This window comes from Betta splendens, chromosome 17 (genome assembly GCF_900634795.4).
Source record: "Betta splendens chromosome 17, fBetSpl5.4, whole genome shotgun sequence".
Lineage (NCBI taxonomy): Eukaryota > Metazoa > Chordata > Actinopteri > Anabantiformes > Osphronemidae > Betta > Betta splendens.
The window spans coordinates 502,224-559,627 of record NC_040897.2 but is presented as its reverse complement, the minus strand read 5'-3'; the positions used below and the strand labels follow the sequence as shown (position 1 = coordinate 559,627).

At 45.9% G+C, this 57,404-nt stretch overlaps 2 protein-coding genes and 1 pseudogene across 4 annotated transcripts; all 3 read right to left on the bottom strand.

Moving 5' to 3' along the window:
* Positions 1–15,241: 15,241 nt before the first annotated feature.
* On the bottom strand, positions 15,242–16,948 carry LOC114844645 (Ig kappa-b4 chain C region-like; annotated as a pseudogene).
* A 14,185-nt stretch (positions 16,949–31,133) lies between these two features.
* Positions 31,134–40,619, bottom strand: klhl20 (kelch-like family member 20). Its single transcript, XM_029132550.3, has 14 exons — positions 40,471–40,619; positions 38,859–38,922; positions 37,351–37,608; positions 37,111–37,219; positions 36,162–36,368; positions 34,927–35,085; positions 34,749–34,843; positions 34,313–34,428; positions 33,993–34,176; positions 33,769–33,912; positions 33,502–33,635; positions 33,183–33,391; positions 32,958–33,064; positions 31,134–32,695 (listed from the first exon to the last, which is right to left on the bottom strand). Exons 2-14 carry the CDS (start codon positions 38,879–38,881, stop codon positions 32,611–32,613), a joined length of 1,830 nt encoding a protein of 609 aa, XP_028988383.1. The 5' UTR covers positions 38,882–38,922; positions 40,471–40,619; the 3' UTR covers positions 31,134–32,610.
* Positions 40,620–41,454: 835 nt separating this feature from the next.
* Positions 41,455–46,615, bottom strand: LOC114845131 (LIM/homeobox protein Lhx8-like). 3 transcript variants are annotated; one of them, XM_029132980.3, is made up of 8 exons: positions 46,474–46,615; positions 45,248–45,406; positions 44,846–44,967; positions 43,849–44,069; positions 43,015–43,121; positions 42,572–42,667; positions 42,072–42,246; positions 41,455–41,932 (listed from the first exon to the last, which is right to left on the bottom strand). In XM_029132980.3, exons 1-8 carry the CDS (start codon positions 46,612–46,614, stop codon positions 41,856–41,858), a joined length of 1,098 nt encoding a protein of 365 aa, XP_028988813.2. In that variant the 5' UTR covers position 46,615; the 3' UTR covers positions 41,455–41,855. The 3 variants fall into 3 exon arrangements, with proteins under 3 accessions (XP_028988813.2, XP_028988812.1, XP_028988811.1); XM_029132979.3 differs by lacking the exon at positions 46,474–46,615 and adding an exon at positions 45,551–45,834 and having other exon boundaries at positions 43,015–43,118; XM_029132978.3 differs by lacking the exon at positions 46,474–46,615 and adding an exon at positions 45,551–45,832.
* Positions 46,616–57,404: the final 10,789 nt, after the last annotated feature.

Below are 57,404 nucleotides of genomic sequence, written 5' to 3'. Positions count from 1 at the left end.
CCGCTCTAGCCACAGAACCTGTCAGCCAGCTCTGCTTTCACGTACGCCACAGAACCGCAGCCTGACTCCCGCCACAGAACCGCAGCCTGCTTCAGCTCACAAGAAACGCAGCCTGCCTTCAGTCACAGAACCGCAGCCTCTGCTCTAGCCACAGAACCGCACCTGGCTCTAGCCACAGAACCGACAGGCCTGCTCCAGCCACAAACCGCCAGCCATGCTCAGTCACAGAACGCAGCCTGCTTCAGTCACAGAACGCAGCCGCTCCAGCCACAGCAACCACAGCCTGCTTCAGTCACAGAACGCAGCCTGCTTAAGTCACAGAACCGCTGCCTGCTCCAGCTTTAGAACCGCAGCCCGCTCCAGCCACAGAACCGCAGCTCGCTCCAGCCACAGAACCGCAGCCCGCTCTAGCTACAGAACCACAGCCTGCTCCAGCCACAGAACCGCAGCCTGCTTTCAGTCACAAAACCGCAGCCTGCTTCAGTCACAGAACCACAGCCTGCTCTGGCCACAGAACCGCAGCCTGCTATCGCCACAGAACCACATCTTGCTTCTGTCACAGAACCGCAGCCTGCTTCAGTCACAGAACCGCAGCCTGCTCCAGCCACAGAACCGCAGCCTGCTCCAGCCACAGAGCCGCAGCCAACTTCAGCCACAGAACCGCAGACTGCTTCAGTCACAGAACGACAGCCTGCTTCAGTCACAGAACCACAGCCCGCTCCAGCCACAGAACCGCAGCCCGCTCCAGCCACAGAACCGCAGCCTGCTTCAGTCACAGAACCGCAGCCTGCCCCAGCCACAGAACCGCAGCCTGCTTCAGTCACAGAACCGCAGCCTGCTTCAGTCACAGAACCGCAGCCTGCTCCAGCCACAGAACCACAGCCTGCTCCAGCCACAACCACAGCCTGCTCTGGCCACAGAACCGCAGCCTGCTCCAGCCACAGAACCACAGCCTGCTTAAGTCACAGAACGCAGCCTGCTCCAGCCACAGAACCGCTGCCTGGTCTAGCCACAGAACCGCTGCCTGCTTCCAGCCACAGAACCGCTGCCTGCTCCAGCCACAGAACCGCAGACTGCTTCAGTCACAGAACCATAGCCTGCTTCAGTCACAGAACCACAGCCCGATCTAGCCACAGAACCGCAGCCCGCTCCAGCCACAGAACCGCAGCCCGCTTCAGTCACAGAACCGCAGCCCACTCCAGCGACAGAACCGAGCCCGCTCTAGCCACAAAACCGCAGTCTGCTTCAGGCACAGAACCGCAGCCTGCTCCAGCCACAGAACCGAAGCCCGCTCTAGCCACAGAACCGCAGCCTGGTCCAGCCACAGAACCGCAGCCTGCTTCAGTCACAGAACCGCTGCCTGCTCCAGCCACAGAACCGCAGCCTGCTCCAGCCACAGAGCCGCAGCCTGCTCCAGCCACAGAGCCGCAGCCTGCTCCAGCCACAGAACCGCAGCCAACTTCAGCCACAGAACCGCAGCCTGCTTCAGCCACAGAACCGCAGCCTGCTTCAGTCACAGAACCACAGCCCGATCTAGCCACAGAACCGCAGCCCGCTTCAGTCACAGAACCGCAGCCCGCTCCAGCGACAGAACCGAGCCCGCTCTAGCCACAGAACCGCAGCCTGCTCCCGCCACAGAACCACTGCCCACTCTAGCCACAGAACCGCAGCCCGCTTCAGTCACAGAACCGCAGCCCGCTTCAGTCACAGAACCGCAGCCTGCTTCAGTCACAGAACCGCAGCCCGCTCTAGCCACAGAACCGCAGCCCGCTCTAGCCACAGAACCGCAGCCCGGTCCAGCCACAGAACCGCAGCCTGCTTCAGTCACAGAACCGCTGCCTGCTCCAGTCACAGAACCGCAGCCTGCTACAGCCACAGAACCGCAGCCTGCTCCAGCCAAAGAACCGCAGCCCGCTCTAACCACAGAACCGCACCCTGCTTCAGTCACAGAACCGCAGCCTGCTTCAGTCACAGAACCGCTGCCTGCTCCAGCTACAGAACCTAAGCCCGCTTCAGTCACAGAACCGCTGCCTGCTCCAGTCACAGAACCGCAGCCTGCTCTAGCCACAGAACCGCAGCCTGCTCTAGCCACAGAACCGCAGCCTGTTCTAGCCACAGAACCGCAGCCTGCTCTAGCCACAGAACCGCAGCCCGCTCCAGCCACAGAACCGCAGCCTGCTTCAGTCACAGAACCGCAGCCCGGTCTAGCCACAGAACCGCAGCCCGGTCTAGCCACAGAACCGCAGCCCGCTCTAGCCACAGAACCGCAGCCCGGTCCAGCCACAGAACCGCAGCCTACTTCAGTCACAGAACCGCTGCCTGCTCCAGTCACAGAACCGCAGCCTGCTACAGCCACAGAACCGCAGCCTGCTCCAGCCAAAGAACCGCAGCCCGCTCTAACCACAGAACCGCACCCTGCTTCAGTCACAGAACCGCAGCCTGCTTCAGTCACAGAACCGCTGCCTGCTCCAGCTACAGAACCTAAGCCCGCTTCAGTCACAGAACCGCTGCCTGCTCCAGTCACAGAACCGCTGCCTGCTCCAGCCACAGAACCGCAGCCTGCTCTAGCCACAGAACCGCAGCCTGCTCTAGCCACAGAACCGCAGCCTGCTCTAGCCACAGAACCGCAGCCTGTTCTAGCCACAGAACCGCAGCCTGCTATCGCCACAGAACCGCAGCCTGCTATCGCCACAGAACCGCAGCCCTGCTCCAGCTACAGAACCGCAGCCCGATCCAGCCACAGAACCGCAGCCCGATCCAGCCACAGAACCGCAGCCCGCTTCAGTCACAGAACCGCAGCCTGCTTCAGTCACAGAACCGCTGCCTGCTCCAGCTACGCAACCACAGCCTGTTTCAGTCACAAAACCACAGCCTGCTTCAGTCACAGAACCGCAGCCTGCTCCAGCCAGAGAACCTCAGCCCGCTCTAGCCACAGAACCGCAGCCTGCTTCAGTCACAGAACCGCAGCCTGCTCCAGCCACAGAACCGCAGGCTGCTTCGGTCACAGAACCGCTGTCTGCTCCAGCTACAGAACCGCAGCCCACTTCAGTCACAGAACCGCTGCCCGCTCCAGCTACAGAACCGCAGCCCGCTCCAGCCACAGAACCGCAGCCTGCTCCAGCCACAAAACCGCAGCCTGCTTCAGTCACAGAACCGCAGCCAACTTCAGCCACAGAACCGCAGCCCGCTCCAGCCACAGAACCGCAGCCTGCTTCAGTCACAGAACCGCTGCCTGCTCCAGCCACAGAACCGCAGCCCGCTCTAGCCACAGAACCGCAGCCCGCTCTAGCTACAGAACCACAGCCTGCTTCAGTCACAAAACCACAGCCTGCTTCAGTCACAGAACCGCAGCCTGCTCCAGTCACAGAACCACAGCCTGCTCTGGCCAGAGAACCGCAGCCTGCTATCGCCACAGAACCACAACCTGCTTCAGTCACAGAACCGCAGCCCGCCTCAGTCACAGAACCGCAGCCCACTCTAGCCACAGAACAGCAGCCTGCCTCAGTCACAGAACCGCAGCCTGCTCCAGCCACAGAACTGCAGCCTGCTCCAGCCACAGAACCATAGACTGCTTCAGTCACAGAACCACAGCCTGCTTCAGTCACAGAACCACAGCCTGCTTCAGTCACAGAACCGCAGCCCGCCCCAGCCACAGAACCGCAGCCTGCTTCAGTCACAGAACCGCAGCCTGCTTCAGTCACAGAACCGCAGCCTGCTTAAGCCACAGAACCGCAGCCTGCTTAAGCCACAGAACCGCACCCTGCTTCAGTCACAGAACCACACCCTGCTCCAGCCACAGAACCGCACCCTGCTCCAGCCACAGAACCGCAGCCTGCTTCAGTCACAGAACCATAGCCTGCTTCAGTCACAGAACCACAGCCCGATCTAGCCACAGAACCGCAGCCCGCTCCAGCCACAGAACCGCAGCCCGCTTCAGTCACAGAACCGCAGCCCACTCCAGCGACAGAACCGAGCCCGCTCTAGCCACAGAACCGCAGCCTGCTCCCGCCACAGAACCGCAGCCTGCTCCCGCCACAGAACCGCAGCCTGCTTCAGTCACAGAACCGCAGCCTGCTTCAGTCACAGAACCGCAGCCTGCTTCAGTCACAGAACCGCAGCCTGCTCTAGCCACAGAACCGCAGCCTGCTCTAGCCACAGAACCGCAGCCTGCTCCAGCCACACAACCGCAGCCTGCTTCAGTCACAGAACCGCAGCCTGCTTCAGTCACAGAACCGCAGCCTGCTCCAGCCACACAACCACAGCCTGCTTCAGTCACAGAACTGCAGCCTGCTTAAGTCACAGAACCGCTGCCTGCTCCAGCTACAGAACCGCAGCCCGATCTAGCCACAGAACCGCAGCCCGCTCTAGCCACAGAACCGCAGCCCGCTCTAGCTACAGAACCACAGCCTGCTTCAGTCACAGAACCACAGCCTGCTTCAGTCACAGAACCGCAGCCTGCTCCAGCCACAGAACCACAGCCTGCTCTGGCCACAGAACCGCAGCCTGCTATAGCCACAGAACCACATCTTGCTTCTGTCACAGAACCGCAGCCTGCTTCAGTCACAGAACCGCAGCCTGCTCCAGCCACAGAACCGCAGCCTGCTCCAGCCACAGAGCCGCAGCCAACTTCAGCCACAGAACCGCAGACTGCTTCAGTCACAGAACGACAGCCTGCTTCAGTCACAGAACCACAGCCCGCTCCAGCCACAGAACCGCAGCCCGCTCCAGCCACAGAACCGCAGCCTGCTTCAGTCATAGAACCGCAGCCTGCCCCAGCCACAGAACCGCAGCCTGCTTCAGTCACAGAACCGCAGCCTGCTTCAGTCACAGAACCGCAGCCTGCTCCAGCCACAGAACCACAGCCTGCTCCAGCCACAGAACCACAGCCTGCTCTGGCCACAGAACCGCAGCCTGCTCCAGCCACAGAACCACAGCCTGCTTAAGTCACAGAACCGCAGCCTGCTTCAGCCACAGAACCGCTGCCTGGTCCAGCTACAGAACCGCAGCCTGTTCCAGCCACATAACCGCAGACTGCTCCAGCCACAGAACCGCAGACTGCTTCAGTCACAGAACCATAGCCTGCTTCAGTCACAGAACCACAGCCCGATCTAGCCACAGAACCGCAGCCCGCTCCAGCCACAGAACCGCAGCCCGCTTCAGTCACAGAACCGCAGCCCACTCCAGCGACAGAACCGAGCCCGCTCTAGCCACAGAACCGCAGCCTGCTTCAGGCACAGAACCGCAGCCTGCTCCAGCCACAGAACCGAAGCCCGCTCTAGCCACAGAACCGCAGCCTGGTCCAGCCACAGAACCGCAGCCTGCTTCAGTCACAGAACCGCTGCCTGCTCCAGCCACAGAACCGCAGCCTGCTCCAGCCACAGAGCCGCAGCCTGCTCCAGCCACAGAGCCGCAGCCTGCTCCAGCCACAGAACCGCAGCCAACTTCAGCCACAGAACCGCAGCCTGCTTCAGCCACAGAACCGCAGCCTGCTTCAGCCACAGAACCACAGCCCGATCTAGCCACAGAACCGCAGCCCGCTTCAGTCACAGAACCGCAGCCCGCTCCCGCGACAGAACCGAGCCCGCTCTAGCCACAGAACCGCAGCCTGCTCCCGCCACAGAACCACTGCCCACTCTAGCCACAGAACCGCAGCCCGCTTCAGTCACAGAACCGCAGCCTGCTTCAGTCACAGAACCGCAGCCCGCTCTAGCCACAGAACCGCAGCCCGCTCTAGCCACAGAACCGCAGCCCGGTCCAGCCACAGAACCGCAGCCTGCTTCAGTCACAGAACCGCTGCCTGCTCCAGTCACAGAACCGCAGCCTGCTACAGCCACAGAACCGCAGCCTGCTCCAGCCAAAGAACCGCAGCCCGCTCTAACCACAGAACCGCACCCTGCTTCAGTCACAGAACCGCAGCCTGCTTCAGTCACAGAACCGCTGCCTGCTCCAGCTACAGAACCTAAGCCCGCTTCAGTCACAGAACCGCTGCCTGCTCCAGTCACAGAACCGCTGCCTGCTCCAGCCACAGAACCGCAGCCTGCTCTAGCCACAGAACCGCAGCCTGCTCTAGCCACAGAACCGCAGCCTGTTCTAGCCACAGAACCGCAGCCTGCTCTAGCCACAGAACCGCAGCCTGCTATCGCCACAGAACCGCAGCCTGCTATCGCCACAGAACCGCAGCCTGCTCCAGCTACAGAACCGCAGCCCGATCCAGCCACAGAACCGCAGCCCGCTTCAGTCACAGAACCGCAGCCCGCTTCAGTCACAGAACCGCAGCCCGCTCTAGCCACAGAACCGCAGCCCGCTCTAGCCACAGAACCGCAGCCCGGTCCAGCCACAGAACCGCAGCCTGCTTCAGTCACAGAACCGCTGCCTGCTCCAGTCACAGAACCGCAGCCTGCTACAGCCACAGAACCGCAGCCTGCTCCAGCCAAAGAACCGCAGCCCGCTCTAACCACAGAGCCGCACCCTGCTTCAGTCACAGAACCGCAGCCTGCTTCAGTCACAGAACCGCTGCCTGCTCCAGCTACAGAACCTAAGCCCGCTTCAGTCACAGAACCGCTGCCTGCTCCAGTCACAGAACCGCTGCCTGCTCCAGCCACAGAACCGCAGCCTGCTCTAGCCACAGAACCGCAGCCTGCTCTAGCCACAGAACCGCAGCCTGTTCTAGCCACAGAACCGCAGCCTGCTCTAGCCACAGAACCGCAGCCTGCTATCGCCACAGAACCGCAGCCTGCTATCGCCACAGAACCGCAGCCTGCTCCAGCTACAGAACCGCAGCCCGATCCAGCCACAGAACCGCAGCCCGATCCAGCCACAGAACCGCAGCCCGCTTCAGTCACAGAACCGCAGCCTGCTTCAGTCACAGAACCGCAGCCCGCTCTAGCCACAGAACCGCAGCCCGCTCTAGCCACAGAACCGCAGCCCGGTCCAGCCACAGAACCGCTGCCTGCTCCAGTCACAGAACCGCTGCCTGCTCCAGTCACAGAACCGCAGCCTGCTACAGCCACAGAACCGCAGCCTGCTCCAGCCAAAGGACCGCAGCCCGCTCTAACCACAGAACCGCACCCTGCTTCAGTCACAGAACCGCAGCCTGCTTCAGTCACAGAACCGCTGCCTGCTCCAGCTACAGAACCTAAGCCCGCTTCAGTCACAGAACCGCTGCCTGCTCCAGTCACAGAACCGCTGCCTGCTCCAGCCACAGAACCGCAGCCTGCTCTAGCCACAGAACCGCAGCCTGCTCTAGCCACAGAACCGCAGCCTGCTCCAGCCACAGAACCGCAGCCTGCTCTAGCCACAGAACCGCAGCCTGCTATCGCCACAGAACCGCAGCCTGCTATCGCCACAGAACCGCAGCCTGCTCCAGCTACAGAACCGCAGCCCGATCCAGCCACAGAACCGCAGCCTGCTCTAGCCACAGAACCGCAGCCTGGTCCAGCCACAGAACCGCAGCCTGCTTAAGCCACAGAACCGCACCCTGCTTCAGTCACAGAACCGCACCCTGCTTCAGTCACAGAACCACACCCTGCTCCAGCCACAGAACCGCAGCCTGCTTCAGTCACAGAACCGCAGCCTGCTCTAGCCACAGAACCGCAGCCTGCTCCAGCCACAGAACCGCAGCCTGCTTCAGTCACAGAACCGCAGCCCGATCTAGCCACAGAACCGCAGCCTGCTCCAGCCACAGAACCGAAGCCTGCTCCAGCCACAGAACCGAGCCCGCTCTAGCCACAGAACCGCACCCTGCTCCAGCCACAGAACCGAAGCCCGCTCTAGCCACAGAACCGCAGCCTGGTCCAGCCACAGAACCGCAGCCTGCTCCAGCCACAGAGCCGCAGCCAACTTCAGCCACAGAACCGCAGACTGCTTCAGTCACAGAACGGCAGCCTGCTTCAGTCACAGAACCACAGCCCGCTCCAGCCACAGAACCGCAGCCTGCTTCAGTCACAGAACCGCAGCCTGCTCTAGCCACAGAACCGCAGCCTGCTCCAGCCACAGAACCGCAGCCTGCTTCAGTCACAGAACCGCAGCCCGATCTAGCCACAGAACCGCAGCCTGCTCCAGCCACAGATCCGCAGCCTGCTCCAGCCACAGAACCGAGCCCGCTCTAGCCACAGAACCGCACCCTGCTCCAGCCACAGAACCGAAGCCCGCTCTAGCCACAGAACCGCAGCCTGGTCCAGCCACAGAACCGCAGCCTGCTCCAGCCACAGAGCCGCAGCCAACTTCAGCCACAGAACCGCAGACTGCTTCAGTCACAGAACGGCAGCCTGCTTCAGTCACAGAACCACAGCCCGCTCCAGCCACAGAACCACAGCCCGCTCCAGCCACAGAACCGCAGCCTGCTATCGCCACAGAACCGCAGCCTGCTCCAGCCACAGAACCACAGCCTGCTTAAGTCACAGAACCACAGCCTGCTTCAGCCACAGAACCACAGCCTGCTCCAGCCACAGAACCGCAGCCTGCTCCAGCCACAGAACCACAGCCTGCTCCAGCCACACAACCACAGCGTGCTTCAGTCACAGAACCACAGCCTGCTCCAGCCACAAAACCACAGCCTGCTCCAGCCACAGAACCGCTGCCTGCTCCAGCTACAGAACCACAGCCTGCTTCAGTTACAGAACTGCAGCCTGCTTCAGTCACAGAACCGCAGCGTACATGCTGCTGTTCCAATCATCTAGTCTCAAGTGACTTCTGCTCCTCATTTCGCCAAGTCAGTCTGGCAGATGCTGCAGACTGTTATTTATAATCTCACAAAAGCAGGAATATAAATAACTACACAAACCTCAAACTTTTATTAACACCAAGAGTTGTAAAATGAATAGTAAATATACAGTAGTCAATACATTGAAAAGCTTAGTAATGATGATTTGTATTTAAATCCTCTGTTTGCAGCAACTACAGCATTGCAGACCTTTGGCATTCTAGCTGTTCATTGGTTGGGATAATAAGAATAAGAATAAGAAAACCTTTAATAGTCCCGCAGTGGGGAAATTACCTCTCACAACAGCAGTACAGATGAGCAAGAATACAGGTACAGAACAGTTTGTGTTGGCACAGTACAAAGCAGTACAGTACAGTTAGAGTGAGTATGAGGTCATTGCAGGGTTATTGCACAGTAATGGGTATAAGATTTGTACCGGTAACAATATACATGATTGTTCACAGATTTACACAAATATTGTGCAGAGCAGGTTGCTATATAAACCACTGATGCAGTGGGTGAGTGACTGTGGTGGGATGTGGTCAACAGTTCTGATTGTACAGTCTGACAGCAGCAGGTAGGAAGGATCTACGATATCTCTCCTTCACACAGCGAGGGTGGATCAGTCTGCTACCGAAGCTGCTCCAGAGCAGACAGTGAGTCCTCCAGTGGGTGAGAGACCTGGTCCATGATGGATGTCAGTTTAGCCAGGACCCTTCTCTCACCCACCTCCTGCACCGTGTCCAGAGTGCAGCCCAGGACAGAGCTGGACTTTCTGATGATCCTGTCCAGTCTCTTCCTGTCCCTCGCTGTGATGCTGCTGCCCCAGCAGACCACACCGCACAGGATGGCTGATGCCACCACAGAGTCATAGAAGGTCTTCAGGAGTGGCCCCTTCACTCCAAAAGACCGCAGTCTCCTCAGCAGGTAGAGTCTGCTCTGACCCTTCCTGTACAGTGCATCCGTGTTATGAGTCCAGTCCAGTTTATTGTTCAGATGCACTCCCAGGTACTTGTAAGAGTCCACTCTCTCAATGTCCCTTCCCTGGATGTGCATCGGTGATATGACAGCAGGCTGCTGTCTGCGGAAATCCACCACCATCTCCTTCGTTTTCCCTACATTGATCAGGAGGTGGTTCCGCTGGCACCAGTCCACAAAGTTCTGAGTGAGTCCTCTGTACTCTGCATCGTCATTATCGGTGATCAGTCCGACGATCGCAGAGTCATCAGAGAACTTCTGCAGAACACAGCTGTCCGTGTTGTGTCTGAAGTCTGACGTGTAGAGGGTGAAAAGGAAGGGGGCCAGTACAGTCCCCTGTGGGGCCCCCACACTGCAGGTCAGAGTGTCAGACACAGTCCCTGGCTCTCACAAACTGAGGCCTGTTTGTGAGATAGTCCATAATCCACTCCGTCAGATGAAGGTCCACACCAGCCTCCTCCAGTTTGTGTTTCAGAAGCATCGGCTGGATGGTGTTGAAGGCCCTGGAGAAGTCAAAGAACATGATCCTCACAGTGCTGCCGGGCTTCTCTAGGTGGGAAAGGGCTCGATGTAGGAGGAAGATGACAGCGTCGTCTACTCCTATGCCGTGTCGGTAGGCGAACTGCAGCGGGTCCAGGTAGGTCCCCACCGCAGAGTGGAGGTGACCCAGGACCAGTCTCTCCAGTGTCTTCATCAGGTGTGATGTCAGAGCCACTGGTCTGAAGCTGCTGGGGTCTTTGGCGTGCGGTGTCTTGGGCACTGGTACCACGCAGGAGGTCTTCCAGAGTAGTGGTACCACCCTCAGCTTGAGGCTCAGGTTGAAGACATGCTCCATAACTCCACACAGTTCGCCTGCACAGGACTTAAGGAGTCTGGAGCTGATGCCGTCTGGTCCAGCTGCTTTCCTGGCCTTGATCTTCCTGAGCTCACTTCTCACCTGGGTGCTGGAGAAGGATAGGGGTGGAGGGAGTGTCTTAGTGTGGTGTGAGGTGAGGGGTTGAGGAAGTGACTCAGTGTGGTGTGAAGTGAGGGGGTGTGGTTGGGATGAGTCACCAGTCGTCAGGGCTGAGGGTAGAGGGCTTTGTGTAAAGGTGTGAAGGGCTGTGGGGGCTGGTAATCCAGTGGTATGAGGTGACAAGAGGTTCGGAGGCAGCTGCTGGGAGGTGTGCGTGGGTGCTTGGTCAAACCTATTAAAGTGTGAGTTCAGCTCGTTGACCCAGCTCAGGCCCCCCTCAGCCTGTGGGTGTGGAGCTTTGAAGCCTGAGATGGTTTTCAGGCTCCTCCACACCTCACTCACATTGTTCTGCTGCAGCTGCTCCTCCATCTTCCTCCTGTAGCTGGACTTCCCCTCACGGATTTTCCTCCTCAGCTCCTTCTGCACCCTCCTCAGCTCCTCCCTGTCCCCTGATTTAAATGCTCTCTTCTTCTCCTTTAGCAGAGCTTTAATATCAGGGGTGACCCATGGCTTGCTGTTGGTGAAACACCGAACCGCCTGGTGGGAACAGTGTTTTCACAGCAGAAGTTTATGTAGTCCGTTACACAGTCTGTTATTGCGTTAATGTCCTCCCCATGTGGGTCGCAGAGCTCCGTCCACACAGTGCTGTTAAAACAGTCCCTGAGAGCCTCCTCGCTCTCAGCTGTCCACCTCTTCACTGTGCGGGGCACCACCGGCTGCCTGTGTACAACAGGTTTATACACAGGCAGGAGATGCAGGATGTTGTGGTCAGCTCTGCCCAGCGGTGGGAGGGAGGATGCAGCGTAGGCCTCTTTGGTGTTGGCATAGAATAAGTCCAGTGTTTTATTGTCTCTGGTGGGACAGGTCACATACTGGGTGTATGTAGGCAGAGCAGCTGAAGGAGGTACATGGTTAAAGTCCCCAGAGATCAGGAAGAGGGCCTGTGGGTGCTGTGTTTGCAGCCTGCTGGTGACTGAGAGCAGGGTCTCAGAAGCTGTGTCAGCGTTAGTGGAGGGTGGGACGTACACAGCAATCATTATAACGTGTGTGAACTCCCGTGGCAGGTAGAATGGCCTCATGCCCACCGCCAACAGCTCAATGTCTCTGTTACACAGCTTCATTTTGACAGTGCAATGTCGTGGCATACACCACCTGATGTTCACAAACACAGCCAGACCCCCTCCCTTCCTCTTACCGCTGTTCTCCGTTCTGTCCGCATGTAGCAGATGAAAATTGTCCAGTGCGACAGTCGAGTCCGAGATGAGTGACGTCAGCCAGGTCTCCGTGAACAGCAGGACGCTGCTCGTTCTGTACTCCGGCTGGTGCCGTGTGAGCGCCGCGAGCTCGTCGATCTTGTTGGGGAGAGATCTCACGTTCCCCATGATGACGGAGGGGACAGCGGGCCTGAAGCGTCTCGTTTTCTCCCGTCGTAGTTTTCCGGCGCGGCGCCCACGTCGGGACTTCACCAGCACCTCAGCGGTGATCTCGTGTCTGTCTCTGGGCAGAACTACGGCGCTGCGCAGCGCGATCAGCTGCTCCGCGGTGTAAACAATGCGCGCTCTGACCCCGACGCACATCGTAGCTTTAAAAACAGCGTTTGTACTGCGCCAAACTTAGAAAAACTATAAAAAAGCTGTGTACAGGTTGTGTACACTAATGTTACTAACAACACACTAGAAAGGTAAACTTAAATAAGTGAAGAAAGTAATAAATAGAAGTAAGAGGACAGGAGCTGTTGTGACCAGCAGCTCGACCGGCGCCGGAGAAAAAAAAAAAAAAAAAAAAAATCTGGTAATCTCTGGTCTTCTGATGCAATGAGCAGACACATTGTTACAACACTGGAGCTGGAAAAAGGCATCTATACACCTATGTCGATATTGCACCAAAAAACTTTTTGTAATTGCAATTTGCAGCTAGAATACTCATTTACCACTTTAGCAACGATCACTTTGCATTTCTACATAGTTTAAAGTGCTTTTCTGTTAGAAATAAGGACATTTCTGTCATCTTTTCCGGTTTTATTGTGTTGCATTTCCGTTTCTGTTCAGTCCACGCCTTCCGCTAACGTTATTTCCGGTTCATACCAAATCAGATGTCTGCAATTAGTAACAATGCCAGGCATTTTACACCCAGTACTCATCTCTGCCAGTTGCCAGATTGGCGTTGATTCACTTCCGCTTTCCAGCATTTCCTGATCGAGTCTAGTGAGCAGTGACCTTGTCTCTAGCCTGGTCCCATTTGTACTTCAGCCGAGCTTACCTGTTATTGACCACTGCCTGTTACGTGATGCCGACACTGTCTAGTCCTTTTGCTTTAAATGCCAAGTTTCTCCATTACCGACCTTGCCTGCCTGACTATCGTTTTTGCCTAATCCTCATCACGGAGTTTTTGCTGTACGTAAGTCACCAACCTGCGTTGTACCTGTATCAAGACCGTGCACAATAAAAACTTTGACAACAATTAAACAGCTTTTTAAAAAGCTTTGTCAAGCTGACAGCCAAACCTGACAATTTCAAAGTGACCCCCAAACTTTTAAACAGTAGTGTAATACATTCAGTCAAACTTTACACTGACTCTGACCTAAACTTCATCTTAACACTGCCTCTAAAACACAGACTTTACTAAACTAAGCTCTTTGAAGTTAAGGGGAGAAAGTTTGATATGTTCAGAGAATTGTGACCTTTGACCTCAGGCTCTTAATAGGTCACAGATATATATTCCTACTTTTTCTCCTAAAAACAAACATGATGAAACATATCTACATCAAACACAACCTGATCCCAAAAGTCCAGATAAATAAACATGCAAATATTCAAGCTCAGTGTTTCTCCAACATTCAGCTGTTGTGAGTCTTTCAGTCATATCACATGGTCTGATTCACCACATGGAGATGATCTGATGGATGGTTTTCATCTCACCTGGATTCTGGATAAACATCTGAAAAATCCTTGACAACTGGTCAAACTGCATCTACTCAGGAGGATCTATAAACTGATTCAAAACTCTAGAACAACTAATAAATTAACCTGTGGTGAAATAACAATTCTCTCAGCAGTGATGGACAAACTGAACCAAGCAGCACTGAGCTTCTTCATCTGTTCTCCATCTTCAACAAATGATCCTCTTCTGTGTGGATGTTGATCATCTTTCTCCAAACTGGCTTTGTGTCACTGACTCTTCTCCTCTGTTTCATCTGTTACAGGTTCATCAGGTCAAATCACTGTGACTCAGACTCCTGGACCTTTGTCTGTAGCTGCACAACAGACTGTTACTATTAAGTGTAAAACCAGTTCAAATGTTTATAGCTACCTACACTGGTCCCTATAGAAACCTGGAGAAGCTCCTAAACTCCTCATTTATACCGCTCAAACCCGTCAGTCTGGAGTGGAAGTGGATCTGGGTCTGATTACACTCTAACCATTAACAGAGATCAGGGTGAAGATGCAGGAGTTTATTACTGTCAACAGGGTTACAGTGGGTCCCACAGTGAAACAGCATCGTACAAAAACCTCCTCAGCTGAAGAGGAACTGACCTGAATCAACATCTGCACAAACACTTAAAACCCTTTAAAGTTGTACTAAAGTTACACTTCACTGGGTTTTCACAAATTTTATATATTATTATATTTTTCTATTTTCTTAATAATTGTAAAATATTATAATTTGTTGATGTAAATATAAAGTGATGAACTGGGAGAAGCCTCAGACGCTGTAATGTTCATAGAGTTTTAGACCATGATGTTTTTGTTGTAGTCTTCCCAACCCTAGATTTACTTCGATCCATAAGGGCTTCACTTTTTTAACTATAGAACAGTTTCTATAGTTATAAAAAATTTATTATGGAACTATTTTCCTGTAATTTTATTTTGATGAATGTCTGTTATAAAAACAGTTAATCTTGAAAATGAAAACCTGAAATTATTTATAATGTGATATGTGGTGAAGTGGACACAGAATCAGTCATCTGTCATTTGGAAACATTACGTGTTTAAACCAAACTAAATAAAATTATGCACTCTGATGAACGCAGAATAAAAGGGGCTCCTCACCATTAGGGTGGCCGCCACTCGACCCACTGCATAAAGAGACGCAGCAGAGAAAACTAATGTTAGTGTTTCATTACATTTAGGGATGTTGGTTACTATGGCAACAGTCAGACATCACTACTGAACCATGACAACAGACAGGTTTCAGTACTAAAGATATAAAGTGAAACACACCAGAGGATCAGTTTGTTCTTTTTTGTTAATGTTTCATATTAAAACTGATGGATGATGGTGGGGATCAGGATTGAAAACACCATATGGTGAAGAACTCATTGGTTGTGGAATATTCCTGTTCCCATACTCCCATCACCTTTATAATAACCAGTCAGTTTAAGCTTTGTTTGCTTCTATTTCTAGTACTAACACATTAATTAAAGAATTTGTGTCTAATAAAAATGCAAACACGACCCAGTGCACCCCAGGATTTAAATCCAGGCCCTTCTTGCTAACAGTGCTACCCACTGCACCACCGTGCCACATGCCATGTAGAATATACATTGCATCTTATTTCTATTAAGTACTTTATACTATATCATTCAATCGAGAAAGCAAGACAACACAAATTTTAGAAACAGATTTTTATTGCCTCAAAGCAAGACGGAATTTTATGATATTATATCAGTTTAATCATACAAACATGTCAAAGAGAGAGAGAGAGAGAAGCAGAGAACAAACTGAGCAACAGCAAAGTGAAAAACAAGGAGTCGGGTCAGGACTAGAAACAACGGTCTGGTCTCAGGGTCTCTGTGACCGGACTGAGGGAGCCCTGGGAGGCCTCACAGCTCACTGAGCCCACCACCCTCCACTGCTCTGCAGGGATCCTCAGGCTGCTGCTCCAGCTGTAGAGGCCGTCTGGACCCTGAACCGCCAGACTCCTGCTCTCCTCCCAGCTGCTGCTACCGCTGATGCTGCTGCTGCTGCTGCCGTCCAGCTTCCAGGACAGAGTCCAGTCTGAGGGGAAGCCCTTGTTGGCCAGACACGTGAGCGTGACCTTCTCCTGCTGCAGCTCCTCCCTGGAGGGAGGCAGCACCGTCAGGGTGGGACGAGCATCACCTACAGTAGGAGACAGCAGTCAGCTTAGAGGACACAGAGCACTCAGCTGTCAATCAAACAGCAGAGACCTGGACACCTTCACTGTGAGAGTTGCTTTAGTCCTTTAAGGAGTTTCTGTCACATGTTTGTTCTGCTCCATCACTCACTGACTCACACATTGTTTCACTTCCCTTTAAGAAACGGACTAGAAGTAGAAGAACAGAACTAGAAGTGAGAACTAGAAGTGAGAAAAAGTTAGACATTACGGGGTGTCATTAGGCAGATATGCCAGTAGAGGGCATAGGCACCATGGAGGAACATTAAAACTGTAGAGAGGCCAGTTCTGCAGAATAAATTGTGCAGACAAGCTGACACCAGCTAATGGGAGCGTCTCTGTTAACTGACAGCGACGGACCATCGACCCAGGAGGGTAACACAAACATCACACAGTGTGACCTGAAATATGTCAAATTGCACATATTATTCATAAGAATATTGGAAAACTTTAACTACAGATAAGTTTTAAATATTGAATGGAAAGATCAAAAAGTCAAAAACTTTAACTGATAATCAAAATATATGGACATTTAACTGCTCTGTTTTCCCAAATAATTCAGTTATATTCTAGCACAAGTTTCAAGTGATTTTAAACTAAGCTTTAACTTAATTCAACACAAACTCATTAACACTTCGGAACATTTTATAAAGTCCACATTTATCCGCATTCTGTATTCTGAATTCTGTATTCTGAATTTGAATACAGTAACTTATGATATAAAAACACACTTCATGAGCTGAATGCATCTTAAATACTGTAAATCTGATATCTAAATTCACAGTTTATACTTTAGTATTAACTCATGAACTTACTTCCAACATCCAGTCTGGTTCCTCCACCGAACGTCCACCACAGTCAAACAAACTGGTTGAGTGGTCGTACAAAAACCTCAGACTGTAGAGACACAGCTCTGATTCTGACACAAACAAACTACACAATCAGATTCAGACTGAAAAAAAATGATGAATATATTCATTAGATCAAACATTACAAATGTATGAACATATGTACAGTATTTCTATTACATTTCTTTCCATATTATACAGTATGTCAAATAAGAAGCAGTCCTGAAACCAAAGGTTGTGCTGTAGCTAAAATAAAATTTACAAAAGATGACTCATAACTCAGTCATAACGAATCATCTGATAAACATATTAATCACTAATAAACACCATCATGATCATATTGATCACTGATAAACATCATGATGATCTTATTGATCCTAATCACGATCATCATGATGATGATATTGATCCAGTCCCTGTTGGAGTCAGTGGGAGCATTTCCATAGAGCCACTTTGCATCAGCAGCTCCATGCTCCAGTGCTCTGGGAGAGTTTATAGTCCTGAGAGCTGAACACTGGAGGACTGACAGCTGTCCTTCATCACAACACAAGACACAGAAATCCTCCTCATCAGCAACATGACTCTGATCTCCGTCCTCATCTGGACTCTCCTCTGCTTCACTCAGGGTGAGGAGAATCATTTTTCTGTGAAGTGGACATCGTCTGAGTGAAGCTGGGTTTCATTGTTTTCTCCCTCCTCAGGTTCAGTTGGACAAAATGTTGTCTTGACCCAAACAGCAGCCAAATCAGTGCAGACTGGTCAAACTGTGTCTATTGACTGTAAAGCCAATAGACAAGTAGGTCATCACTCTGGTTCAAAGTACTATTTCTCCTGGTACCAACAGAAAAGTGGAGAAAAGCCTAAAATCCTGATCTACTTAACATCAGATAGATTTTCAGGAATCTCCTCTAAATTCAGTGGAAGTGGATCAGGGAACGGACTTGACTTCACTCTGACCATCAGTGGAGTCCAGGCTGAAGATGCAGCAGTTTATTACTGTATGGGTGCACATTACATCAACAGTCAGTGGGTGTTGACACAGTGAAAAACCCTCATACAAAAACCTCCTCAGTCAAAGTGAACAGAAACTGAACCAACTGCTGCAGCTGGATGTTTCTCACACACACACACACACACACACACACACACACACACACACACACACACACACACACACACACACACACACACACACACACACACACACACACACACACTTGTCTCTCTACACTTGAAGAAACACACATCAACATAATACATCCAGTCACCATTTGCACTGGCTCTAACTTAAACTTCACACTAACACTTTTTTTTCTAAAACACTGTTTTAGGCAGACAACGCAGTAGGAGTCATGTGATGATGCATTACAATCTCCTGGTACTGGTGGCGATGATGATTTAAGGTGTATCACGTGTGCTCTAGGTTTTTTGGTTAGCTGGCAGCAAGTGGGTGATGGGTGTCAGCCTACTATTACTGACCGCTACACCTTCACACAGAACAGGCACAAAATGAAGGAACTTTGCATAACGGAACCTGGTTTGATGACTGTTGTTGGTTACAGCCACCAACAACTAAACAGCTCTTTGAAGTTGTGACAAAGTTGAAAGTGTGTTGAAAGTGTTGTGACCTTTGACCCCAGGTTTTAATGGGCTACATTTATTCTTGGTTTTTCACCTTAAAAACATAATGAGAATATTTAGTACGAAATAAATATAAATAAATGCACAGCTACGATACCTTCTGGTGACCTTACAAGAAAACAAATAATACTGTAATTAAATATTAAAAATATTGACTTACTTCCAATTCCACTTTTGTTCCTCAACCGAACATGAACCACAATGAAACAAAATAGTGAAGCTGTAGTACAAAAGCCTGTACTGTAAAGAGAGAGACTGTAGAGATACCGCTCTATGAGTCTGACAAAAACACACTGTACAGAAACATATGGAGTCAAATTAGGGTCAGATTAGATTTGTGCGTGTGTAAACTGATCTGTGCGTGCGTAACCAGATTTGTACTTGTAGACTAAGTTGTCGCAGTCCTTTGACGTGGCACAGTAGTTCCTGAAAGCTCCACAAGCAGCAACACAAGCAGCTAGTCCACTGACTGATGACTTTAATTATATTTAATGATCAGACAGACATTACGGCTCATATTCATGTGTATGATGTGTGACGCTACTCTCGTGATTTGTGGAGGTGATGCAGATGCACGAACGTTAAACTGGTGATTATATCATACGTCAATGTAGCATGTTAGCCGACAGGCTATTAGCAATGCCATGCTATGTTATGATGCAGCTGGAGTTAAGGTGGGTCCAGTAACGCTACCGTTGTGACTCTGTGTGATCGTTTAACAGACCCTAATACTGACATTGACAATGCTTTTAAACAGTCTGATATGTAATGCAGTTGTTAGACAGGCTTGGATTTCAGTGCAGGATCTTGGTGCTTCCCGCTGATCAACAACGTCTATAAGGAGGAAGACGCCCAGTGTTACTGCAGAATCTCTCAAGATGTCACTGATACCAAAGACACGGGCAGAAAGCTTGGTCTGTGAAATCACAATCGTTTATTTAGTTCACAGCATTCACTTTCCACTGTCAGCTGAGACCTGCACCGCTCCAACTCTGCTTCGCTTCACGCTGTCATAAACCTGGACTGTTCCAGTGTTGTTTTGTGTTGTCATGTTCATTTCCTGTTTTATTTTCCCACACTTCTGGTTCTGTCTTGTCATGCTTAGTTCACCTTTGCTCTCCCGCCGAGCCGTGACAGTATAATCTGGCCAGACTCGGACCCAGCCATCTTTTAAGCTGACGTTTTTTCCTTTCTTTGACGGAGCGCAGCTGTCCTACTATGCCTTTCAGATGTCCTGGGTTACCGGAGGACCTCCGTTTCGCGAAGCTCACAAGGGGGTACACATAGTCACACGGCTCAAGTTCCTCAAGACCACGTTCCTGTCGTCGCTCCGCCGTCCACCTCAGCCTTTTGTCGAGATCCAGCCCCTGTAGTGGCTTTAACACCCCGACTCTGCCTTGATGCCTATGGGGAGGAAACCCACTGCCCGTCATCGCCGCCCTAGACCACATTGGCGGAGTTCCAGGTCTGACACCCAGGCCCTGGAGGGGTCTGCTTCCAGGTCCCCTCTCTTCCAGCAAAGGAGTCCTCCTGTCGTCCAGACGACACCCCCACCTCCATTGCAGGTATGTCTGATAGCCTCTTCTCATGGGTCCGTCGCCAATGCTCACCCCCTGTCGGACCCTGCATCAGCCCCTGGGACTGCCGCTCACAGCCCCGTCGGCCCCGAAGTGGAGGCCGCTTACAGCTCCGCCGGTTGTGAAAAGGCTGTCTTCTCCTCAGTTCCCGCCATTCACAAAGAGGCTGCTTCAGGCTCCGTCAGTCCCAATAAGGAGGCCGCTCCTGGAGTTTCCAGGGGTCCAGATATGACCTCTCGAATCTTGGATCCAGGGTACCCTACCTTTTTTGTGCAGGCACTACTTCCTGGGGTCCTTGTGGCCCGGTACCAACCACGTCTACCTCACCTCCTGGTGGTCTGGCACTGGCCACGTCTGCTTCAGTTCCTGGTGGTCTGCCACCGACCACGTCCACCTCAGTTCCTTTTTTTTTTTTTTACTATGTATGGTTTAGTTTATTGACTTATACAATTATGTTTTTCTTAACATGACCTCACTAAACATTTTAAGATGCATTTGGTCAGAATCACATTAATGATCTAATTACTGTTTTTGAATAATGGTCTGCTGAGATTAGTTGAGAGAATCTGTGACAAAGTTAAAACCTCTTAGATTTTTTTTCAGTCTCCATTTGTGGAAATTTACCACACATTCCTCACAGTGCAGTTATACGAGGCCGCATGGCTTTGACATACAGCTGTGCTGAAAATTATTAACTAATTGGTCCAGAGACTGTGTTGTGTTACAATGATGGCACATGGTCAGAAACACCAACATGTGAAGGTAGGAACAGCTCTGTGCACATTCAATCCCTATCAGATGATACTTGAATGTTGATTCATAAGTGTTCTTCTGTTCATCTTTAGCTGAGAGACACTGTGTTCTGGATCCTACTGAGCAGCCTTGGGACCACTTTCTTCCTGACATTGGAGTCCAAATTGTGCCAGAAGGAGAGACCAGATATTTTCACTGTTTGCACGACAGCCAGTACACCAGGGGTGTAAAATGTAAAAATGGAAGATCAACTGTAGCTCGTTCCTGTAAGTAACCTCACAATTAGATTTAGATGTTGGTCAAACTAAGCATTTAGTTTCAGCCTTTTTTTTTTTAAGGGGTGCAACCAGCTGCTGAAACCAAGCAGATCTGTTAAGTAAACAATCGGAGCAAAATAAATAAGAAGCAGGGATGTACCTTAGGCTAACACATTAATAACTAAACAACTGTTGTACTGTGGTTTACCTTGAAGATTAATACTAATAACAATAATAGTGTTAAGGTGTGTGCACATACTCATACAAACATATACATATCATATACATACATATGTGCATTGTTATACATATCCCATACTACTTAATAAAAGTCATGACATACAACACCACAAATTCCATCATCATCAGCAATACGTATCAGTAATACTTACAGTTGGATTTGAAAAGTGTCCCACTACAAGGTTAGTAAGGCTGTAGCTCAATATTATTCACCCAAAGGGTGAGGCAGACGTTGGTGCATGAACAATGCCACTTGTGGAAGCCAGGGTGATGTGAGGGGCTCGGCCACTACGCCCATCCAGCAAGCAGAGGAAGGAATCCTAGCAGCCAGGGAGCCCACACACCTTCAGTTCCAGGAGGGCAGGTGTTGCGACCCAAGCCGCCCACACAGAGCCCCCCAGGCAGAGCTGCAGCAGCCACAGAGACAGCACCCGAGGTCAGAGTGGGCCAACGTTGGTCAACGCTGTCCACCCCATGAGAACCAGGGGCAAACACTCCCCCGGTGGACGTCGGACGTTGTTGAAAGAGTGGAGCCCAAGGACCCACGGTCCGTAGGGAGCCCGCCAGGAGATGCCCCTGTGCCCAGAGTGGGACCCGCCCCCAGTCCACCACCCCCACACGAGCGGAGCGGGACCTACCCCATCGGCCCGACCTCATCCCCTGGTACCACACCGGCCTGAAGCACAAGGCCAGCAATTGGTGAGGTCAGCAGAAAAGAGACCACCCAGGCAGACGATCATCGTACCCCAGGCGGAAAACCGGACCCCCCACACTCCAACCGCACCACACGCATAAAAACTCACACAAACACAGACGCATACACCCACCCACATGTACAACACACATCATCACACACACACCATAAACTCTGTCACAACAAACTAGTCAATCATACGTGAACCAATGCACTCTCAGATACATTCTCGCTCCCACACCATTCGCTCGATCACATTCGTGGGGAGGGTAGGTCTCCGGCCTGCTGTCCATGTGGCCCCAGGCAGGGACCGCAGCTCCTCCCGAGCCCCGCCCAACCCCCTCAAGCCGGGGGAGGCAGAGGGCAGCAGAAAAGGTACCCCAGGACCCTGCAACCCAGCTTGGACGTGAATGTGTGGAACTAAAGTGCTGAAGGTGGGTGACACCTCCAGGAGCACGAACGCTGCCTGACGGTGTGTCCCCCGGACAGTGCCTCCCCTCACCAAAATGTCTTTTTGCAGTTAAAACTGGGTGGTGATCTCTCCACCAGGGCCAGTGGGCATGGCCACAACTGGCCTCAGCCCCAGGCCCCAGTGAAGGAGCCCACCCCCGGCCCTAAATGTATGCGTTTGTGGCTAAGTATGAGGAACTTTGGGAGATAGCCAATACTCCGAGGGGTCCAGCAGGCGGAGCCATCAATGGGAAGGCTCCGTCTACTGGCCCCCCCGGAAGGAGCCCCCAGATTCCTGGACGAGTGTGTATGGCTAATGCAATTAAAACTGCAGAGCATCCCACTTGGGAGGGACGGAACCACTTCCCGGTAGCCCTGGTCCCTCCATCAGCAGGACGCCCCTTGCAGACCTAAGTGGATGAATGTGGAGAAATGTAGTTGGGAAGCAGAGCACCACTGTCCGCAGAGCCAGGTTCCCGACTGGCTCTGCTACCCATCCCACCGCCCCCTACAACCCCCTGCCAGGAAGAGACAGCCGAGACCCAGGGACCGCAGTACTACTGCCCAGGCGCCACACGCAGCACAGCCAGAGCCATCCTCACCCTTCTTTCACACTTACCCATTCTTTCGCTCAAGTATGCCCATGCTCGCCCCGTGTAGTGCTACACTCAAACCCACACACATACTCTGCGGTTGTGCATTGAGGGCCAACCTTTGACCAGGGCCCAATGAAGGTTGTAGCCTGAGTAGTCCGCCAACCCCCCCTGCAACAGGCCCAAGCAGTCACCAGAGGGCGTCGGACCGCTAGAGCAGGCAGCGCCCCACCCGAGCAGGGGCAGCGCCCCAGGGGAGAGACACCCCTCCGGGCACAGGCAGGCACCCCCGAAGGGAGTCCCCCGGACGCAGGTCACCCAGGTCTCCACCCCCAGGTCCGCCCCCGCACACCGACAGGGAGGCCCGCCTCCGCTCCCCGGAGACAGGCACACGCCAACCCTCAAAATGGACCCTACTCCGGCACAGGACCGCCGGTCTCAGCAGCCACCACACCCAACCCGCAGGGGACCCATGCTGCCAGCCCAGAGTCCACCAGTCCCGTTGTCCCGGTTCCTTAGGTAGGCAGGCACCCCCAACCACCAGTCACCCCCCCACCCCTGTGCCAGACATGACGCAGTACCCGAGCCTCACGCATCCTTACCTGGAAATGGAATCAATCAGGAGTATAGTTTTCGTCATTGATTTGATGAAGCAGACAATGTGTCTAAGGTGGTATAATCTAACAAGCTGTTCAGGTATTGAGTAATGCTTAATTTTTTTTTAGTTTTCCAGTTCATGAGGATGATCTTCTTTGCGACACAGAGGGCAGAAAAAAGTGTGTGTGATGAGTTTGTCTCTAGATCAAGCCCACTTAGATCTCCTAGAAGACAAAGTGCAGGGGCCGCTGGGATTGGACAGCTTAACTGGGTTGACAGGTGTTCACATACTCTTTGCCAAAATTGCTGCACAGGTGAACATGACCAGAATGCATGTAGGAATCTATCTGCTGTGTTATCTGTACAGTGAGGGCAAATATTTTAGTTTGTAAGACCCATTTGGAACATCCTTTGTCCTGTATAGTGAGTTCTATGAAGAATTTTGTATTGTATTAGTTGTAAATTTGTATTTTTTGTCATTCTGAATAAATTAGAACATATATTATTCCAGACCGTGTAATTAGTGGTATTGAGATCGGCTTCCCATTTAGAGATTGGAAGGCTCACTGTCTGATCTACATTGGAAAGATAAGATATAGATTTTGGATACTGTTCTTTTCCCTGGTATATCAATAAATCGCTCTATTACTGGTGGTGGTTGCATGTGGATGGGAGTATTCTTACTTTTTGCAAGTATTGACTTTAGTTGTTGGTATTCTAATAAATTGGCCCTAGTGATTTCATAGTGGGACACTAATTCTTCAAAAGAGGTAAACTTGTCTCTTGTGAAAACATGTTTCAGATGTGTCATCCCTTTGATATGCCAAGTTGGAAAGTGTATTGCCTTTTTGTTTTGTATGATGTCTGGATTGTTCCAGAGAGGTGTGTTTTGGCAAAGAGTAAGCGAAGACCCATTAATTTTAAGAAATGCTTTTATGCTAATGCTCTGGTAACAACTATGATGTTTGATTTTGGTGCTGATAAAGGGCAGATCTGCAACTTTAATATTTCCACAAAATGTTTGTTCAATGTCTATCCAGGAGGAGTCTGCTGGCATGGGTTTTATCCATTTGTGGACATGGTTCAGTCTATTGGCAAGAAAATAGTGGTGGAAGTTAGGTAGTTCTAGGCCGCCGCAGCGTCTGGATTTTTGAAGAGTTTTTAAACTAATTCGTGGTGGCTTGGTTTTCCACAAAAACTGTGAGATGTAGGAGTCTAATGTCTTAAACCACGTCTGGGCTGACTGAGTTGGAATCATTGAGATATATATTGTATGTAATTAATTTTTGGCAGGATCATCATTTTTATGGTGGCAATTCCTCCCATAAGTGAAATGGGTAAGGACCGCCATCTTTTGAGGTTGGCCTCTATTTGTTTTAATAATGGATTGTAGTTTAGATCAATAAGCTCTGATAGCCTAGACGATAATTCAATGCCCAAGTATTTAATGTTCCCTGAATGGAGTGTGGTAGAGGAGATGTTAGTCACCTTAAGGTTAAGTGATTTGGTCCAGTTAATAGAGTATTCTGAAAGTCCTGAAAATTCATCTATGAGGCTGATAGTTGTAGGAAGAGACGTCTGTGGCTCCAGTAGAAACAGTAATACATCGTCAGCATATAAACTTATTTTATGATTTACTGATTTGGTCAATATTCCAGTAATTCCTTCATGCTGTCTTATTGCTGCGGCTAGAGGTTCAATAAATATTGCAAATAGTGATGGGGAAAGTGGGCAGCCCTGTCTTGTCCCTCTATGCAGGTTAAACATTGATGAGATCTGGTTGTTTGTTCTGACTGCGGCGTTTGCTGAGCTGTATAATATTTGGATCCAGTCTATGAATGATTTCCCAATGCCGAATTTGTGCAGAGTGGCTAAAAGAAACTTCACTTTATCGAAAGCTTTTTCTGCATCTAAGGAGACGATGGCTGACTCTAGTTTATGGGTGGTGACATAATCAATTAAGTTGATTAATCTGTTCATATTGTTTGTTGACTTTCTACCTTTAATGAAGCCTGTTTGATCAGAGTGAATTATATATGGAGTGATTTTTTCTAATCTTCTAGCAAGTGCTTTACACACTATTTTTAGATCTACATTTATTAGTGAAATTGGTCTATAACTCGATGGGAGTGTAGGGTCTTTTCCTGTTTTTTAGAGCAGGCTTATGAAGGCAGAATTCATATTTGTGGGTAATGAATGTTGTTGTTTAATTTCAGCTACCATTTTGTAAAAGCTGGGTGCCAGCATGGACCAGAACTCTTTATAAAATTCAATTGGGAATCCATCTGGTCCTGGAGCTTTTTTATTGGGCATCTCCTGCAGAGCTTCATGTAGTTCTGCCAAAGATAACAATGAGTCTAGAGTTGTGCATTGTTCTTCCTTTAGCTTTGGCAGTTCTAGTTTATTCAGAAACGCCTCTATGGCTGAGGTGGATGGATCTATTTGGGACGTATATAACTCTTGGTAAAAGTTTTTAAAGGTATCATTTATTTCATGGGGATCACGAGTAATGTTGCCTTCCTTATTAGTTATTGAATGGATGATTTGTTTCTTTTTATTATTTTTTAATTGGTTAGCTAGAAATTTACCACATTTGTTAGCATGGTCAAAGTTCTCCCAGCGTAATTGGTCTATCTGAAACTGAGTTTTGCAATCAATTATATTATTTAATTTCAGCTTTAGATTCTTTAGGTCTTCTAGGACATCATTGGTTGGAGAGGCTGCATATTTAATCTCTAGAGATTTTATTTTTTGCTCTAATTCTAATTCAAGTAACATGTCCTTTTTTTTCTTGTGTGATGAATATGAAATAATTCTACCGCGCATAACTGCCTTCCCAGTCTCCCAAAGAACACAGGGTGAGATTTCCGGTGTATCGTTGATTTCTATAAAGGTTTTCCATTCTCTCCTGACATAACTGATGAAGTCTTGATCATTGAGTAATGATGTATTAAACCTCCAATTCCTGGTTGATGGTGTGGCTGTCTTAATCAACGAAATGGACATTGGTGCATGATCGCTGATTGTGATAGAGTGAATATTGGTGTCAGAGACATCTTGTAAGACTGAGTTATTTACTAAAATATAATCTATACGGGAGTGAGAGTGGTGAACTGGTGAGAAAAAGGTATATTCCCTGGATGTAGGATGAAGAGAACGCCATGTGTCACAGAGACCGAAGTCATCCATGTACTGTTTTAAGGTCTGTACTGATTGCCAGTTCCTGTTGCTCACAGCTTTGCTTAGCCTGTCCAACTCTGGGTTAAATACTAAATTAAAGTCCCCTCCTACTATAAGTTTGGAACCAGAGTGAGCAGACATGTGAAGAAGCTGTGAAAGAAAGAGGGGTCGTCAACATTTGGGACATACACATTAGCTATGCAATATTCAATGTTTCCTATCAAGATATCAATGATTATATTTCTCCCTTCTGGATCTACAATGGTATCGTTATGAGTAAAGTTAATCTTTTTATTTATCAGGATGGCGACCCCTCTTTGTTTAGAATTGTAACCGGCTAAGTAAGCATGTGGGAACTCTGCTGATGCCAGAGTGTAATTTATAATTTTGGGAATATGAGTTTCCTGTAGTAAAACAATGTCTGCTTGTAGGGTTTCCAAATGATTAAATATTTTAAATCGTTTCTCCTTCTTATTGATTCCACGTACATTCCAGGTGACAATCTTCAGTGGTGTCATATCTTACCTGACTGCCACCTCCACCTCAGTTCCTGGTGGTCCAGGAACCACGTTTGCCTCAGCTCCTGGTGGCCCGGTCCCGGCCACGCCTGCCTCGGTGCCTGATGGTCCGACACCGACCACGTCTGCCACGCTTCACATCTGGGATTGTCTCTGGTTCTTCCCCGGCGCCTTGTCTCTCTTCGTCTCTGGTTCTGGCTCTGGCGCCTCGTCTGTCCTCCTCCTTGGACTCTATTTCCGCTCTTGGGCACTAAGAGTGCCATTCTGTCTGCCACGCTTCACATCTGGGATTGTCTCTGGTTCTTCCCCGGCGCCTTGTCTCTCTTCGTCTCTGGTTCTTCCCTGGGGCCTTGTCTCTCTTCGTCTCTGGTTCTTCCCCGGCGCCTTGTCTCTCTTCGTCTCTGGTTCTGGCTCTGGCGCCTCGTCTGTCCTCCTCCTTGGACTCTATTTCCGCTCTTGGGCACTAAGAGTGCCATTCTGTCTCAGCCGCTGGTGGGCAGGAACTCTCCTCACCTCCTTAAGGGAGTATTTGGACTCTTGGATTTGGTGTGTTCCCTGTTATAGATTCTCCTATGGCTGTTCTTGCTGGTGGTGTAGATTTCTCGGACTCATGCTGTGTTTGATTTTTGCCCGCCACCAGTCCTCCCTCCGCCCACCCTGCTTGGACTTTGTGCCGTGTTTGGGAGTCTGGAATCTGCCCTTGGGGTGGGGTGGGGGGGTTCCTGTCATAAACCTGGACTGTTCCTGTGTTGTTTTGTGCTGTCATGTTCATTTCCTGTTTTATTTTTCTACACTTCCAGTTCTGTCTTGCCATGCTTAGTTTACCTTTGCTTTCCAGTCATGTGATCTCCCAGCTGTGGTTAATTTCCCATTAGGTATAATGACACCAGCATATGGGGCCAGTATATATAGCCACCAGCATGTTCCTTTGTTCTCTGCCAGATTGTTCGTTCAAGCACCCTGTTTGTTCAAGCACCCTGTTTGTCAGCCTTCCAGCGATTCTAGTAAGTCCATGGTTTTTGACTCGTGCCTGTACCTTGATCGTGCCTTGGCCTTGTCCCTGCCTGTACCTCTGCTAGATTTTTGGATTACCGGTTTTGACGTCTGCCGGCTTGACCACGTTTTTGCCTGCTGTTTGGTTTACACCATTAAACCTTGTTTGCCTCAAGTCCTGTCTCTTGAGCTGTGCATTTGGGTCCTTCACTCCTGCTCGCGCCCGCCGAGCCGTGATACACGCACAATTTACTTAGGCGCTGACAGCGCCTGCCAACAGGTAACAGGTAAATTCGTAAAGGACAAGACGCGCATGTTCATTCACAAAAAACACGACACAAAACACAAGTTAAACGCTACGCTCCGTCCATAGATCACTCTGTCGCGGAGAGTTCACGCTCTAACAGATAGGTAACGTAAACCAAGGCATTGACAGGGACAGCTAACACGATGTCACACAGGTAAAACAACTCACCGGAAGTCGGTCACCAGTTAACATAGTCACTCTGTTGCTGAAAGTGCACGCTAACAGGTAAATAACGTAAACTGGTGTCCCATATAAAAGTCAATCACATTGTAATGACCTTTGACCTTAGACTTGAACTTGGTTACAGATATTCCTACTTTCTCTCTATAAAAGAAAACACAATCAAAAAAACTTAAATTAATATACAAATATCTACTGTACAACATAAAATATGAAACACATTTTGTTTAGTCAAACTAAGGATTTGGATGAAACTAATGTTGTGTATTACAGTGGTCACTAACAGGCGGACCGCGATCTGGATCCGGACCCAGAATCTGTCCCATACAGACCCTGAGCTACAGGTCAAACATCATTTTAAATAATCTAGAGCAGGGGTTCTTGACCTTTTTGACCTCAGCGCCCAGATTTTCCAGTACGTGGCCCGGGGCCCATTAAAACATAAAGACTTTTATTTCAGCTGATCCAAATCATAATTTTTTACCAAGTTTAACAAGCTAAAACCTTATGAATATGATACACCATTATCATCTCCAAAGCATTGATTTTGTATGTAAATCTGCACATACATTGTATTTTATTACTATTAATTTCAAACATACATATTTTTTAAAAACTAGAGAAATTCTGATGAATAAAATTCTGCAGTAATGAAATAAATACATGTAAAATAATTAAAAAAACATCAAATGAATTAAAAGGAAATTAGAATAAAGTGCAATTGAAAACATTGGATTAACACTGAACCTGCTATTAGATTTAACAGACTAGATCTTACTCTCCTTATTTGTGACAAATTAACAGTAACAGTAATCACAACAAAGCAACTCTCATTATATTAAGTGTCCCACTTCATGAGACACGTGGGCTGCCGCTCAGACACGATCTGATCCAGTCTGGGTGGAACGGGGGAAAGGCTCGCTCTCATTGTAGCCTCCACGCTTCAATGCTTCGTTGGATAGCGTTAGACCACAATCAACACACTGGGCTCTGGTCTCTGCCTCAATACCTCCGCTCACAAAGCCAAACTTTATAAAGTCAGGTTTGTATTTGCACACAAACTTAGCCTTTGAACCCAGAGGTCGGCATCTCCTTCACCTTTATTTGTTCCTTTTAAAACTTGTCCATCTTCAGTCAAGCGTTTGCGGCTGACTTCTTCTTCTGCTGCTACTTAATGGAGCGTGTTAACAACTGGCTCACATCTCATCACACCTCACAATCGCAGAGCTGACTTTTTTGCGGCCCTCCACCTGCTCCTTGGGGCCCAAGTCGGGCCACAGCCCCATGGTAAAGAATGACTGATTTAGAGGGCACCTAATTATAAAGTAAAGTTTGCGACTCAGTACTGGCATGTGACAGAAAGTTTGAGGTTGCAAGAGAATTAATAAAGACGGCGATAACAGTTACGTGTAGCCAGCAAATAGATACAGAGAGGAGAGAGGGAGAGGCAGCTTTCCCAGATCTATTGAAAGTAGCCCTGTACATCTTAACCATGTTTGGCTCCACACAACTGCGAAGCAGCTTTCTCCACTATCGTCATAAGGTATAAACACCTCCACATGTGTGAGAATGATTTCATTCAAGCCCAGGTTTAGAATTCTAGTAGGACAAGCTAGAGCTCCATTTTCTCATAGAGCAACAAAGTGGAAAGAAGAAGAGCCTCTAAAACTGTTCAATTGTTACAGTATATGTTTTTTTTAACCTGTTAAACTTGACTTTTGAGTCAAGATGTAAAGGAAGCTTTTTTGTTGTTCCTATATTTTATTTCTTCAAAGTTGTATATTTTCACTGTTTTATTTAACAAAACAGTTGTATTCTTGCTTTTTTTTAAAAAGCAGCCCCGCTTTTATACCATAGATTAGATAACATTGTACATATATGGTGAGTTAGATGTTACATAACAATAAATTTATCAAAAGGTTTCTGAATTGTACTGATTAATTTGATTTGACAGTGAAGTATTAATTACATGCAGGCTACCTAAAAATATATCGCAGTAAATAGTTAGACATTAGAATTTTCTGGGCCTTTGCTTCCAAAATATTTGCCTCTGTAAATTTTAGTTGAATACCCCTGGTGTATTATTTCCCTCACAGAGGTCGGTTACTATGGCAACAGTCAGGCATCACTGCTGAACCATGACAACAGACAGGTTTCAGTACTAAATATATAAAGTTGTTCCTCTCTGTTAATGTGTCTTATTAAAAGTCTCCTGCTCTGTTTCACCTGAGACCAAAGTCCACGCCAAACCAGACTGGACAACGATGCCGTCGTGATTTTTGTGTTGGCTGGGTGTCTCCATTAGGGACAGGCCTGAGTCATCAGCTGTGTCTGTCTGGGTGTGGCCATGTAAAATTAAATACTGATGTTGTGTATTTAAACATGGAGTCAAAAGGTTTTTAAATGTTTGCACTCAGTTTTTAGCATCAGGATATATAATATAAGAGACTTTGTGTACTCTGTGTATTGACTCTCTTGAACTTATTCCTTTTAATAATCTCAACTGACCCAATGATGATTAGAGAACAAGGACAAAAATCCCCAAAATTCTTTTTAATTAACTGTGACAAATGACATTGACGGATAATTACAGGTTGTGTAATGAAAGCCCAAGTGAAACCCCATGATAAACGACGTTGGGCTTCTCTAACCAGTCAAGGTTGGAGTCAAGCTTTTAGACACTTACTGCAGACATACATTCACAGATAAGTGTGGATAAACCCAAACTGCTGAAAGACTTCACGGGGCGACATGGAACACCTACAACATTACATCAGCTCAAAATAAACCAGACTTTATTTCACCCTTTACAGTATATAAAGGGCCTTCATCAGACTTTAACTGTTCCCCATTTTGTCAGATTACAACCACAAATGTTGCATTTTATTGGGTTGATACATTTCTTAAAATATGAAAAAATAACAATCTTTAAAAAAAATTGAAAATTATTTATCACTCTTCTTCCAATTTGTGCTTGCCATTCACCTAAAATGAAACAGATTTATGTTTGTGGTTGTAATGTTCAAGGGGAATAACACTTTTATGAAGTGCTGTTCCAATCCTTTTTTTTCTGAGCTCCAGGTGGTGCCTATGGTGTTTCAAAAATTACCGGTTGATATGGAGGCAGAGTGAAATCTATGAAGAAGCTCAAACATAAAAAAACGATCTTTTCTTTTATTGTGAAGATAAACGAGAGCTGCCTCTGCTGCATGTTGGTCTTTGATGCTTCCTTACATTGTGCTCTGTGTGTTTCCAGCTGGACAACTCTCACAGTTTTCAGACAAACACATTCGGGTGTGTATTTGATCAGAAGCCTTTCACAGAGACCTTAGTCTGGTTTTTGCTGAACCTTCAAACAGAGCAATGACAAAAAAAGGTATTTGCATGTGCAGCTCCTTCTAGAGAAAGCTAAAACTTCACTAAATGCTTCCTACAGTCACGACCCCGTTAATCACAGTTCACCTGCCAACGCTACGATTTTACAGTTACACCAAGTTATTGTGTTATTTTCAGTTTTATGGTACATTCATTGAAGGAGTGATGTTTCAGTTTGTGTGGTTTTTCATCCAGGTCACTCCTGATATTAGACTTCCTAACAAAAGATTCTGGTAAAACAAAGGGTAAATAAAAAATAAATAAATGAAAAGATCATCACCTCCAGTAGCAAAAATCAACATTTAGTTTCATTCCATTTAAATGTCCAAGACCAAGAGTTGTAGAGGAGGAGTTCACGCTCCCCACGCTTCTCTGGAAGATGAATGGTACTTCTCCTCTCAGTGCACTTCATGATGACTATGGTGAGGAGATGAAGACAACCACTGTGTCTAAGTTAATGACCTTGGAGTGGGCGTCGGGAATAAAGTAGAGTTCAACGCTTTGTTCCTCTGTCCATCTCTGCTTCAACTCCCCCACCGTTTTCTCTGATCCTCTCGCATGAATTAACAGTGTCCTTTCAGAGGCACGGGACTCATCCATCGCGACATGCTGGGAAGTGTGTCTGGGTGGAAGGGAGCGGTTACCATATGTGAGATTCACAGTGAGTCATTTTAATGACACCCACCCCGCCACCTAGCCGGCGGTAGTTCATTCCTCCATACAACCTGGACAGGAAACACATTGCAAAGTCAAGACGGGTTCAGAAACCCATAATATTATCATTCATGTCATTAACCTGTCTTATATATGGAATACAGGGCATACAAGACATGAAAGTACTTCTATTAAATCTGACAATCTGTCCCATGTCAAATATTGTAAATTTGTGTCAAGCATCAAAGTTTCCCAAAGAAAGGAGATAAGTTGTTAACAGTTAAAGATGAGACAAACTGAACAGGTCTGTTTGTCTTCAGATGTGTCCCCTACCTCCATGTGTTGGCATCAGGGTCATAAACCTCTATAGTTTTGAGATACGTCGTCCCGTCAAAGCCTCCTACAGCCATCAGCTGACCGTTGACAACGGCCAAGCCCACCTGCAGACACAGCAGTCTTCAGTCTCAAACAGAAGTTCTATCTCACAAATTAAATGAAATCGTTGTTAAATATAGGCTTAGCAGCAGCAGCAGCAGCAGCTGATGGCTGCCCACTCACCCCGCTGCGCCTGGACGTCATGGCTACTACAGGAGACCACTGGTTGGTCCTGGGGTTGTAGCGCTCGGCACTGCTCAGCTCGGTGGTGTCGTCTCTTCCTCCGACTGAGTAAATCATGTCCTGGTAGACGGCGCAGCCGAGGTGCTTCCTCCTGGTCCCCATTGGAGAGACGGTGTGCCAGCGGTTCTCCTGAGGGTTGTAGCGCTCCACTGCGCAAAGAAAGAACCACAAAGACAAGAATATTAACAACTGAAGAGCTTTAAATCCTATAACTGTGTTTATTTTAGCCGAGTCATTATTGTCACAGCTCAATATTTACCTGTATTTAATGGTGACGTCCCATCAGATCCTCCAACAGCATACAGGAAACCGCCCAGCACAGCCACAGCTACACCGAGTCGCCTGGTGCTCATGGAGGCCACACGGGTCCATTTGTTCTCCTTCGGATCATATCTGAAGGACATAGAGATTGTAACCATTGTTATGTAGGTATTTCTAATAATCTGAATGTGACATCTGCATGATGAACACTGCTACATCATAGGCAGTAAAATAAATGAATGAATGAATGCATGCTCCCTGCTACCTTTCCACAATGTTGAGACAGGAGACCCCATCTTGTCCTCCCACCGCATACAGGTAACCACCGAGGACGGCCACGCCCACACTGGTTCGACACGTGCTTGTAGGAGCCACGTCGCTGCTCCACTGGTTGGTCTTAGGGTCATATCTGAAGCAGGCAAACGCTTAAAAATGTCAGCAGTAGAACTGAAGGGAGACACTGAAGACAAAAACTCAACCATTGCACACCTTTCCACGGAGTTTAGATACGACGAACCATCGTGACCCCCCACAGCATAAAGCAGGTCGTCCAGAACGCTGACGCCTACGCCACATCGCCGCTTACTCATGGAGGCCACCATCCTCCACTCGTTGGTCTGGGGATCGTAACGCTCCACACTGGAAATGGCATCTCCGCTGCACCAGCCCCCAACTACAGGGCAAAGAAGCAGGATGGGAGGGGACAAATAATATTCACAGTCTTTCCCCCTGGCAGGTTGGCTACATATGGAGGTTACAGGTTACTCACACACTTCTGGGTTTTATTTGTAGTGTTTGATGGTACTGACCTGCAAAGAGCACCTCTCCACAGCGTATGGGTTTCCTTGGCCGCGTTCTAGGGCCCTGCATCAGGGGTCTCTCCTGTGGCAGCAGCAGGTAATTCTTGGCTTCATCAACCAGGTCCCTGGAACATCACAAACAAGCTCACATGTTGCCTCTACAGTGCACTGATGCCTTCACTCCACGCTTCAACCATAACAGTTTGGAGCAACACAGGGAAACTGGGAATTTGAATTTAAGCAACATATTCTCCACCAGGAGCATTATGCAGGCTGACATTGCTTTCACTCAGTCACTCAGTCACACACACACACACACACACACACACACACACACACACACACACACACACACACACACACACACACACACACACACACACACACACACACACACACACACACACACACACACACACACACACACACACACACACACACACACCTGCACTCCTCATCACTCTTGATGAGAGGATCTGAACCCACGGTGCCCACCAGGAACTTGGGGCTCAGCAGCGGCAGGCGGACGTGCTGCAAGACCTGTAACACGTGATCAATGAAGCCACTTCAGTCCCTTAGTTCACCTTTAGTAGAGCGGATTAACTGAGAAATCATGGACAGACCTGGGGAAGCTGCGGCCTGCGTTCCTGGATGCTGTACTTCACCCAGGCCATCACAGCGTTGAAAACCTGCTCCTCACTCCGCACGTTGAGCTCATCGCTAGAAATGATGTCAATCAGCTGGTTGGCAGGCAGCAGCATGAACTCTTCACTTTCCATCACCTGTCACACAACACGGATTAAACAACAACTTACCCTATTTCACACAGCACTTAAAACACCTCCGTGTCATTAGTAAATGTATTTTAAAGGTGTAATGATCAACACTGTCCACTAGATCGAGCTGTTTAACCCATTGAGACTGCGATTGTTCCTATTCCAGAGGTTACTGCAAGACCGACGTACAATATTTTAGCCATGAGGACTTGAGTTATTGAGGAACTAGTTTTCAGTAAAATACTTTGTGTAAAAATTATTCTGCTCATTGTCTACTGTGTTGCACTCACACTGGTAGAAATAGTTATTCAATTAGCATTCAATTACAAAAGCGCATTCTTCTGGCAGCATCAAATGAGGTGCAGCAGGGCTGATCAGTGTTCTTGGAAACTCAGTCAAGATCTGGACGGTTTCTTTTGTCAGACCAAAACAAAAGGTCACATTTTACTGCTGTATAACAACTTGTCACACAAGCTCCTTTGATACCGAAAAGGCTTTCTGTTCATTATCACACTACTCTTTATGAGGCACCAGGTGTAAATACTTAGAAAATTCAACACAGACAGATAAAACAAAGTTAGTCTATGCCAAGTCTAGTTTCTATCCTTGTTTAGACTTTACCCAATTAAAGATTTACCGGTAAGTTAAAGCTCATCGGACACTTCAGCCCAGACTAAACTTGGGCCCTTTAGGTGGTTTCCCATCTATGTCCACTATCCGATTACTGATGCTGCAGTAGTGTTGCATTTGCATTTTTTTTTTTTACAAAAGCCAAAGGCAGCTGTGCTTGACTCCACTAGGCTTTAATTTTAACTTAAACTAGTATTTTTCAGGGTGTTTCTGATATTTCATTTATCAGGGTAGACGCAAGAACCTATAATAACATCTAATGTTTCCAGTGACACGAAACTAAGTGCTTTCAGATCTAACCGTGCACGCTACTTCATTTTAAACTTTGTCCTATGGTACCTATTTCTTTGCATTGAAATTATGGATCCACCGAATTTAGTGTAAATCATTTAATGACTTGAGAGGTTTAAGGGACTGTGGAAAGTCATTTTCATTTACATCTGTGTTCTTACCTCTTGAAAATTGTGTTGGGTGAACTTGTCTGCAATGCGGAGCAGCTCTCGGCACGAGTGTGTGTCGGCAAAGGCTCTGATGCCCAGACAGTTGGAAGGATCCAGCTGCCTCTTGAGAAACTCGCAGCAGGCCTCCTGGATCTCAGCCAGCTGGAGAAGGCAGGCTGCAGGGAGCAGCGTCTGAACGTTCCCCTCCTCTACAGTCACCTGGAGACAGAAAGCGCAGAACATGACAAAGCCTTCATATAATGTTAACATGCATCTACAGGCAACGTATTGAGCAACTGCTGATTTGCACAGTCTCTCCCATCTCAGACACACGCCTGCAGGCATGGCCTCAGGAAAATGGGCAGGTGAAAACTCAGCGTCAGGCATGTTCGAGGAAAGAGAGAGAATAAGGCCTGTGAATCCTAAAACCTGACCTGATGCAGAGCCTTCAAATATTCATAAAAAATATCTATACCTTTAAAATTATTTCGTAGATTAGATCAGATTGGCCGATTAGGTGTAATTACTTGAGGTCTCTCTAAATTTATAAATTTAAATTCATATGGTGTATGACTCATGTTTTCCATGGATACATTTTGGATCAGGCTTTTGAACCTATAAAAAGTGTAATTCATCAGCATGTCTGCATTCAAACAATAAATAAATAAAGTAGCATAAGACAAAAGAATAAAAAAGATTTCAACCGTGCAGTAAACCTTGAATAATCTGAGTGATGATTTACTGAGCACAACAGTGATCATATAATCAAGATGCCTCGTTAAATCTTTCACGGACATAGCAGACTGATAGAGTTTGCACATCAGCAACTAAAGTCAAGCAGATCAACTAGTTCAGTGGGTTCTGCTGGAGAACAGGCAATTATGTCTCTCTTAGCCTCTAGTATCACTTCTGTACCAACGTGATAGTTTTAGTAAACATGCCAACATTTCACTGTTGTTACCTGTGAGGTGTAGGCAAAATCAATGAGCAGCTCCATGGCTCGCTCATCGATGTCGCGAATAACCACCTCAGTCTGCCGGCTTTCTGCCAGCTCCCCCGTGAACATCGCCCTGTAAATGATAGGCTAATTAATCATCACAGCCAGCGGTCACCACCTGAATACGGACCTTGGCGTTCACTGTCCAGTAGATTTATTTTGTTCTAACCGAAAACCTGAGAGGGGCATGTTGTGTCTGGGTACCTGAAATAGGGGCTGCACGCGGACAGGATCACACGATGAGCATAAATCTTCTTGGCACCCACCACCAGCACCACGTCACACAGCTCGCGGTGTTTCCTCAGCAGGTTGATCACCTCCAGGGTCTGCCGCGGGTGTTTGTCTGAGATGTAGGGCATGCGTGCAGGCTGGGGGACCCCTTCAGGGAGCTTGTTGGGGTCCCCCAGAGTACAGCGGCTGGTGATGTCCATTCCAGTAGTGTCTTGGCGTGCGCTGGTGGCCCTTAATAGTAACCAGGTGAATTATAATGCAATTATTCAATAAATAAACTTCATATTACAGTCTACTGCTCCTTTTTAAAGCCGCACATACATAAATAAGATACATCCAAAGACGGTTTAATGCTAATACTGCACAACTCATATCATAAGACAAATCATATACAGGGTACAGCTCATCTGTAAATAACAATAACCTTATGAAAAGCTAATTCTGCTGCTGCTGCTTGGTTTTTTCAAGGGTTTACTGTACTTTCAACTCTACATGTCTGGATCAACACCTGTTGCCAGCAAGAAGCAAATGTAGCATGGGGGTTGTGCAGAGTGCTGAATTTGGACATGCCCTATGACCGTCATACAACACCGGTGTCCTGTTAAAGGAGCAGGGCACCTATTTTGAGCTGCCACGCCAAGTCTGTAAAAAAGATACACTGACTACGTCCTGTGCATAGAATAAATGTTAAACCCACATCCTGTCGCGTATCGAATACCAAACTCTTTTTTATCTCTAATATAAATCAAAGGCAACATGAAAAACATGTAAATTTCAGACATACAAAGAGCAAAAGACACTAGTAATGACACCAGCTGTCTTGCTGCATACAGTAAACCAGGTGTGATCTGGTAGGGAGCACAAATCACAGTTCCCTCAGTTATGGCTAATCATGTTAGATATGAAGCGTCACAGCATCATTGCAACATTAAATACAATGATGCCACCTCTAAGCTTTGAGCCTTGATCGGTGAGTAAAGTCAATGTCTAATGCTGATCTGGGTTAGCAATTTGTTGCATACTCCCACCATCTGGTAGGTGACCTTTCAACCCAGTGTCTATCTTATATGGAACTGTAAGGTTTGCAGGTACTTTGAAGGTCTTCTTAGATCCTGAAATTTCCTGGTTGATTGAGAAGGTTTGACACTTGGAACAGTTCACTACTGTTTGAAGGCTTTTCCCAGCTACGGATAGTATGTAGTTGATGAAGATTTACTGATCATGAACTTTCTGTTCTTAATCATTCAGGTTACACATATACCAAAAGGTGCTGGTGGGGCAGCTGGACACCCTTTTATAGATATCTCATTGCTCATACAATTCATTATAATTATCAAATGGTCCAGCATTCTTAATGGCATCACAATCACAAACACACATAACAAACACACAACCATGTATAATGAATCTAAGTAGTCATGAAATTACACTACAGTAACACAGAATTTCTTCATTTCCCTATACATGAATACTTGACCTACCTGCGCATTGGCTTTACATCCATGTACCGAAGAACAAAGTTTGATCCCAAACTCAGAGGTTAACCTATAAAACAAATAAGACTCAGTTCAGACTCTGCACATCAGCTAAAACAGCTTTTCTTTGTTGTAGTTTGTGCCGCACCCTTGCCCTGCCACTTACTGAATCTGATGTATGTAATGCTTCTTTTAAAGGTTTGACAATTTACTATTTGCTCAAGCTAAGTCACCACCTTTTATTCCTCTGCAAGGTCTTGTCACTGATGCATATTTATTACCACTGTGTCATGAGTGCCTCCAACTCTGTGTTGTGGGAAACATTCTGCTTTTCATTTCAACCATTATGTGTGTGAGCATAGTAATATAATACGCCTCTATACAACATACCCATTAACCATAGCCTAAAAGAAAAATTAGAAAGGGTAGAAAGACAATTATACTGGGTTAATTGTATTTGGGTACATTAAAAGAATGACTAGATGACATCCTTTACAGTAGATGCACCGTTTGAGTGTTAATGGGTTACCTGGAACCTTTTCCTCTGTCGTTTTGTAATCCAAACCGCCAGCTATAATCAGCCCGCTATTTATTATTAAAAGGACTAAACATATGACACTTAATATGGTTTTTAGCTTGGGAAAATTAGCTGTTCAACAGATAGGTGGGAGCTGAAAGCTGGAGCCACATCACAGACTAACCTTGATACAGTTATTCCCCATCACATGGTAAACAATGGTAAAGATAAGCACAATCATCTTGAAATGGATATTATAAATACTCATTGACAAATCCCAGCTTTTGATTTAAATAAGGTTTTACAAAACCTCATCAAACACTAAGATTGTATGTATCTTTATCTGTGATGCTTTAGAAGACGAGGATGGCAGAACAAACCCCTACAGTAGGTCTCTTCAGCTGTACAGGACATCCTTCATAAGCACCGCATGAGCCACCAGACTCATTCAAAACTCGTGCACAGAATTAGAAAGTGGTTCGGACGTGCACACATCACTTACTCTATTACTTAGTCAAAACTAGTCATATCACAACATTAAATGTTTGAATGATTGCTTCCCTGTATCCTACATATGCATAGATTAGCTGACAAGCAGCCTAGATGTGCTAACTAAATAGTTTGTTAATAGCAATTTCAGCTAATAACGCTAACCAAAGTTACTTAAATGTAGTATAAACATGGGTTCATTGGCGTGTAGGTAAAGAGGATACACGTCTACTGTAACTCTGCCACTAGAACTGTCAACCTAGCTAAGAAGGCTAACTAGTTAGCCCTAAAGCCAGAGTATTACCCAGGACACCGGACACAAGAGTGGCGTTGACGCGTTACGCTATCGTTAGCTCTGTGCGAAATCTACAGGCAAATCCAATCACTAAACATAGGATTAACGTAAGTGGACACAAACGCATTCTGAATACATTTTCTTAAGGGGTTCAAAAGTTAGCAAGCTCAGACATTTATGGCCGCTGACGGTGTATCTGAGCATCTGGTCAAACACCAAACCACCAACTGCTCAGTATAAATAGTGCTGTTTAATGTGTCAACGGTAACAACGACTACTACCGGAAAAAACGTTGACAGAGTTCACATGCTGCTTACCTTATATTTCCATCCCAACAGCACAGTGAAATCCCACAGTTGCTAATGTTTACAATTTAATCCCGTTCGCTAAACACTGCTACTTTTCTTCTTTGGGAATGTGCGCATGCCAAGTACAAGGCGTCATGTCCGGTGTAACCGGAAGTTGTTTTCAAAATAAAGTGTAGGCTTGCGCAAATTCTGTTGACCAAAGTAAAGGCATTCATTTATGAAACTACAGGATTTATGACAAACAAATCTGTGCGTTCTACTATTACGCCAAACATGAAATCACACATCAGTGTCTGATGTTTAGGATTCCAGTTATATTAATTATTTCACTATAGAGCTGAGGAAGATGTTTGGTCTGTCAGGAGTCTCTTACTATGCAGTTAAAAAAAGTCCCTCTACTTTAAGAAGATGTTTTGGTCCATATAGACAAGTGTGTAGTTATTAGGATTTACAATGCCACATCCAAATAATCATAGTCAATATATGTTATGGCAAAACATTGTAGTCTTGTACGGACACCATAAATACCTTAAATTTGTAGTTTCTGTGTTATCCCTGTCTTCACTCCTTTTTTCAGCACATTGACTAAATACTAGTTTATGAAAACAGAAACATTTATTTTATAGCACGAAACAAAAGGAAAATGTAATTCTTTCACAGTATACGGTCCAGTAAAACTGGTTTAATTTGTGAAAGTCTTCTAAATAAGATAAGACTTCTTCTAACCCACCGCCATAAGATTTCTTTGTCTATGAATATTGAACTCATGGCGCACTCTGCTTAACTATTGTAGCAAAACTAATTCTCACACAACACAATTTCTGAACAGTGTTGTTGGCTGCATCAGCCACACACATACTTTGTTTGAGTATTTCCACAAGGAATACTGCATTTTCCAACTATAATTTCACATGTTTGATATTTAAAACACCAATTAAACAAACATCTAAACTTAGATGTGGAAGTAACTCCAAAAATAAAATCCAGGACAAACGTAGTTACTTTTTGTTTAATGTACAACACATACATTGTACATGTTTCCATTGATGATACAAAAATGAAAATAAACAGCCACCTTAAATTTCCAAGTAGTCAATATACATCTTATTCACTTTTATATATCAAAACCAAATATGTAGTTTAAAGTTAAGTAAACAAAGTGCCATATTTCATACATCCAAAATAAATACAAAAAACATTAAAAAACAAAAGCATCTTACAAATATATTTCACAATTTCAAATTATTCTCATACCTTGAAGTTTAATTACACCAATTCAGTGATTTGTGAAAGAGCATTTTCTCTCAGGTCACAGTGAACTAACTGTACTAACCATATAATTTATGATACGAATTAACATGTTTCTCTTCATTGTCCTGTCACTCATCCAGTCATCAGATGTTACTAACTGGCAGTTGGGTCATTGTATTGGAAATGATTGGTTGCAGCAAAAGTGGGCCTGGAGGTTGAACTAGGGAAAGTTTCCAAAAAGAGGAAAACAAACAAAATCACCTATGAGTCAAGTAGCTATTGTGTGAAGTACTGTTCACTATAAAATACTTGCAGTGGTTAGACAGGAAGACAACATGGTTTGGTGATGATTTTCTTACCATCCATATAAGTCAGTGTAGTGAGAAGCGGTGGATCTTGGGAAATGTAGGCTGTGTATTGCAGATCCTCCATCAAAGGTGGCGTCAGATGACCAGGACCAAGCGACGTCAAAGAGGAAGCAGGATTTGGGTTAATGTGTTTCTTTTGACGAGCTCGGCAGTTCTGAAACCAGACCTGAAAAAAAGAGACGCTTGCATGACATCTGATCCTCCACTGCACTTTGCTTCTCTTACATTACTGTATAATCAAAGACTTTATAGTGATGAAACAGCTTCATGAAAGCACTGATTGAAAATTACTTTACGTCTTTAAAAGCATTTGAAGTCTAGTAAGGTTAATGTTACAGTGTTTACTATATTACACAACTAAGTGAGGAATGACAAAAATCAGTTTTTACTTCTGGGCAGTTTTAAGAGAACTAACTAATTTTATTGTGACTATTAATTCTAAACCATCCAATTCCATTTAGCACTCAAAGTCTGTTAATTAGCTGCGTTACCTGAATTACCCTGCGGCTGAGACCAGTCCTCTCTGACAGTTTTTGCAGAGTCTGGGCATCTGGGTTGTTATCTTTAGCAAACTGAGTTTGCATTACCTACAAAGAAAAAAAAATAAAAAATGGTAGAAATGACAGACCTGGACATTTTTACAAATTAGTCAGGTTCAATATGGTTTGTCAAGGAGACTTTTGGCTCAAACCTCTTTCTGCTTTCACACACATTCGACACACCCGTCAGCCCCACTAGAGGGCACAAACACCTTTGAATATGTAGGCCAGATGGCACCAGCCACTAACAAAACATTACACCATGGGGAAAAAAAAATGTATTTACTCTTCTTCTATGACCTCTATTCTTTACAGCTTATACAAATGTATATGCAAAAAAAACTTCAACTAACTGATGGCAGTAGTAGGAAGCTCACACCTCCACCGTACAGTACCTGTAACTGATCAACTGTAAAGCTGGTCCTGGCCCTTTTAGCAGGTCTAGATGTTGTGCCGGGGTCATCTTTGTCTGCCACCTCTTCCTCCTCTGCTTTTGGTTCTTCTTAAAAACCAAGTAACAGAACATATTTATTTGGTCAGCACTTTCAAAAGAAAAAACACTGTTCTGTCAGAAATTAGCGAGAGATCATCTGCCAGTCTTGGATTTTGCAGGAACCAGTTGCTGGCCCAACCAACATGCTTGTGTTTTGTTTGCAGCCTGTTATCCACCTTGAGACTGGATCTGCTGGGGTTTTCCATTGCAGGGAGTTTATTTCTAGGTTGTCTTCATGGCTTAAACTTTACATTGCCAAGTTCCTACAGATGACTTCTGTTGTGAATTTTTGCTTCAAATAAAATGTATTTTTTCCAATTAGAGATTAAGTAAACTAACGTTAGTAGAGATAACAATGCAAAACAAGGCTAAACAAAGTGTTAAAAATCAACAGATCTTAAACCACAGATTAAATGCTGCTTTGTTGTCATAAATCCTTTAGTTTCATAAATGTGCCAGTGGTATTTTTTCTTGTGCCATACTGTAAATCAGTGCAGCCTAAAAAAAAAAAAAACAGGGCTTTACCCCTGAAAACCTACAAAAACATGATTATTCCAATTCCAGCTCTCTGCACCTCCAGGGTAATCTGTTTGAATGGATACTGCAGTTAAATGGTAGAAAGATAATTTCACTGACCCTTCATCAAACGCGGTATACATTTTTTTCCCTCAGCCAGTCAAGCAGACCTTTGTCACCTAGTCATTTTTCCAGGACCTCTGACATGTGGGGTACTCACCATTGTCTTTGACACGTTTGATATTGTCCATCAAGATGTCATAGTGCGGCCGACAGAAGACCCTGTTCTCCAGTATTCCACATTCCTCTCCAGTGGACAGCTGCCTCTTACAAGAGCTACATGAGAAACAGGCCAAGTGGAAGGTGCTGCCTCGAGCGCGACGCACCCAGTCAGTGGAGTGGATGTTACGCCCACAGCGAGCACAACGGGTCCCATAGCTCCTGGAAAAGGTTTAAAAGACGTGTGTCCATTTCAAATCACAGAAGGTTTCAATTCAATTTAGTTTTATTTATTTTATACCATCAATTCACAAAAGTTATCTCAAGGCACTTTACAGGGTTTAAGACCTTACACAACGAAAAACCCCACAATTCACACATACAAAAAACATAAAATATAAAAACATAAAATACAGTATTTTAATAGTTTAATTGGCAACACATGTTTGTTTTAAAGAGGGACATATTTATAAAATAAATTGATCAAATTGTCTCAAACTTAATTGAATATATGGCAGTATGGAAAACAAAAAAAAAAAAGCACACAAATTGCCAAAATGTGAATTGTGCAATTTGTCTTGTAATATATTTACAAAACATTGTGAACGCGCACTTATTTCTGCTACTCTACTAGACTGACAGGCGAGGATAAGAAGCCAAGCCTGGTGTTGGACGGACTAAGCCAGGATGGTTTTGTAGAATAGGCCAAGCCGGGACGTTTAACTTGTACTAGATTTCTTCATTCTACTTTTGTGCAATACCCCCCAGGCCTTGAAAAATATCCTCAAACAGAGTGAAGCCCATACTTTGGTCTGTTTTTTTTCCAGGAAGAACCTTTTTTATTCCCTTTTAGACTAATTCAGAAAAACAGCAAAGTATTCTCCATCCTTGCCTTGAGCGGCACATAACCTCTGATATTAAAGAAAAACTCTAGACAGTTACATTTCTTCAGTTCACTACCAATACATAACATCTGTCCTGACTTGGTTGTAACGTACCTGAAGTAGTCGAGTTTGCAGAAAACCTGTTTATCTTTGATGTAGCAGCTTACGTGTCGGCCCAGTGACGCTTTACACACACTGCACGACAGACAGCGCACGTGCCAGCACAAGTTGTTGACCTGATGACGAAAAAGCTACTTTGTAAATCAAAAGTACAGCTGGAACATCAATAAAGTGACTCACAGAACGTTTAAATAACAAAAGCTTTAGCTCATTTTATTAGGAAATTACAATATTACCTAGGTTCTGGTCGTTGGTTAAAATCTAAGGCCTATTTAAAGTTGAGAGTATTGTTAAGGTGAAACAATTGAACATGTTCTCTGAACAGTAGTCTGCACACAGAGGTTCCACAGACAAGCCACGCATTTGTGATTCACCGCTCAGAACCTGTGTTCTGACCTTCAGCAGGTACCGGTCCACTATCTCCAGGCCGCAGGACGTGCACAGGGGTTTCCCCTGCAGGGAGACCAGCGCGTGCACAGAGGACGAGGACGACGAGGAGAGAGAGGACGGGGAGTAGGAGTCGTCCTCGAAAAGGTCGTCAGGGCCCGAGGAGCTCTGCGGACATCACACAAACGCCTTTCAAGCAAATCTGAGCTCATTAGCGCGTCCACGCGCTCCTCGTGGAACGCCTTTACGTCACATACTGTACTTTACGGCGTTGTAAAGTGGCGGGTCACCGTGTAGTAAACAAACACCTACTGTGTCCACATATATATTTCCATGTTGTAGCTGCGTAAAAACAGCCTCCGTCTGTCGCTTTTCTTCACACATGTTACTGCCAATAAATCCAGAGTAATAGTGATGTGGAATCGTTTTGGGTAAATAATTCATGTGCGGCAGCAGTTCATCACAAACTATGGTCACTAATATTGTCCCTTGTGATAAATAGCATTTAGTTACTGTTAGCAAACTGGTCCAAGTCAACAGCAGGCAGGTTCCGCTCGTCGGCTCGCGCTTGCAGCTGAACGTCATTGACCGGCTAATGGATTTAAGAGGCGCGCACGTGGACGGAGCCGCCCATCAGCCGCGCGAGCTCACCTGGGTCTGATTGGCGAATTACTGCAGGTGTCCTCATTTCTGCCGATGTTCTGCTGCCTTCATAAAATACGGAGGAGGATGTTCGAGCCATTTTGTGAAGGGCGTTTGAAAATGGAATGAGCCATATTTAAACGTAATCACTTAATGTTACATGTAAACATTCAGAGATGAGACTTCATTCTATCACGCAATATTAATGCAGCTGCATGTATAAGGAAGTTAAACTATTTGAGAGTCACTTGGCCATAAGTCAATAAAATTCCAGAAACTTATAAGCATTTATTTTTTCGCTTGCTATTACTTACACGTGTTTCATAATTTACTGTATGTGTCAATATATTACTTTTTGTGTACTTTGTGAATAACAAGTAGCCTAAATTAAAGAAGCAGTTTTACACTGCTAAGTGTGCGACTTGCTAAGAGTTTTATTGTGTGAACCCAAGTCACTTTAAGTTAAACGTGCTAAAAGTTGTTAAGATTTCCCAACAAAGACATTCGCTTTAAGTTCCAATGCATTAAAAAAGCAGTGGGCTGTAAACATATTATCAAAAGTGCTTGTAAATCTGCAACATATTACTACTCACCAAGCTGCTGGGGTTAAACATGTTCCCGGAGCGTCCGTCGGCTCCTCTGCACGCACGCACGCACGCACGCGCGCCAGATGCTCGCAATCCACAGCTTCGCAGCTTCGCCGTTTTATTAGTCCACCGCAGCTTGTCGCCCATTCACCTCAACCTCTTGCCCTTTGTGTATTTTGTTCACTCCACACTTTTAAGAGCCAAGACATTTTCATTATAAACAGATATGTGCACCTCCCACCCTGTTGGCCTGGGTCCACCCACTGAACGGCCAGGGAAAAGAGTCAGATATGAATCATATTATACTGGATATATATGTAATCTATTACTATACAAGTCCTGGCTATAGAAAAACAGCATAATAAAACAGAAACAAACTCTCCATGACAATTGAATATGCATATAAATGTTATATCCCTCACCAAATATAATATGCAATTATTATTATTGTATATGTATATATACATAATTATACAGATCTTATTTTCCCTTTCAGATTGAATAAAGTCAACTTCCAAAGATGCAGAGTCACTTTTCACAGTCTGACATGCTCAATGTCCAGCTGCACCTTCAGAGCCACCTCAAACTACAGCAGGAGGCTTTTACTTCAAATGTTCGATCTTGCTCACAGTCAATTTTTAGGATTTATTGCAAGTTGGCCAAATACAAAATCTTTTGTTCACACGCAGGATCAAAACTACAGTCTAAATAATCTCGCCTCTCTGGAGAAGAGTTGGTTCCTGATTCAGTAGTGGACGTTTAAGTCCAGACGTGGCAAACCAGAGACGGGGTCAGAAGTCCCTTTGGGTGTTATCTATGCATATGTGTCTGTGACCTGATACCCCCAGCCTTCCATCCACACCGATTGAATGACTTCAGGCTGAAGCCCATTATGTTGCCTGAAGCAGCCTAATAGAATAAACATCACAAAAATGTTGTGCTCCATAAGTTGAACCCCAAAGAATTGTCTAATGATGTCGAGTGGTTAATGTCATTAACCTGCATATGCTGCCCAGAGGTGGTAACACTCTAATAACCTGCATCTATTGTATGATAATGCTAATGCACCAGTGTGTTTTATGTTATAATACAGTCGATGTTAGTTGATCTTTTTTTATAAAAAAAAATGCTTCATAAATAATGTTACGTTAACGTTAAAAAGTGCTGTCAAAGCCTCTTGTCACCCAGACTGAACCGCACAGGTTTAAAAAAATAGCATAGACTTTTAGTTACATTTTATTCTGTGTATTTGCAAATCAGTGTAGATTTGTCATAAGTGTACAGTAGGTGGACAATTAAAATGCTACAAAAAACGAACGGCCTGCTGAAAAATATACATATCTGCAGAAGTGTAGCCTCCTAATATAGTCATTATTAAGGCCTTGAATGGCACAGCTGCATAAGACTGGTGACATAATAATAATAATAATAATAAGCTTCTGAGACCGATGCTAACACTGACCAGACTGAACACACTACTAAACCTTTTAAATGCGGTGGACTTCGTGGTATTGACTTCGGTGGGTCACTGTCACATTCGTAGGAAAACAGCAGCAGAAGGTCAGTGTGGGTTTGTCCCCTCTGAACTGCAGCGGTGAGTTCAGGGCTGTGACGTCAGGGTTCGTGAGCGGAGCCTCTGTTTGTCTCTGGGTTTGGTTTCCCTTCTCGGCCAAAAACATCCCAGCGTCCGACAAACACACCGTTGTTTGCGGTTTAAATCAGCAGTTGCTTCTGGTTTGTCCGTGATACGTTGCAGCTTATCTCACTGTCTGGAAGTGTCATGATGGGTGTGTCACCGTTCACATCTCTGTGAATGCATGTGTGCGAGAATCTGAGATTGTTTAGACCAACGTCAAGCAAAGGGGGCTAAAAGTGACAAGACCACATTTTTTACCAAGTGCCAGGTTTTGTTCAGTGGTTCCTTATCCAGTTATCTATATAATTAATTTCTAATTTCCAAATATAATCTTTGCTTTTGAAATGTAGAATATATGTTTTTATCCTTATAAGTCTAATAAAACCGAATCTTCGGTGAGACCAGCAGAAGGTTGTAGAGATTTTGTGTCATGTCCAGGTCCAGACAGACAAGAAGGATCATTGCTAACCAACCAGACACTGTGGCAGCAGTAAATGGCAACAATGTGAAGAAGGAGGAGTGTGAGAACATGGACACGTCCCACAGACTGAAAGAAGAGCTGAAAAGGATGTGAAAAGTGAAGACCTGAGTGATCCCGGTGGTGGTGGGCTGTCAGGTCAGAAAAACACCACAACTGTTTATAGACTCTTTCTCAGTCCAGTAATTTGTACATTATTCTAAATAGTTATTTTACTTATGTTTCTCTTACACCTATGTTAGTAGTTTCTGTTTACTTCTCATTTATTAAATCTGGACTACTTACACATTTAGCTGACCATCCATCCATCCATCCATCCATCCATCCATTTTCCAAGCCGCTTATTCCCATACTGTATGCGGGGTCACGGGGTGCTGGAGCCTAACCCAGCTGACTATGGGTGAGAGGCAGGGTCCACCCTGGACGGGTCGCCAGTCCATCGCAGGGCAACACAGAGACAGACAACCAGTCACTCACACACTCACACCTACGGGCAATGGAGAGAAGCCAATCAACCTAATGCACGTCTTTGGACTGTGGGAGGAAGCCGGAGAACCCGGAGAGAACCCACGCAGACACGGGGAGAACGTGCAAACTCCACACAGAAAGGCACCAGGGCCGCCTCCGGGAATCGAACCCAGAACCTTCTTGCTGTGAAGATTGTCAACTTTACTTATTTATACCGGTCGTACTTCTATTGTCGTGGCTTGGCAAAAGCCTAACACAATAAGTTAGGCTGAGTTGAGCAGTCTAGATCCAGCCAGGGTTTTTCACTTATCCTAGATTGTCAACCTACACCAACAACACCTCTATATACTCTATGCTTCTTTACACCAGGGTGACAGCTGAGGTTTCTGTTATATTTGTAGTTATTGGTACTATATTTCAGACAGAGCCTTTGTTCCAGAGCTGCCTCACTCATCCAAAGGAAACAGCGTTTTCCCTCAGAGCTCAGCTTTAGCGTGATAACACTACAGAGACTACTGCACTCAGTGTAAACCTCATTTCAGTAGGTTCATAGCACTTCAAGTGGCCCTAACAGGCGCTTTGATCCACTCACATCCTGGATTGTAGCTTCTAATGTAAGTAACTGGACCTGCAGACAGGGTTTGTGGGGTCACAGCCTCCGCAGGGTCGGATAGGTTTCACACCAAAAATGTAAGGAAGAGGCAAAACAATGTTAGTCATAGCACAAACATAATGTCCTTAGGTGACTAGTGAATAGTCTAATGTAAAATAAGACATTGTGAGAGGGCTCTGAGCTGAACGTACATGTAATGTTGGTTACCCTCAGCCCTGGAATCAAAAGTTCAAGATCAAAGCTGCGTCTGTCAGTCGGCCGACTACCGACCGTTAAAAAACAAATGTTCTGAGTCACTTCTGTTATAAGACAACTTTCATCACTTCGTCTGCGAGAGCACGCAGCGAGCCGCTGCTGTTTAAATTGTATCACAATCACAACAAAGCACTTTGTGTCTAAAAGCGAACTTCAAAGCTGAAGTGGGATTATTTTTGTCTGTCTTCACTTTTTTCTGATTCATTATTTCATTCATTGTTAACTTTGTTCTGTCCTTCCACTGTTTTTCCTTCCTCTCTTCTATTCTCCCCCGACTCACTCACGTCTCCCCTTTCCCCCCATGTCTCTACCTAGTTTCCCCCTCAGCTCTCCTTCGTCTATCGCTCCCTCCATCTCTGCCTCCTGCTCCCTCTGACATGTCTTCGTGTTTCCTGTCCTTTGTGAAACTCTCCTCTCTGTCACATCTTGTTTTCCTCATTTTATCCTGTTTAATCCAGTGCCCGCCTCCTTGTGCAGCAGAGTCACGCTATTGGAGGAAATGGATGAACAGTGGCTGCTGACTGACAGGTTATTCTGGGATAACTGTGGAGGTAAACATAACGTGGTAATGGAGGTAAATGTCCGGTCAGTTGGTTGGGTGGTACACAAACAATAGAGCAGTTAGACTCAGGCTGTCCAACAAGAAAGTCTGGACCTTGTTGTGGGTCAGAATTGTCCTCCAAAGAATGTTCAGCACTTTTTGAATCATGACTTTAAGAAGGCATATATCTGAGAAACTGTGGGAATAATGTGACAAGATTCCCATCAGACGGAGTAGAGGACGCTCTAAAAGGGACAGATTACATGAAACCAGTCATTAGAAAGTTAAACCAGCAACAAACTCACTTTCACTGCTTTGTCCTCATAAGGGTTGCTGGCCTGCTGGACCCCAGCTGTCAATCAGCCGAGAGGCGGGGTTCCCACTGAACACTGTGTATTCCAGGTAGAGCACCATGTGAAAGTTTATCTTTAGAAAAGAAACAGATTTAAAACAAACTATTTGTTCATTTTGTCTACGTGGGAAAAAAATAATTTCATCACATAAATGCAATACTTTGGCAGATTAGATTAAAGCTGAAAGACCACTCTAATCTTCCATGCATTGGAAACTTGCAACAACACTGTACTGGCCAATGTTTGAACAATCAAAACATTTAAAAATTCCTTAATCTGGGGAAATTTGCATCCCTTGACCTGTATTGTCCCACCTAAAAGTCAAACTATCCAATCAGATCTCAGGCCTGTAAACTGTAAAAAAAGCTAGATAGTATATATAAAGAATAAACATTATATAATGTTGAAACCATGTATTTTCTTTATAAAAAAAATAGGAGCTGCTATAAAAACAGCACTATCTCTCTCTATCGCTCGCGAGGTGTTAGGTCAAATGAGCCACACACACTGAGGAAGTGTGGGAGGCCCTCTCTGTCTGGGAGAGTCGAAGACATTTGTATGGGAGGAATGGGAGCTTGTGTTAATTCATCCAGTCTGTTAGCCAATATGAAGCAGGTCCTGAAATTTAATATGCGACCACTGCATCATAAGAGAAGAGGTGGCTGCAATAAGTGACTTTCTGAATGAATAAATTAAATGAATATAAACACTGTGCCAGCATCGCGTTAATCTCCCACTGAGGTTGCATATCCCTTGGTGTGACCCTGTGTACAGCATCTGTGACTGTGCAAGGTTAAGATGGCTGACAGAAATGTTAGCTGCTATTGGCGTTGTGTCTACAATTTAAACAATCCAACAAGTCCTGGGGTCAAAGGTCGAAGGAGGAATACGAGGGGGAGGAGGGGACAGAGAGAGTGAGGAAGTAAGGAGAACCCTCTGGACCCTCTTGGAGTGTTTATGTAGTGGTAGTAGGATATCCTGCTACATGATGAAGTCATTCCACATCTATATAGACCCGCATTCTGTGTGTTCTGGGAAAATGAAAATGACAGAGACACATTCATTCAATGCATTCATTTCAATCAGGGCCCTGTGTGATTGCATGTCCATGGTCGTCCTACTGTAGGTTATCTCACAGACACCGGACCACCATGCTGTCGTCACCTGAAGTGTCTGAGTGTTTAGTTCTGGCTCAGCCGAGAGGCAGTCTCCCACCAGCGCTGGATCCCCACCGATGCGTTCTATAGAACGCAGTCTCCATCAACACAAGCTAGAACATCCTCCCAAAGGCTAAGTGCCAGCTGGATGCAGATGGCTGGAGTTGGCTTAAATCTCATCCAACATCAAATGTCATGAAATCATCTTCTAAGTGCTCCTTTGTTAACATAAAAACCCAGAGTTACTGAAGTATATATGAACAGTGAAATAATACTTGGAGGGTTTTTTGTTGTCACCTGTTCAGGTTCAAGACCACACACTCTCTACTTTTAGACTTAAAACTTTCCTTTTTGATAAAACCTACAGTAAAAGCTGACTCAAGTCACCCTGACTGGTTAAGCTGCTGTAGATGATGATTAGTCAAGTGATATTTATATCCATCTGATACATGTTTGCTTCTATACACTAATACACACTCTCATGTCCATGTGTAATTAACATCTCTTTTGTAAAGGTTTTCAAGCACAAACCAACCTCAGAACATCATTTCCTGAGTTAGTTTTCAGTCATCTGGAGTCTTTGAAGTCTGGAGTAATGTTCTCTGTCTGCGTCTAAAGTGCGTCTGGGTGCACAGCGCTGTTGGGCAGACAATGGGCAGACTCCTACATTTCCTTGTTCCATATAAGAGGAAATTTTACATTTGTCACTCTCGTCTGTTGCTGTGTGTGTTTGTGTGTTTGAGGGCCCTCCTTCGGGTGCCGTTTGTGCTCACATTGAGCGGTGTCAAGAGTGGAGAGGTGCTGAAAAGCCAAACGCTACAACTGACTCAACAATGAGCCGAACATCCCCCAGAGGCTCAGTCACACAAACATGGAGTGAAAGAGGAAACCAGAGTGAATGGAGTGGTGAGAGAAAGAGAGTGAGAAGCTGTGAGAGAAGGAATGTGAGTTAGGAAGAACCAGAAATGATTTAAATTGTTCCCTATTAACAGTTCAGCAACTTTTCTTTTTACCGACCTTATTAGAGTATTATGGACTTGGCAGTAAAACACCTTACTGCACTACTCCACTACTGCAACTAGAAATACAACCTGAATCTCTGGAATGTGAGGAAGAAGCATCGATTCTGTGCAGAAACATCCATCCATCCTTCCATTTTCTACCTACTAGTCCCATGCAGGGTTGTGGGTGGTGCTGGAGCCTGTCCCAGCTTTCTATGGGCGAGAGGCGGGAGACCCCCTGGACCCTGGACCAGTCCATCGCAGGGCAACACACAGACACACAACTATGCACACACACACTCACACCTACAGGCAATCTAGAGTGACCAATCAACCTAATGCATGGTTTTGGACCGTGGGAGGAAGCTGGAGAACCCGGAGAGAACCCACGCAAACACAAGGAGAACATGCAAACTCCACACACAAAGAAACCCGGTCCGCCTCAGGAATCAAACCCAGGACCTGTGAGGCGACAGTGCTACTGACTGCACCACCGTGCCGCCCTGCAGAAACATCACCAAGCAAATATAATGGTCAATAAAAACAGTGACAATCTTTTCTTTGTAGATTTGTCAGTTAAGTAAAGATTTGAGTCAAGCAACAAATAGCAGATTTAAAATGTCATCCCTCCACTAGATGGTGCTGTGGGTCCACTCTGCACTGTTGTCGAGTTCATGAAGAAGCAGCATGGCCCAGAACGTCAGAGCATGTTTTCAGGCTAATATTAAGTTTGTGTCCCTAAATTTCTCCATGTTGCTGTGAGACTCTGAGACTGTGTGTGATAAAATGAGTGGATGCATAAAATCATTCATGTGACATGTCACATTGCTTTGATTTCAAAACCATCTAACATTTTATCACCCACACATACGACGAAGAGCTTAACTTCACCAATGTGACCACTCTTCACTACAGAACATTTACACTTTGACTATTTTATTGATAGCACTGTCAACAGTTTGTCAGCTCTGACTTTTAAACAACCAAGGTGCCTGCAGCCTCAAAACTCCACTTGGGTGTCTTTGTTCTGTGTGGAAGGATCAGCTGTGACTGATAGATGGCAGAAGACAAGTGTTGTGGCTCAGATACGGAGCTAAGCTTTCTCCTCCTCTAACCCCCTCTCACCATGACCCAGTCATAGCTTTGCCATCCTTGTTTCCCTGCACCCCCTCCATCCTCCATCCCTCTAACCCAGACACCCCCCGTGTGCTCATGCCCCAAATCCCCCCCCTTACTTTAAACCTCTGCCTTTGAAATCTCCTTCCTCCGCCGCAAACCGTCCGCTGCTATGATATTTTAAACCGGTCACAGCTGTTGAGGTTCATCCAAACAATTAACATCCCATTGTCTAATTATCATATTTAGTAAAAAATAAACAGGGAGGTGTGGAATTGTGCCTGTGGTGCATGTGTGAGTGTATGTGAAATTGATTTATTGGGTGTGTTTTGCTAAATTGATACATCCAGTGTATTTGTATGTCAATCCGTCAGTTAAGCCTCAGCTCTGCAGGGGTTCATCCTTATTTAGGTCAGCGCATGGGAAAAGAGTTAAACTCCTCTCCATAGATCCGTACTGGTTTCCCCCAAAAAAATGGTCTGAGCACCATCAATACTGCATGACACCAAGTACTGTAGGACTCATCATGATAATGCTATTATTTTAACATATAACAAGTCCTCCATCATAACAACCCTATACATCAATATGCATTAATTGTCCCCAACTGAAAAAACAATCAAAGTCTGACAGATCAAATATGGTAATGACCAAGAAATTACGCTTTTTATTTTAAACATGAGCGTATATTAAAACCTCAGACACAATAAAAAATAAATTAGAGTTTTTTTTGTGTACTCAAAGTACTTTGTTCCCTCTCATAATCTTTTAACTGGTTTGCTATCAAGCCCTATCGAGGTGCATTTGCACATAGATAAAAACCTCCAAACAAATTTAAATGAGAGCTGTTCTTCCATTCTTTGGAGTATATGTAAATGGTTGAGCGCTTTGGATAGGTTACACTCTGTAGTTTTCACCACAGATGTCAGCTTCACTTTAAGTCTAAATGGTAAATAGTTATCTACTTTACAACACAGAAAAATAAATAATTTTCATCTCCGCCTAGATTTTTTCCCTTATAAATGCAAGCAAATATCTCCCTGACAACAGGTCTAAAATAACAGAGACAAAAGGGCTCTAAAGAATAAAGCCTTGTGTATTTTTATTTAAAGAAATAATCCAAATAGAATGTAAAGCCTATATATGAGATCTATTTTTGTTTTATTTATCATCTTTCATTTTGCCCCTCACCTGCCTCCAAACCTGAGTCCTGTGACTCACACGGCACTTACGGGGTTAACTCTATGAGCGTGAGAGTGGGGGAGGGGGGGTACTCAGGAAGTTGAACCTGATCCGATTCTCTTGGCTGATACGACCCCATACTTTGGCCTTCTCTGGCTTTCTAGAGCTGAAACGAAACGTAAGAGACACGGCATCCATCTTGAATTCTCCTTATTAGTTTGGGTTTTGTCTTTAGGAAGTTATGGCTCATAGAAGAGGAGAGAAATTACAGAATGACACCAAACATGATGTGAATGGATGAAGTATGGGTTTATGGTGATTATAAGATTAAAAATCACACTGGAATTTTAGTAAGAAGTAGCTTTTTGTGTGAAAAAAAATCCACCCTTACACATACAGTACAGTACAGTGTTTTCATCCCCTGCTCTCGTCTCTTTTTATGTCAAGGTCATTTCAGGTGTCCTTTAGTTTCCAGTGTGACTCATTCATCTTACAGCTGTCAGGTCTTAAACCTGTTATTCTTTCTATGGCACTGATATTTTCATCATTTGTGTCATCTTCAGTGACTCCAGTGTCTTTACTCCATCCGGGGACATTTTTTCTTTTTCTTGATTTAAATTCATATAATCTATATCAAGCAATGAAATAACCACACTATATCTGTGATTATTTTTCTCACAGTTGGTTCGCTGCTGAGTTCCAGGATGGGGTTTCAACCTGAGTGGCACTGTTGCATCATTGCACAGGGTGATTGATTCGGTCTGGAGCCTGCATGTGTGTCTGCCGTGTAGTTCTTTGCTAATAGAAATAATCTTGCTGCCTGGCCTGTCAACATAGTTCGGAACATTACCCCCAACTTACTGTAACATTTGAAATGAACATTCTCATTTCTATTTTAATCTAGGTCCCAATTAGTAGAAACATACACACACACACCAAACTCTGTATCATTTTGTCTAGTGGAGCATTAATACTGTTACCCTATGTTCTTTGTGAGCTGTATTGTCATTGGTGTGTTGCTCCTTCCTTTGCACGTCCGCAGCAGCGTCTCTCCATGAGTCACACCAGCGGGCGTGTCCGTCGCTCCCTCGTCTTCATCACTTTCATGCAGAGGAGGAGTCGGTGAGTGGTTTGTTTTCTTTCATAGACGGTGTCACTGCCGGCCCTCTCCTCCATTTCTCCTCCCATCCACTCCCATCTATTCCTGCATGGTCCTTCTTCTGACAGTGTTATGTAATACTGTGCCTGCCTGCATCAACTCCACTCTGTCTCTTGCTGTCATCAGCATCTCTGTCGCTGTCTTACTCAAACTCAATCTGTCACACCATCTATCCTGGCTCATCACTTTATCTCATTGTCTCTCTCTCAAGAAATAATACCTCTTCATCTCTTCAACAAAGTAAAAACCATTTCAGAGTGTGATGCTGTAAATTCCTGAATTTTACAGGCAAAACAAGGCTCAAGCTATTAAATATGCAAGTACCACTGTTATGGTTCCAACATTAGCAGTTTCATTTGTATCAGGTGAGCATAACATTACAGCATCCTTCAAATCAGCTTTTGACCATTCACCAACTACAGTACAGTTCATAATATTGTGAAATTCATGGACTATTGGGAAATGTCATTCTGTCAAAAGAAACAATGTGGACATTACTGTTGGCAGCCACACACAATTTCAGCAGCTGGACTTCTGTGCAAATGCGTTGAAATGGTTTGTTATATTTGATTTTGCTCTTCAGGGAAAGCAGTAACAATATACCTAAAATGTTTTTTCTGTGTATATAAATTTACTTTGCAGGAGACACCTGCAACTTCACACATAAATACTTTATATAGAAAACATTGTCTTGGAACAGTTAGACCAACAAAGAGGAACACAAGTTTGGTACTTAAGCACTACATAGTTTAGGTTCATTTGGCCACATTATTATTATCATACAAAAGGCAGTTAGTTTACAAGTTTGCAAATTCTGTTTTGGCATGAATCACTTAATTATTTACAAGAAATATGTTCCAAAATTCACACGCTTTAAACCCACCAGTTTATCAAACTTCATGTCTGCGGACTGTGGAAGGAATGACAGGACATTTAAATGTCTCACAGACATATACCAATATTATAAAGCAATACTGT

Coding starts and splice junctions, on each gene's coding strand:
- klhl20 (XM_029132550.3), bottom strand. CDS start 38,881: ATGGATGTAAAGCCAATGCGCAG. Junction 33,913..33,992: donor TATCTAAACTCCGTGGAAAG/GTGTGCAATGGT, acceptor TGCCTGCTTCAG/ATATGACCCTAAGACCAACC. Junction 32,696..32,957: donor CCTGATGCCAACACATGGAG/GTAGGGGACACA, acceptor TTTCCTGTCCAG/GTTGTATGGAGGAATGAACT.
- LOC114845131 (XM_029132978.3), bottom strand. CDS start 45,823: ATGACGTTCAGCTGCAAGCGCGAGCCGACGAGCGGAACCTGCCTGCTG. Junction 45,407..45,550: donor GAAATATATATGTGGACACA/GTAGGTGTTTGT, acceptor TGATGTCCGCAG/AGCTCCTCGGGCCCTGACGA. Junction 42,668..43,014: donor TTACAGTTGATCAGTTACAG/GTACTGTACGGT, acceptor TTTTCTTTGTAG/GTAATGCAAACTCAGTTTGC.